The sequence below is a fragment of the Phragmites australis genome, chromosome 18, assembly GCF_958298935.1.
Source record: "Phragmites australis chromosome 18, lpPhrAust1.1, whole genome shotgun sequence".
In the NCBI taxonomy this organism is placed as follows: Eukaryota; Viridiplantae; Streptophyta; class Magnoliopsida; order Poales; family Poaceae; genus Phragmites; species Phragmites australis.
In genome coordinates this window covers 24,216,587-24,282,500 of record NC_084938.1, presented here as the reverse complement: position 1 = coordinate 24,282,500, position 65,914 = coordinate 24,216,587, and the positions used below count along the sequence as shown (strand labels likewise).

At 43.3% G+C, this 65,914-nt stretch overlaps 4 protein-coding genes across 4 annotated transcripts; 2 read left to right on the top strand and 2 right to left on the bottom strand.

Annotated features, from left to right (window-relative positions):
• Positions 1–4,224: 4,224 nt before the first annotated feature.
• LOC133899294 (transcription factor BHLH089-like) lies at positions 4,225–6,735 on the bottom strand. Its single transcript, XM_062340272.1, has 7 exons — positions 6,290–6,735; positions 5,956–6,204; positions 5,727–5,792; positions 5,551–5,619; positions 5,339–5,410; positions 5,057–5,236; positions 4,225–4,840 (listed from the first exon to the last, which is right to left on the bottom strand). The coding sequence occupies exons 1-7, from the start codon at positions 6,656–6,658 to the stop codon at positions 4,724–4,726; spliced, it is 1,122 nt and encodes a 373-aa protein (XP_062196256.1). The 5' UTR covers positions 6,659–6,735; the 3' UTR covers positions 4,225–4,723.
• A 13,578-nt stretch (positions 6,736–20,313) lies between these two features.
• LOC133899608 (E3 ubiquitin-protein ligase CIP8-like) lies at positions 20,314–21,549 on the top strand. Its single transcript, XM_062340620.1, has one exon. It carries the CDS (start codon positions 20,396–20,398, stop codon positions 21,197–21,199), a length of 804 nt encoding a protein of 267 aa, XP_062196604.1. The 5' UTR covers positions 20,314–20,395; the 3' UTR covers positions 21,200–21,549.
• Positions 21,550–50,045: 28,496 nt separating this feature from the next.
• Positions 50,046–50,982, top strand: LOC133899769 (bZIP transcription factor RISBZ3-like). The gene has a single exon (XM_062340832.1). It carries the CDS (start codon positions 50,180–50,182, stop codon positions 50,840–50,842), a length of 663 nt encoding a protein of 220 aa, XP_062196816.1. The 5' UTR covers positions 50,046–50,179; the 3' UTR covers positions 50,843–50,982.
• Positions 50,983–62,365: 11,383 nt separating this feature from the next.
• LOC133899298 (protein SOB FIVE-LIKE 4-like) lies at positions 62,366–64,116 on the bottom strand. Its single transcript, XM_062340275.1, has one exon. The coding sequence runs from the start codon at positions 63,383–63,385 to the stop codon at positions 62,891–62,893; it is 495 nt and encodes a 164-aa protein (XP_062196259.1). The 5' UTR covers positions 63,386–64,116; the 3' UTR covers positions 62,366–62,890.
• Between the last annotated feature and the right edge of the window lie 1,798 nt (positions 64,117–65,914).

Here is a 65,914-nt window from a genome sequence, read left to right as displayed (position 1 = left end):
GCTCGAAGGGCCACCACATGTGCCTGCTAGCTAGTGGCAATGGATTGCGCAGCTATAGCCTCGGCCGCAGCCCCTTGAGGTGTCACGATGTTATCATCGTGTTGCTGCTGCAGGGCTTCTAAACCGCTAGGGTCCATGGTGTTAGCTGCAGTAGGGACCGCGGCTGTGTCAGCGATGGTCGTGATGCCCTCGTTCCGCCTGAGTGTGGACTCATTGTCGCCCATGGTTAGGGTGTGGGCATCAACATAGCGTGTGTTGGGCTGCGACTGCCGTGTGGACTTTCACGCAAGTGTGGCCGTGGAGCCAGGCACATAAGCCATCGCCTGGTGGTTTTTCTTCTTCGGCGGCATCCTACCTCTCCTAGTGCTTCTATGCTCCCCATGGACAGCACCTCTGTTGGTGGAATAAAGTTTCTTCCACGAACAAGGTGCAATGAGAATCATTCTTACTAGAACGGATCAAGCTTGGAGACGTAGCAGAGAGGAAGAGGATGCATAAAATAGTTCTCATAAATTTTTGTCCCTAGCACCATGTGCCCATGGTGGGTATTTATATTGCTTTCCTGAGCGTAAGGTTACAAACATGCCCCCTTAGTGGTAGAGACAGCTACTACCAATACAATCACGTTATAGGACCAATTTTGTACTATATCGCCCAGGCCAGAGGCCAAAATATCGCCATGCTGATGACATCACCCAACCGTGGTAGTCACATAGCGGTGAGTGACCACTGTGCTTGGTCGGTCGCCAACTAGAACGCCAGTCTTGGTCGGTCGCCAACTAGAACGCCAGTCTTGTCCGGCGTGTCAGGGTGGCCACTACTTGCACCGACGTGTTAGGGAAGACTCCACTTGATGGGCATTAAATGCTAGTCATATTGTGGTAGATACCATATGATTGGTGGGCTGACCCTATTGGTCTTAGTGGGGGGCCCTCGCCCTTCTGTAAGCCTCCGAAGGTCCATAGCCTCTAGTGGTTAGCAGCCTTCGGGCCTCCGGAAGGCTCTGAAGGCTTGGGTTGCCAGGACCACTCCAAAGCCCAGGGGATCCGGAGGGATCCTGAGTTTGATGGTCTTTAATCTTAAGCGGGCAGAATCAAGGTGCGACAGGGGTCCTTGATGGTGACCCCCAATAGACATATATGCTTTCTCCACTGATTCACTATTATGTAAGAGCATCTCCAGCAGGGTGGCCATCCGTCTTGCCATAGGCAAATTTATACATAGAGCACAAAAATATAGCTCCAGCAGAGCATCCATATGCCTCGCCATCATTGTAGCCTCACCATCTGCCCCTACAATCATCGTCGCCCCCGTGCGCCATTCCCGCGCGCAGACGATGGTCACTCGCTCCACAGAGCACCTCCACACTGCATGCCTTATCGCTGAGTCCAGGCCCGCAGTGTCTGCCACACGCCTCCCCGTTGCGTGCCGTCACCGAGGCCGCGGGGAGCTGGAGCCACTGGTGGATTTGGCCAAGGGGACGCACGGTTTTGGTGCCCCTGCCTCTGGTTGCTAGATATATAATGAACATTAGATTGTGTGTGAGCTTCATTTCGAAAAAAAAAGATTGTATGTGAGCTAAAATTTGTGTGTGCTACTTCTAGATTGATTAATTCATGGTGATATGTACTTATATTTGTTGCTACCACTTGCATACTAGGTGTAGTTTTTGTGATGCACATGAATTGTTCAATGGGATGCCACTTAGGGTTAAATCAGTGCAAAATTGACATTTACTTTGTGATGAATTTGCTAGGGAATATGGATCACTATGTTAGCATTTTGACTGATGGAGATAATGGCAATGCTTGAGATGGAAATTTAGAATTCCCTGTAGTTGAGGAGCAAGAAGCACCAATTCAAACACCTCCTCCCTCCATGATACCAAACAACAAAAGATCAAAAAAAATTGCGAGGAGGAAGATAAAATGTTGGTGTCGGTGTGGCTAAATATAAGTATGGATGCAACCCAATAGACCCAACAATCTTTCTTTGCTTATTGGAAGCATTTGATAATTTCTGGGCAAAGAAGATAGAAGCAGAGAAAGTGAAAGAGCTCAAGAAAGAGGAGCGCTATGAATGAGCACATGCACAAGAACAAGAGAAAATTGCATAGAATAAGAGAGGATTGCAATTGAAGCCAAAAAGCTTGAAGTTAAGAATAAAGAGTTGGAGTTCAAGAGATGGTTGGAAGAGGAGAGAATTATGGAGATGGACACTAGTGTCATGACTGGGCCACAACAAGAATATTACGTGAGCTTGCAAAATGAGATCATTTCTAGACGACACAATTGCTCGGGTTGAGATACTTCATATATTGTCTCGACTATAATTTTACTATGTTGTACTATCTATATGTTGTAGGAACCAATTTGTTGTATGAACAATTAACTTGTGTTATCCATTATGTTTTATGAACCAATATGTTCGATGGATCATGGATGAACCATTAAAATTATTGACAATCCTAAGTTACATAGGGATCATATGTGTTCTGGACCATAGATGAATCATTGGAATGTTTCATACATTGTGAAAACATAAGATACATGAACCGGATACATTATTACAACTACAACATACTACTCCCCTCCATAACGTAGCAACAAGTGCTCAACTAGATCATCTTAAAGCTGAGAGTGAAAATCTTGGGATCTAACTGACCTAAGATTTTGAATGAACTATTCCAGTTCAGACGTAGGCTCGTGAAAAGGTATCACTTCTTTTCCCATTCCATAGTACTGGAAGTCATCTTCTTCTTCCGTCTCATCGTCAACTATCATGTTATGCATGATGACACAAGCTGTCATGATGTCACCGAGTGTTTCTTGATCCCAAAAATTGAGTTGGTCCTAAGACAATGGCAAAACGTTCTTGTAGAACTCCGAATGCTTGTTTGACATCCTTCCTAGTTGCTTCTTGAGCTTGGTTAAAATGATTTTTCTTGTTCCCTTGAGGTGATGATATTGACTTCACAAATGTGACTCATGTAGGATAAATGTCATCTGCAAGATAATATCCTATTGTATAGTTGTGCACGTTAATAGTATAATTCACTTGTGGAGCTTTCCCTTTGGCTTGCCTTGCAAAGAGTGGGGAACGATCAAGGATATTGATATCATTGTGAGACCCTAGTAAACCAAAGAAAGCATGTCAAATCTAAAGATCTTGTGAAGTAATGATTTCAAGAATAATTGTTGGCTCGTACACATGACCGGTATACATACCTTGCTATGCTGAAGGGTAGTTTTTCCATTTCCAGTGTATGCAATCTATGCTCCCTAGCATTCTAAGAAAACCCTCTTTGCTCTCCCATTGCAAGTAATATAGTTGTATCATTCTCATTTGGAGATCTCAAATACTCATATTCGAAGACTTCAACAATAGATTTGAAAACCTTTTAAGACTCTCTATACCAGTACTTTCTCCAATACGAACATATTGATCCGTAGCATCCGCTGGTACTCCATAAGTTATCTAAAGAAATGTTGTAGTAATCTTCTACAATGGAGATAACCTAATGTGTCCGGCATCATTTCTTTTCTACACAAAATAGGGGTCATGTGCTTCTGTGACTTGTACAATGTGCAAAAATAGAGGCTGCGACATTCTAAACCTGTGGGGAAAAGAAGAATGAGCACATGAGGATCAACAAACAAGGTGAACAAAACTAAATGGACAGAGTTTGAACCTACGATGAAAGATAGTTGGGTCGCAGGTCATATTATCTGAAAAATAGTCTTGGTACATTCTTGCATGCCTTTCAACTCTATCACGATTAAGTTCATGCTCTCCAGGCACATAACCTCTATGGCATTCAGCATTACCGGGCTGGTATTGTCGATGACCTAGGTGTGTGGAAACAAGAATGGCTTCATCGTCATCATTTGACAACAACGAATCTAACACATATTGCATGGCTAATCCGCAACGACTCATTTCTGATTTGATGCAAGAGGAGCAACCAGAGAGGAAGAAAAAGAAAGATGTGGTAGAGGCAGACCAGATGGATGTGTATATAGAGAGAAGGAATATAGCCGTTGCAAAAAACTAGCTATTGGAATATAGCTGTTGCAAGAAACAGTCATTGCAAAAAATTAGGCGTTGCAAAAAAAATAGCTATTTGAAAAAACTAGTCGTTGGAATATAGTTGTTGCAAGAAACAGACATTGAAAAAAAATTAGCCGTTGCAGAAAATTAGCCATTTGAAAAAACTAGCCGTTACGAGTAAAATATAGATAAATGAGATATAGAAAGTGAGGTTTAACTAGTCTGCTGAGTATAGAGAAATACAAAGATGAAATCTTTTGAAATGGATAGCTAAATGGAGATGCTCTAACAACGTAAACCTCGCACTGCAAGTAAAAGCATTTTGCAGCAATTCAGTTGCTGACGGACTGCAAGTAAAAGCATTTTTCAGCAATTCACCCATGTGGTCATTTCTGCCAATTCGTGTAGATATGTATCTTCATGAATAGTTCACCCATGTGGTCATTCCAGACAGTGTTTCCCAGCATTATAAATTCATAGTTGCAGATGCCTACTTCGGTGTCTGCTGTGCTTTCAGTCCTGAACACAGCCCATCCCAACGTACAACCCTTAGGGAATCAAACTTGTACTGCCTGCAATATGCAGTAACTCTAGAGCACATGCTAGTTATGTGCTTTGTCTCTCTGTCTGTCTAATGATCAGAAGAAACTTTGATCATCCATCTACCTGAACTTCACATATGAAACCCATCCTGATCAGGCCTTATGGTCAAATGTTCTGAACTGATAACTGACGGGAACACCATTTGCGCCACCGCATCATGGAATGATCCATCCATAATGTGAAACATCTGCTCAAGGATTTAAAACTATCAGAATTCTGGGAAAAAAACTACTGAAAAAACAACCTTACTTATTATAGGTTTAATTTGTACTCTGAAAGACCTGTAGGAGCAAGACGCTATGGCATTGAGTAGTTCAAGCTTTTTTCTCTCTAAAGGCTTAAGCTCTGTCAAGTATTAACTATATAGATGAAGTAGAAATAGTGGGCATTCTGCGATACAAACCTGAGATGCAGGCTCTCCGAATGAGCCTGTTCTGAACACATCTGGATTGGTCACACCATGAACGCCTCCCTGGAGCATGCCTGATTGCGACGACAGCTTCTGCAGTTTGGGAATCATTTCTTGGGAGAATGAGAATCCGATGGGAGCAGGTGAACTAGCCCCGGGGAAGCGAATTAGTTGCTGTCGAAGGGAACAAGAGCATGTTCAGACACATTTCTCGCAAAGACAAACTGAAAAGAGGATAAATGGAAAGTAAGAGCTCCTGATGAGTTGATGGCATACATCTTTTGACAGAAGCCCTTCTATGTTGAGTCCGAGTCTTGGATTGACCGCCGCAAGCTTCATGGATAAGAACTGCAAGATGCAAAGGAAGAGCATCAGATCAATGCCATCGATAAGAACTACAAGATGCAAAGGAAGAGCATCAGATCAATGCGTTGTTTGTTTGTCAGATGAAAATTTTCAGGCACCATCCCCGCTAAGAGAGACCATACCTCCACTTGTCTTTGCAGGGACTGGACATAATTGATGATCTCATCCAGCATTATCGCCTTCCCGGTGACCTAAATCGAACCAAATCCAACCCAAGAAAAAGCAGAGCGCGTCATCCTTACGAAATTTCGCATATACCAAAGCTATGCGCAACTGTTCTTTCACTCAGAAAGCTCACTTTGCTGCAACCAGGAACAAGGTCCTGCAGAAGCTTCATCCTGACGCTGATCTTCTCCCTTCTCAACTGCGCAAAAAAAAAAAAGAAGAAAGAAACATTCCGATTTTGACTTCTCTTTTCGAGTACTATTTTCAAGTTCTAAACCTAATGTTCAAGAACACCAAGTCTGAAGGATCTGGTATATGCAGTAGTAGCATTGTACTACTGCATATATGCAGTTTTTGTGTACCCTCTCAGCGAGGCTGTGCCTGTTGGTTGCCTGCCCCTTCCGGGCCCTGACATGGATGTACTCTTCCGTGTCCGGCTCGTCGGGTTCCTTCGATCCCTTCCATTTCCTCTTGCCGGCCGCCACATTCGCCGCCGCCGCCGCCGTGCCGTTCCCCTCGCCTTTGGCGCCCTTGCTGCGCGGGCTCTCGTTTGCAGAATCGGTGGACACGTTCGATGCCTTGGCTTGATCTTGATCCGTACCATGAACGTCCTACGTTGCAACGACCACAGCTTTTGGCAGGCGAAGGTGGAAGCTTCGGAAACCGGTGCGGGAACAACGAGAAGTGAGCACCTACCTCGTATGATCTCCTCCTCTTCTTGGACTCCTCCGAGCCCCTGGCCGAGCATTCCGCGGCTGCGGCGCCGGCGCTCGGTGCGTCGTCGTGCACGCCGCCGCCGACCTTGCTCCGACGATCCAGCGGCCCCTCCGAGGTGCCTTTTGAGGCGCTTGCAGTGGCTGCTCCATTTCCAGCGCCGAAGCAGGACGACCGCACCGCCCGCTCGACGAGGCCGGAGTCCACCGCCAAATGCTCCAAACCGGTCGCCGGTGGGAGTTGGAACCCGAGCACCGACGGCAGGAGAACCCCGCCTCTCGCTTCGGAGATGGCACTGCCGGCGGCTAGCTCCGCAGTCTGAGGAACCGACGCCCATGCAAAGGAATCCATGGTGGGTTGGGGTAGAAAGAGAGATCAAATGGGTGTTCTTGAATTTATAGGACTATTCAGTCTTGCTCTTTCAACCTTTGTTTTTGTTTGCTTAGCTAGGTTTTGTACCGCAATGTATTCTTATAATTTAAGTGATCAGAAGCACACATACTCACGCACCCACACCATACTCACACTCACACACATACCCATGTGGATATATTTTAACATATGTCTAAATAAGATTAGAGATAAAATTTCATGTAATGTGGATACACACTTTAACTACTAAACGCACCAACATGTGCATATTCTATTCATATAGATCGCACAATAAGAACCCTAACTAAGAACTTTTATAGTTTTGATGCAGTAGTAAGTTAGAATCATTCTTTCCAGAAGAAAATTAATTAAACATCAAAATTTTACTAGAATTGGTAAAGGCTCATTGATCTGACTAGATTCCACGTCGCAACGCAGTAACCACGTAATGGCCATAATTCTTGCTCCTTTATCCTGCCATCTGATCTGGCATCTGAAAATACTACAGCTCAAGGCATCCTGACTTTCTGACAGTGTCGACTATTACAGGCGTTGTTTAATCTGCCTGTCGGTAAATTACAATGTGTTTTCCTACTAGCCCTCTCATCATTAGTTGACTGTTAGTATTGTACTACTTTAAGCCAAGTATTAGACTGATGACTGATCAGTTGTAGACTTGGATTTGTGAGGCACTGCTCCTTCAGGAAAAAAAGGCTTCCAGTTCAACAAATAGCAGTAGGACTTCCCTACGTAGTTAATTTCTTACCACATGAGATGCTCTTCTGATTCCCTCAGCCTCTCTATCTAGTAAAAAACTAAACTATCATTAGCCTCGGAGTTCGCGAAGCCTCGAATCTAATCTTTTGATTACTAAAGCAACCCAACACCAAACCGATCTACAGGATAGTTTAATTCGATCCAAACACGCTTTTATGCCGACTGTATTCTTGTGATCCATTTTGACAATATGGTAATTTTCTGCTGTCACTTGCCTCCTCCTTTCAGAAGAATTTCCACTGTACTCGCATATTGCAACAAGCCAAGAAGTGACTTGCAAGTTACTACTAAGTAGTACAAATCATGGCCTTCTCTTCTTTCATTGGAGCACCTTTCGAATGTAATGTTCTTCCCCTTTTGCCTTTTCTGCACTGTGGCTTGCCTTCCCTTAGCGGCATCCTGCAAAAGGGAATGGGGAACTGAGACTGCAAACGAAACCGAACGAAGCTTTGTGGAAAAGCGAGGTAAACATGTGAGAAAAAGGATGTGACTTCAAGGCTTCAAGCTTCCCCTACAAGATGTGATACAAATTGCAGCAAATCATGAGTACCACGAATCAGTTCCTCTTTACTCATGTCCTTAAGAAGCTTTGTCCAAAAAGTAAGAAAGGAACCGGCACGGAAAACAATATCACTAGAATGACGGAGCAATTCTTTTTCGAAGCAAGCACTATTTCTAGCTTTCCAAATGGCCCAACAGATAACAGCAAGATCCATAGTAGCAGATTTTTTATCCATGTCAACTAGTAATTTCACTTAGAAATCAGGGGATTCACATATCTTCAATGAACAAAAGGAACTCCAACAAGCCTCTGTCAGTGCAAATGTTTGAGCAATGTCTGCAGCTCTGCGTGATTTTATCTGGCAGTAGCCTCCTTCGGCAAACTCTAAAACTCAAAGGAGAAAAAAGATAAGGATTTTCGTAGTCAGATTCTTCAGTGAACAGCTAAGAAAAAGAATAGTGAAACTTGGAACCAGGTCTGCATGCTCACCATGATTGAAGTAAGAAAGACGACTTTGTGGAAGTAGACGAAGTAGTACTTGGAAATGCAGAACGACAAGCAAAAAACAGAGCCAGAGGCAGCTAAATGGGATCATTACCGAGAGGAAATGATTAGTCAAGTTGCAAATAACAGCGGTTACATAGGCACATCGAGAAGACAAAAGCACGAAGAATCATGCGGATTATTGTTAAGCAGGTGCTGTTTCACTGCTTAGTTAAGCATTCCCCAAAAAAGTCAGCAGTTCTGTTTCCCTGATTGCCTCGTGACTTGCACAGTTTTTTCTTTAGGGGAAGGGAACGAAACATGCAGTGATGCAGACACTTCTCTTTCCTACGGTTTAGTTTGACATGTGAGTATCTGAGTACGAAACATGCAGTGATGCACTCCCTTCCAGTCTTCCAGAGACAGGCATGTAGGTTTGCAAATGCATCAAAGGTGCCCCTTTCTCTGCGTTGAAACTTGATAGGGACTTCCAACACCCGGAGTTCAGACAAAGACTTGGCGTGAAGCTTCCAATGCCAGGAACTCATCGAGAGCATGTTTGCAATGCGTGCACTCTACATGAATTTTGTAAGGACCGGATCAGATCCTTCGAAAATTCACCGTTCATCGTGCAGGTGCAGATCGAAAAGTTCGACCGTTCTATTTCTTCTGAGCATAGCAATGTTCAGAGCTGGTCGCACAATCTGGGCTCTTGTCAGATCGACGAACCGGGCCATCTCTAGCCAAGTGGACAAACCCATTGGGCTGCCACCGCTGCTAGTCTCGTTTCGCCGCTGTGCGAGTGGGCTCTGCAAACAAACCGAACAAGTTTCAACCGGAGGCCCGTTTAGAGAAATGGAATTCCGTAAAGAGTCTTGCGTGAGCTGGTGGTGTTTCTTGTAGCTTTGTTATTCCCCACCTAGCTAATGGCACGGGAGAAGAGAAAGAAGTTGGAGTGTTTGGTGTGAGCTAGTTCACTCCCTTATCAAGGCATGCTTCCTCGTACAAGGAATTGGAAGATGCATCACACGCAGGTAGTAATGAGTCCCTTTCACCAGCTCATCTACTAGGGCTCTTATCAACTTAAAAATCCTGTCATGGCCAATCACTGGTTCCCTGGAAAAAGGAATGTTGATTGAGCAAGCATGAAAGCTAATTAAAAGTCTCTAAACATATTTTTTTTGTGATTTGAATTCTATCAACTTTGGGTAGAGCATAATGAATATGGCCACACCACACATTTGCCCACTCACACACTCGACTTACACTCATGTCAAATTGTCAACATATAGATTCATTCTTTTCCTAATGCCCATGTGCGTGATATGACCACCCAACGTGAAGAAGCTGGAATATTCATATTTGTATTAGGCCACTGACTCATAAAAATATCTCAAGGGTAAAAGAGAAATTTAACCCTCATCCTCCCTCTATATAAGAGCCCCAATGAGACAAGGAGAGGACATCCTCCATTTATTTGCAACTTCACACACACTCTACTTTCTCATCTCCTCTCTTTCTCTTTTCTCCTCTAGAGAAAGGGAGTGGCCAGGCTAGCCCCATTGTTGTTCTAGGCGACATCAAGCATGCTCATGAGGTTTAATATAAGAGACAACGGTTGCAAGTATTCATGTAAAAGGTGAATTATACTCTGATCTCTACTTCTGAATTCAAGTTGTGTTCATAGATGCAACAATAACTTAAACAAATAAAAATATAATGTTAATAATAATCCTCTTATGTAGCTATTTCAGAAGACATACTACTGGTATGGTAGGAGATAGGCACTCGCTAGATTCTGGATGGCACTTCTCTCTAGAGTAAAAATATAAATTCTTCGGTAGACTTAATGAGCATGTGTATACTCATCATTCTAGAGCATATTTTTTATTACCAAAAGGCATGTATCATGTTTCCTCTAAGATAGCCACATAGTTGCTAGCATTATCTGTTGATAGATTTGACAATACTTCCCCTGCCACCATCCGCATTGAGCAATCATAATGTGTGTGATGTAGGGTGCACAACCCTTCTACCTAGCTAGGGTCCAAAACCAGACCGTCTTTAGCCTGTCATTGTGCATGCAGAGTGTGGTATTTGGTTGGTTTTCTGACGTGATGCAAGCTACGGTGGGCTAGTGATTGGTTGGCTGGTTTGAGTGTTGGACTGGCCAAGATGCTAGTTGCGCTTGTGTTTGGTAGACTGCATATGACATGGATGTGGAGCAAAATTTTCAGATGTGCAAAGTACGAAGCATGAGCTACAAATCCACACATCCGAAACAAGCATTATACAAGTACTAACAAGCACATAAATTAGAGTAGGTAGAGTCTGACGGCTTCACGAGAAAAATGCACATATGAGAAAGCAACTATCCAGATCCACACAATTGATAGTACTAGGATGTAGATCTACCCTAGTTTATCACTTATATGGACTCCACAAAGCACGCAAGAACCAAAATAGCAAGAAAATATTGAAACCAAAAGATAAATACAAAGAGTGAAAGTAAGTAACAGAGATAGAGAGATGACCCATGCGCACGATAACAGCTGGCCGGTAAGCACCCAACATGAGGTGAAATTGCAGGTGTGAGAGAGCAAGCGAGCGCTCGAGTGAGAGAGGAGTTGGATCTCTCAACGAGTGTGGCATGGGGGTGGTAACCCTAATGGCCATGGGTCATGGGCAGCAAAAGGGTATGCACGCATCTTGCCTACACCCGCATGCCCCTTGCTCGCATAAGCGGAGCTAGGCTCTGGAGTAGCACATATTCATTCTCGAGGTGAATGAATGATGGATCTTTTTCTATTTGAGTTGTCTAGTATAGACAATTTGTATTGTATTATGTGTTTTGCTATTAAAAATGTTTATTCTTTTCAGAACTTTTTATGCTTCATACGATGTTCGAATGCCCAGCGTAGAAATCCTAGGTCCGCCAATGGTGCCAAGAATCCAGAGATCTCAAATGAGCTCGGTGACAACCTTCGCGATGAACAGCCTACTATTGATACGTTCATCTTTTAGAGTTGTCAAGCCCGTTATAGTAATTAAGGTGGCCACTGTCTTATTGGAGGTAATTATTTTTTAGACAAATATTGTGTTGGAGCCCTCTTTTGAAGAAGGAAGTATGATTTGTACTATTTCTAGCTTCTTGCCATAGGGACATGGAGTCGAGGGAGTCAACTGCATACCTAAGTACCTGACAAGGTTCAGGTCCTATTAGGTAAGCACACCTTCTTCCATGCACTTGTCATAGGCATGTAGAGATCACATATTCAAATCCTTTCTTATATCAACAGTGATATCCGAAGATTGTTGGAGAGTAGTGGTTCAAATATGCACACCAGAATGTTTATCACCCTTAGCAAGAACCACATTGTAGAAGACCTTCAACGTCGGCACAAGGTGTTCATTGTTGGTATTATGATTGTGGCCTTTGCTGAGAAGGTACAAGAGGAGACCACGATACATCCAACAAGGAATGGAATATGAATGTTGCTTAGTACCTTGAAATGTGGCGAATAGTATCTCGAAATGTCATAATAAGGCAAAGAACTACCACGATCCAGATTCGAGAGCACGACATAACACAATTTAAGAGTTGTTTTGACCATTCTTCTGGGAGGGTGACTTTGATTCTGCCATTGGAGGCTCAGTGTTAGTCCATTGTACCATAACCATGAAGAAAGAAGTAGCAATGCCCCTATTGTCTGAACAATAAGTTTGGCTAATGCCATGCAATAGAATAGGAGCACAAGTACATGCCATGCAATAGAATAGGAGCACAAGTACATGACCACATTGGAAAACTAAGCTAGTGATGCTTATGCTTCCCAGCTCTAAGTTGCCCGTGTGTTGCAATGGTTCACAAATAGTTCTCGCAATGTAATTTCATTTCCCCAATGATGCTAACCAAATATGCAACTCTTCCAAGTATAAATGAAATAATAGCGACTCATTTGAAATGGATCTTCAACAAATGATGCCCAACTTCAAAGTGACTCTGGAAAGATCATAAACAAACAATGCCAACTTTTTTTCATTTGAACTAAATTAAAGGATTCATGAGGTTCTATGTAAGATTAAATATCGAGGGATGTTGAAATCTAGCTTAGAACTGATCAATTGGGCCATCGCTTTATTTTGGGTCTTGGGATTGCATTTGGACAAGATCCCACATGCAAATTGCCATGAAGACAACACTATTAATGCTACAGAAAATAGTTACAACTATACTCACATGGCAGAATATAGTCCATTTGTTTTTATTGTTCAACACATTTTGTCATCAAGGTATAGACATTGACCCTCTGGAGCGAAGAACAGTTGGAGAAGTTAGTGAGAACGTGAAAGATAGGGTTTTCTCGTGTGGATTAGTTGAAAATGTCTCTCTAATATAACCCCTAGTGCTACTAGCTAAAGAGTTGAGCATCAAAGGACAAGAAGACTTAGCATCAATGGCTAAAGATAGGATTTTCTCGTGTCAATTTTGTGGCAATTGGATTGGGCAATCGAATGACCCACTTACTTCTTCCTTTACCCCCTGGTCTCCACTACCGCTCTGCCACAACAGGATATGGTTTTGCGGGAGCACCGTGCTGGCCTCCCACGAAACCCTACCCTACCATGGCAGCCTCCTTACCATTACATCCCTCCGCCACATCACCCCATCACCGTCGCTTTTGGCCCGACCCTTCCCACAGGCCATCCTCCACCAACCCAACTGGTGGTGCACCCGTAGTCTAGCCACCCCACCCATAAACCGTCACCACCGTCGGGCCAGTCTACGGCCGCGGGCTTCCCTCCAAGCACACCTTACTCTGGTGAGCCTTCATCCTGAACCATAACCCTTAAATCCAAACCCTAACCTCATCAAAAAAACTCACCAGAGTTGGGGAGGAAGCCCTCATGCACAAATTACGATACAGATAAGAGGAACACAAAACTGAGCATTGGAGCTGGCTAGCTTTTATGTAAAAAGAACAGTGAAACATGCAACCAAGTCTGCATGCTCACCATGACTATTGAAGTAAAAAAAAACAAACAAGAGTTGGTGGGAGCAGTTCTTGGAAATGCACAGCAAGAAGGAAAAAACAGAGCCATAGGAAGCTAAATGGGATCATTACCAAGAAGGCGAGAAGCAATGCTTACTCGAAATAATGCAGTGTGTACGCGACACAGACCTAGCATATCAAGGAAATAGTGAACGTTAAGACTGTTCAAAGCAATAGTACGAGGAAACAGTGAACTGTGCGGTCCACTAGGTGACTCGATGGAAAGCAAAGGAGCTTGGAGGCGCGGCGCAGTGGCCGGCGGTGGTTTGGTTCAACATGTGCAATGGGTTGATGCAAGAGCTCCGGGTGAAAACTTGCTCAAAGTTTTGCCGGTGCCGACAACGGCGACGCCCTTTGGCGTCGTTCTCTTCCTTGGAGGCTTTGTCGAGGTGCTCCTGTTTCACCCATCCCTCGGCAGTTCTCCGGGTGAAAATGGTGAAAACCCAAATCTGGCTCATCGGATCGGGCAACAACGACATCTTCTATGCTGTGTCCCCCTTGGAGGCGTTGCCTTGGAGATTTCTATCATGTGTTGGATGTCTGTCAGCTTTGTGTTGATGTGCTCCTGTTTCCCCCAACCCTCGTCGTGGTTGTCTGCCGGTGTTGGTGTAGATTGGCGGCAACGATGACACCTCCTGGTGAAGTTGGAGCTTCCTTCTAGCTATGGTGCTTGTTTCGATGCCTTGGGGTCTGCAGGCCTCGCAGCGGGAAACGGTTTTCGCTCGAATCACTTGACGAGATTTTTGTCTCCTTGGAGCTGCGCTCCACAGCGGATCACGAGGGGCGAGCGCTCTTAGAGGAAGTCGAAGCTCATGTGTCATGTGGGCGCATGACAAGCTTGGCAACGATGACACGAGGCGAGTTTGCTCTTTGGGGATCGTGCTCGTGAGGTGAAGCGATATCAAGGTGAGGACTGAGGCCCACCATGGTGAAGTCGGAGCTGTTTTGTCATACGACGACGGGCTTAGCAACGATAACACACGACGGGTTCTGTGGTGTGGTCTTGCGGTCTGTGTTATTTTCCAACTAGCCGTTTTAGACGCCATTGTTTTCTTAGTCCATCCAGCGAGCTTTTCCTTGTTTGTGATATTGCTTTTTTTTCTTCTTTTTTTCTTCCTTTGAGTTCTTGTACCTAGCCTTTTTTCCTTCTAATGAATGAAAATGTAACTCTTTTGCTTTTTTGTAAAAAAAAAAACTTAAACTATCTAATCCAAAATCCACCGTGCCTGTCGTAATTTGCATGATCTAGAAAAGCATGTGCAGAGTTGCAAAGAACAGCTGTAACAGAGGCACATCAAGATGGGACGAACACGAAGAACCACTTGTAGGTGCTCTTAGCCTGCCACTCAGTTGAGAAACGCTTCAAAAGCCTTCTTGTGAGTGTATGTTCAGAGCTGGTCGCACAATCTGGGCTCTTGTCGGACCCACGAATTGGGCCATCTCTATTTTTTTATTTTTACATTTTAACATTAATATTTAAATAAATAGATCTCTAATAAAATATTACAAAATAGACACCTACCACCCAGTTAGACTCTTACCGCAATTCAAGGGCTATCAGGGGGCGGTTACAGCCCGGTGCAAACAGTGTTTAGTAGAAATCACTGTTCAAAGTAATATTTTTCTTAGATTTATCTTATTTATATAAAATTATGGTCTTCTATTGCTCTAAAAAATTTAAATTTTTTGTACGTGTTTCATAATTCATGTGCAACCCATTTTAATTGGATTCATCTAAAAATCATGTGCATAATTTAATCTAAAATTCTCCAAAAAAGACTACTTTTATAACTTTTAATAATTGTTAGTGTCTCAAATAAATTATCAAAAATCTGAAAAAATTCACTAATATTCATCTTATGTGATGGAATAATTTCTAAAATTATTTTCATCTCTAGGATATATGGTGAAAAAGGGAGTTCCTTTTAATTCTATTCACATGAAATGATAAAAATGTATATAAATAGAGCATTATAAAGGAACTTATTTTTTCACCATATATCCTAGGGCTAGAAATAATTTTATAAATTATTCCATCACATATATGAATATTAGTGATTTTTTTTCCATATTTTTGAAAATTTATTTGAGGCACTAACAATTGTTAAAATTATAAAAGTAGTCATTTTCGGAGAATTTTAGTTTAAATTATACACAAGATTTTTATATAAATCTAATTAAAATAGGTTGCACATGGATTATAAAACATGTACAAAATTTTTTAATTTTTTTAGAGCAAATGAAACCACAATTTTGTATAAATAAGGTAAATGTAGAAAAATATTACTGTGTGCAGTGATTTCTACGAAAGACTGTTCACACCTGGTTGTAACCGCACCATGGGAGAGCTGTTAGCTCTTGAATTGCGGGTCAACCTGCTTATTGTTCTTAAAAAAATGTAAGATCTAACTGTTCTGTCACAGAACGGTAGATGTCTATTTTTTAATTTTGTTTTATCAGAGATCTATTTATTTAAATATCAATATTAAAAAAAAAACCTCTCTAATCTCGCCCCGCCGCTGTGCCAGTGGACTTTGCAAACAAACCGAACAAGTTTCAGCTTAAGGCCCTGTTAGAGAATGGAATTCCGTAGGACTCCTACATCTAAGTGAGTTGATTGAGTTTCATGTAGAATTCATGTGAGATCAATCGACAACCATTTCTTGCGATCTGCCAACTTTGTTATAGCCAGTGGTAGATCGGGAAGAAGAGATAGAAGCCAGAGTGTTAGGTGTGAGCCAGTAGCTCCTCTAACTTAGGCGTATTTGGGAGTCATTCAAGTCCTCTTCAATTTTTAAGCATGGAAAAAAAGAATAAGAGAAAAAGAGAAGAAGGAAGAGAAAGAAAAAGAGAAAAAGAAGAGAGATGAGGAAGAAGAGTGAGAGCCTCCATAGCTTTTTTTTCTTATCTGGATCCGTCGCTGGTGTGAGCTCACTCGTTCCCGAACGTCTCGAATTGCTTCCTCGTACAAGGATTTGGAAGATCCTATATGACACATAGGTGAAGAGTCCCTCTCACCAGCTCATCTACTAAGACTCATCAACTAAAAATACTGCTTTGGCCAATCACAAGTGCCTTGCGAAAGGAAAGCTTGATTGGGTGAGCGTGAGAGCTAGCAAACCTACCAAATTCGGGCGGAGGGTGCGACCACAGGTCCACACCACACATTTGCCCGTTCACGAACTTCACTTTTTGTCAGCTTTATGGATCGGCTCATTTCCTAACGCCCACGTGCGATGTGTGACCTGCCTAACGCGAAGAGAGTGTTGGAATTTTAAGTGGCTTCGACAGGGAATAATTGATACGGAATTTAACTTGAGGAATGAGCAGAGACGTCGAGTATGATTGTGCTGAAATGTAATAGAGAAATTAATTGATATCAACACTACTAGGATTATATATATATATATATATATATATATATATATATATATATATATATATATATATATATATATATATATATATATATATACACACACACACATGTTTTATCTAGAAACAACACACAGTGAAAGGGCTGAGTTTGTTTTACAGGATCGGCTCTCTAGGCTGTTTACCCATATGATTAAATTAGAATTGATCTTATATATATAATCTAATCATGATACAATACTCACATATATATATGCTAGAAATTGATATATTTTAGACTCACATAAAAAATATGTTTGATGCAGTTGGTAACATGGTACATGAGTTTCACAGTTTTTCAAAAACATGTAAAGTACTTGTAATACCTGGAAGTGGAGTGACATGTTTTCAGTGTAATCTTGCCACGACTAGCTTTAGCTAAGTGCGACTTCTAAAAAAATATGGCAAATAATTTCTTAGCCAAACGTGGTAAAGTTAATTAAAAAATTAAATATATGACGTATAAGCCAAATAACTAATAAAATGTGATTTATCATAGTTATGATAGTCATAAATACCTATAATTAACTAAATTTAGATATGACAAGATCGGACACAAAACAAATATATCTATAGCTACAGGGAACCATACAGAGGGCAGTACAATGATAAAGAATTCAAATCTCGCCCGTGCAGCACTACGAAGCCGCGTTATCGGATTAGCTTTATAGTCCAATCCAAATCACGAGAGACCACCTTCTTGCTGATTGGCGGAGCTGGTGCCTCTTTTCTTTTAAAAAAAAATGAGACACCGACATTGGCAGAGCTCGTGCCTCGTTTCTTAAAAAGAAAAAAACAAGACACCGACAGCTGACTAGGTTTTTCTTCAGTCAATCCCGAGGCTCGCGTGGATTTTCTTTATATTTTCTTCGAAATAAATATTTGTGAGTATCGGTGACATTTTAAAAGACGGATGAATTAGGATATTTAAAATTGTTTTGGTTTAAAAGATAACACGATAAATCTATATTAAATTTTATCTAAATATGCTTTAGCTTTATCTAGTATATTTATTCTACTAAACAAAGCGCTTGCAACCTATTTAAAAGCAAAAATTGCAACTAAATAAATGAAGAAACGTCAATAAGGTAGACAGATCAAACTCGGCACAAGGATTTTTTTTTCGTGGTATCGATAGTATGAATGTCACTTTTAGTCCACGTTAGAGCTTCACAAAGAATATGCTCCCGGTCGGCATCCGGTCGTAGCCTTTGAGCCACCAAGTCATAAAGACAAGGCCTCCACCCGGATGAGCCACCAAATAAAAAACAAGATCTCATCACTAGCCTCTCTTCCGGTTCCTCGCCGCCGTGATCACTTCGAAGCTTGAGCCACAAAAGCAAGGGTCTCTGCGTCCCCGCACAATCGTCTTACCGCCGCTACACACCAAGTTGGATAGTCAACAAGCCTGCCAACGAGTCGCCAAGACTCCAAGGTGCCGACGTACCAAGAGGTACACTGTTAGATCACCCTTAATCCACTCTCTAAGAAGCAATCACCTAGCAACTCACTCTATAAGCCTATAAACACTAATCAATTACTAATCTTATGCTTAATCGTCTTAGATGATCACTTTAAGCACTTTGGTGGCTTAGATGTCTTCTCAGGTGTACATGAACTTCTCTGGACTCCAACACACTCAAATGACTGAGTAGAGGGGTATTTATAGCCTCAAACTCGCACACTAGCCGCTAACCCAATGACTCTAAAAAGCTGTTAACACCGGATGATCCGACGAGAACAGTAGTACTAACACCGGATCATCCGGTGAGTACACTCTCACAAACTAGATGTTGAAACCCCACTTAAACCTCTATGAACACCGGATACTCCAGTGTATACTCCACCTTCATCACCGGACTTTCCGGTGAGTATACCTTAGCCATCCGAGCCAACATCTTCTCTGTGTAAATTACTTCGGTGTATTCTCCGGTGCACATCACTTAATCACCTGACCATCCGGTGCGTTATCCTCAGCCAGCCAAGCCAATGCAACACTCTCTGAAAAATATACTTTGATGTACAAATCTTCAGAGCACCAAACCTTCCGGTGAGGTCACTGTATTATCTCCTTTGTCAACAATACTCCGGTGGATTCCTCTGTGTGTTCAAATCAATCACCGAACTATCCGGTGAGGTTTTCTGCTTCCAATTCAACCATCCAGTGTAGACATTTCTCTTGTGACTTTTTCCAATTCAATCAAATTTTATCCCGACTTCAGTAGCTTCTTCATGTATTATATCCATGAAACTTACTAACATATATTCTTGGTAAATATGTCAGTCTCAATAACTATATTATTATTAATCACCAAAATCACAATCATAATCTAATAAGATCATTTTCGCTACAACATTTCATGTTTTTTAGAGTAATAAACATTTCATGTGATCCTCACAAGAAAATGTGAATACTACATTCCAAACGTACCCTGGAATGCAAGATTGGGTTTGGGCTTCGGAAGGCCATATGCCGGAGCCCAACAGCAACGGCTGATCTGCCGTGACCCTGCTGCGATCAGCGGCTTATACGGGAATGCAATTCCGTATACTCTTGCATATATATATATATATATATATATATGATATATATTAATTAATATTTATTTATATATTAATCCTTTTATTTATGATATAAGTTTTCTTTCTATTCTTTTAATACGAATATACCAGCGTCGCTGTTGTCCAGCCTGTCGTTCCCGCAACACAAGCTACCAGTCACCTTTGCTCCGCTTACACAACACAGCGAAGGACTCCGACATATCTCTCTCACCAAACTGGACCATTTCTTCACTCACTGACACTGATGGACCGGAAAGCAAAGACCCCAACTGTCATCGATAAAGTGCAAAACACTTAATCGCAACGAGCCTTTTCTCCGTTCCCACAACGCTGTCTCATGGCAGGTGGGGTCCATCGACATGCCTCGGCCCCACGTGGCACTAACCACACTCCACTGCCAACTGGGCTCCACTATCTGTTGACCCCACCTGTCATTGGACGCTCACGAGTCCCATGTGACCCTGTATCTACTGTAACAGTGACATACATATAAGTATACATGTATATGTATATACGTATACATATATATGTAATTTTTTTTCGAAAAATTCTAAAAAAATGTGAAAATAAATATTAGTTATATTAATAAATCAGCTAAAAAATCTAAAATGCAAAGAAAAATATCTAAAACTCAAAAAAAATTGAAACAAATTTTTTTAGTTAGTATTATTTTCACCTACATGTTAAAACTATGTGCATACATAAAAGTGTTATTATTTTCTCTATAATTAATTGAATGTGTTTAATATTACTAATTTTATAAATAAATATTAAAACGTATAAAATTTGTGAACCTAATTTTTTAATTTTTTTTATCGTGCTCTACACGCGTCCAACAGAATGGTAATTATAATTGGAAGCGGCTCCCGAGACGCTCCCCCAGGGCGCGATTTTTTTGGTCCCCCCTCGCGCCGCATCGGCACCATGGCTTCCTCATCGATCCACCTCCGCCTCGCCGCCGACGAGATCCCCCAAACCCTAGACGCCTCCTCCTCTTCCTCCTACGACGCCTTCGTCCCCGTATTTCGCCCGGATCCGTCGGCCTCCTCCGCTTCGACGGCGGCGGCGGCCGACCGCGTCCGCAGCCTGTTCCGCTCCGTGGAGGTCGCCCTCTTCGGGGACGACCTCTTCGAACCACGGACGGAGCAACTCGGGTTCACCGAGGATTCGTACGACGACGGCGACGCCTCGATCCATTGGGACTGCCTCGAAATCGAGGACGCCGAGCCGGATCTGCCGCTCTTGGCCTTCACCGCGGCCGACGAGTTCGAGTGGGAGGAGGTAGCGTCCGCGTCCGGGGCTGGCTCGGAGCCCCAGGAGCCCGAGTGGGAGGTGCTCGGCGACGTGCCAGCGGCGGCCACCGCGGCCGACGCCGAGGAGGGTTTCGTGTACACCTCCGACCGGGAGGCGTACGAGGTGCTAGTCGCCGGCGGGGAGGGGCTGTTCCTGAAGAACAAACCGGCGGCGGCCAGATCGGCCGTCGAGGCGCTCCCTTCCACTGTTGTTGCCGCCGGAGAGGAAGGTGAAGGGGAGGAGTGCGTGGTGTGCAGGGACGGGGTTGCGGCCGGGCAGCGCGTGAAGAAGCTGCCTTGCTCGCACCGCTACCACGAGGAGTGCATCGTGCCGTGGCTGCAGGTGCGCAACTCGTGCCCGCTCTGCCGATTCGAGCTGCCCACCGACGATCCCGAGTATGAGACCTGGAAAGCGGGGCAAACAGTGTCCGCCTGAATGAACTGTGCGGTAATGGCAAGCTCTACCCGTATGGTTTTATAGAGTTGTATGGTTTGATTTTGCATCGGTTCCTTTAAATTACAAGGTTGTTACTTAGTTGTATGAAAGAAAGCATAGAGGTAGCCGTAGAGATGTTTTTGCGCGTTCTGATTAGTTTCCTTTTTTTCTTCAAGAGGGGTTTTAATGTTTTATGTTGTCTAAATGATAGAGCGTTTTACTAATTAGTTGCTATATAATGTTGTATCTATTCTAAATTCAGAGAGAGTAGCTGTATATCCTCTTGCACGGGATGATTTGTGGTTGGATGTTCTGGAAAATGTTTGGCATATATAGTGTTTTGTTGCGGACTTGCTGTTATTACCTGTAGTTTAGAACATCGAATCATATTTCTGTCATTGCAAATTCGTACGAGGGTCATCGATTATGTGTTCGAGCTGCCAATTCATATTGTGTTGTGTTTTCTGGACAATTGGTAACTTGTCTTGATTCTTTCTAGGTGAAATATCCCAAGCAAGAGCTTCAGTTCTTATTTATTTGCTAAGAGACAAGGGAAATATTGTTTGTTACAAGTTTTGGTTAGTTTGGTTAATTTCTTAAGTGCTCATTATATTACCAGTGGTCTTATTTTTAAGTAGAGCAATTCTGGGAGCATCAAGTTGATGCCACAAAGGACGTGAAGCTGTTATAATCTGATTGGTGATTGACCTTTCCGCTCGCTAAGCCCTTTAGTCAGCTCGTTGTGATTACTGAATCTCAACTCCGAGACAACGATTGGGCTTGGGTCATAGCAGATTGTATGTGAGCCTACAAGGCTGTAACAAGCTCAGAACTGATTTCCAAATAACATTTTGTTTCACATACTTCACCAAAAAGAACGTCACCTTTTTGCTGAGCTTTGCACGATTAACTGTTAAATGCTAGATCAGATCCTACTCTTGATTCCATGTAGTGCATACTTTGGCAAGAACTTGATCATGTTCTCACAGGCACCCACTCAGACATTGATGCCACTGTCAGTGCACTCAATATGTATATCTAACAATAACAACTAAAATCAAGTTAGTTTTGATTTTACCTTTTACGATGGTCATAACGGAGTTTCTTCTCTTATTTCCAGAAAATAACTATTTACAATCAATTATGTTATCGCAAAAATTGCAGTGACCAACTTTCCGTAAATCCTGATGAAGTCCACCTTATTACCGTAATATAGCTAATGTCACCTCTACAGCTATAGGTATACTAAGACTATCCAGTTTTGCAGAAAAATGTAACTATCATGCTATCCTAATCAAGTTTTATGGAAAATTCATTGATACTCTGAGAGTTAGGGTTACTCTGAGGGGCAATGTGAATGAAAAATAATGGATAGGGATTGGCTATTAAGTTTCCTCCAAGGTTTCTCTTCAGGTTAGGAGAGAGAGTGCAACATCTTGCGAATAAAATGGCATGCAAGGAATATTAGTGTTTACTGTTCTGATTCATGCACAAAGTTGGAGCGGAGGGATTCTGCGTCAGCATGAAGTCTGTATGTGGGCACGAGGTTGGAGAAAATGTTTGGTGAAGGAGATTTTGTTAAGGAATACCTACTTTCTCCAGCTTTCCCACCCTTTCGAAGGTAATCTCAACTTTTTTTAGATAATTTCGTATCTCAGTAACTTCCTCTATTTTGACGTTATTGGGCATTGACTCAGTTATATGCAAATTGTTATTTGATGCTGGATTTGGACTTGATTTAGTTTAAGTTAACCTTTTTCCACTGGCAGAATTGAGGGTTTTATGGTGGTGATATTCTTCTAAATGCTAAATTGATTGTTTTGGAAATGAGAAAAATATGAAGCATCAGTCATCTTCCTTGAACCTGGAGTTACTTGATGCCTTCTTCGAATATTAAATACCCAAGTTATTTTTTTTATGATGTTGCCACAAATTCAAAGTTTATCCGCCTTATGCCTTGAAGCTGAATAGATGATATGGACACTTTTTTTTTAATAACGAATAGAATATCCTGGCCTTCAGCCTGAAGGTGTCCGGCTATACTTATTATTACATAGTTACAGCTCTTAGGTTGCTACATCACACATTGTGATGGTGGAATAACTTAAATCAATAAAAGCTAACATAGTTTGGAAATCGAGAATTTATTTAATCCTATTATTAAATCTTTATCCATGATTAGCGAATAACTACATCATCGTAGTCTCTATAGTACGGTATGCCAAGCGAATGCTCTCCTTGTCTTCTTTGCAGCTTCGTCCAAAAGTGGAGCTAGTATGTCCCTCTAAAAAGTACCTGGATATAAGTTTTAGAAGGTGTTTGTCAAACACTATATTATTTCTGCTAAATCATAAAGCTCAATATAATACAGATGCCCCTGTTAACAATTGTCTCTTATACTTTGTGCCCTAGCTAGCAAGTCAAGCATCAAATAAATTATCCATATTAAATGGTATAGTAATATTAAAGACAATCTGAACTATATGCTATAGAAATTTAGCAAAATAACAATAAAAAAACAGATGTTGAATTGTTTTATTGTTAACTACAAAAGCAATATTATTTACTCTCATTCTAATTTTGTCTAGTTAAGTTATCTTTAGTAAGAAAATAACACCTTTCTTAAGGTACTCCAAAAATATTTTATTTTTAAAGGAATCTTTAATTTCCAAATATTCCAATTTGCATTTATATTGTCACTGTTTATAAGAGCCATATACATAGAGTGAACTGAGAACTATCCACTCTGATGTAAATTTCACCGAAACATATCATTATGATCATTCAATTGAATGTGCACAACACGGGCTACCAGCTAATGCCATTGTATTAGATTGTTACCTACTAAAGATTTTCAAAAAGAAATATTCAATAGAACTCTGTTAAACACTATTGCAATGGATATATTCTTCCTACAAACAATATTATATAGAGAGAGGTATTGCTCATTAAGGGTGAAGTTGTCCAGCCACTTGTCTTCTTAGAAACAGATTTGGTTTTCATCATTAAGATGGAATGTACCCAGGTTTAGAAATTTATCTTTGATATTCATTAGTCCTGATCAAAATTGTGAATCATCAGGTTTTTTCACCACCTAAGCAATTGTTTGGAATTTTAGGTACTTATTTTTAAGGAGGTCCTACCATAAACCATCTTTATTGATTAACTTGAACAACCACTTATTTAATAAACATTGGTTCTGTACATTAATGTTTTGGATTCCCAACCCTTTTGCTCTCTTGGTTGACATAATATATCCCATCTAGATAACCTTTATTTTTTTTACCATCACTTTGTCAAAAGAACTTTAATCTATAATATTCCAATTTTTGAACAACACCTCTAGGGACTAAAAAAAAGATATTATAAACATTGCCAAGCTAGATAAAACTGAGTTAATTAAAACCAGTCTAACCCCAACTGACATGTTTCCTCTTCTAACTGCTCAATTTTTTATGAAAATTTTCTTCTATGATCCTCCAATCCTTATTACATAGCTTCTTATGATACATTAGAGTACTAAATATCTAAAATGATAGGTACCCATGCAACAACCAAACAGTTGAGAATAATGTTCCTCACATTCCTTTACTAGCCTATAACAAAAGAGCTCACTCTTATTAAAATTTATCTTTAGGCCAGATAATTATTCAAATACACAAAGCAATAGTTTTATATTTTTAGCTTATTCTAAATTATGGTCCATAAAAATAATTGTGCCGTCCGCATACTGTAAGATAAACAGAAATTCCCAAATCTCACAGAGCAGATCTGCAAGAATGAAAGGGAAGTGTAAGATCTTCAAGGAGTTGACCTTTAACTTTTACCCTTTTTTCACTTTCTCGCTCATGCTATTTGGTATTTTTGTGCTCTGTGTAATTTGTATGCTTGTCCAAGTTTTCATGTGAGCCATCCAAATTGAACCTCAGGTGGTGATCACAGTTCAGTTTGACGCTTTTTATTGTTCTCTTAAGTTGTCAGCTGTGGTCGAAGTTTGCTCTTGAGTATTTTCACACCACGTTATGATGTTTCTTCCAAGAGTTATATTCGCAACTGAGACTTTCATTACGTTCCTCTGTATAGTTGAACTCGGTTCTTTTTTGGGGGTCTCTTCAAGCATGCAAGAGCGGCCTTTGAACGCCTGAAGAAAATACGCTGTTTCCTGTGTGGAACCTGTTTGATACTCTATTTGTGGTTGTCATAACTTAATTCTGTATTACTGAGTGATTTTCACCGTAAGCAATTTCCATCCATGTGCCGAGACTTTCTGTGAAGATTGATTTTGATGGAAGACTGGAGAGAGTTGATATGGAAAGACTGACGGCCGAAGCAACACGGAGAGGATGCGGCGGCCCGTAGGCATCCGACTTACAGTGACTATAGCGGGATTTCTGCAATATGGAGCGAAGGGCCAGGCCCATTCTCGGTTCATGAACAAGAATGCATGTAAGTGCCATCCTTTTGCCAGTCTTATGCGTCAAGTAGTGACAGTGAGACACGTTTCGAACGCAATGAAACTACATGAATTAAACTGACAGACGAACACAGGAGACAGCGCCAGAAGCAAAGGAGATACCAGCTCAAGTATTACAGGGATTTTTTTTCTTTCCAAAATGGCACTCCCAGATTTGACTGCTCTCTTCGTCTTGAACTCTTGGTCCCATCAGCTCCTCTTCGATGGATTAGGAGGCAATTCAGTTTCAGGAGGCAATTCAGTTTCCCTGCCAATTCGATGGAATCAGGCCTCAGTGTTTCCTGCCCAAACGAGCCCTCCTCGGCTATATCTTCCCGTTGGCCCCCAGATACCGCATGAAGAATGATCAACCCAATGCAATGCACTCAGCAGCTAGCAGCCGTATGCGATTTCTAGGGGGCCCAACAACCTCTAGCTATCCAATAACACCATCTGCCAGTATTTGACCTCATCTAGTGGGCCAAAATCTGAAATTTACCTAATCATCATAGGCCAACTAGATAACTGATATTTCCAACTAAATGCTAACAAGACATACATCACAATTCACTAAAAAATTCTAAAATTTCAATTGAAAATGCTATCTGCAACCTCACAACTAAAATTTTTAAAATTCAAGTAAAATTGAAAGACTAACCGATATTTATTCTCACATCACATATTTGATCCTAATTCGCAGTCAACATCTAATTTTGATCTCAAATATCAAACTTAATTTCAACATGAACAATTGAATAACTTAATTTCATTTAATTTTGGGAAAAATGCAACCCCAAAAGTCACTTGAATTTTGACTTTTCTCCCCATAAGTTATTTTGTTGCAAAAAACCCCCAAAAATTTGACTTTGTTGCAACCCCCCTCCCAAAAAAAATTCAAAAAATAAAAAAATCACAAAAAATTATAAAAAAACTAGAGACGATTCTAAGACCTTCTATGAATTTTTTTTCAAAAATAATATCCTTTGTATCATATTTCATGGAGAGGAAGTTTGGAAAAAAAAAAATGTGCAGTTCATTTATTAACTCATGTTATTTTAACTTTGTCATGTCTACCGTTATTTTTCCTACAAAAATAATTGTTTAATTAAACTAATAAAAGTGGTTTCACTAATTTTGGAGGTGTTATGGATTAGTTATGAATTAATCTATCTGCAACACATTTATTCAATCCTGCACGTTACAATAATTATTTCAAGATTTCATGTATTTTTAGAAGATAGAGGATCATGTAAGAAGACTAAAAAAATTGGTTTCATGATTTTTGGATTAGTAAATAATTAACTATGGATTTAACTCGAATTAATAAATGAGCTGCACGTTTTTCTTTTTTTTTCAAACTCCCTCTCTATGAAATATGATGCAAAGGATATTATTTTGGAAAACAAATCATAGAAGTCTTAGAATTGTCTCTAGTTTTTTTTTAGAATTTTGTGTGATTTTTTTATTTTTTTGAATTTTGGGGGGTTTTGCAACAAAGACGAACTTTTAGGGGTTTTTTTTGAAAAAAATAACTTTTGGTGGGAAAGTAAAAATCCAAGTGACTTTTGGGGGTTTGCATTTTCCCTTTAATTTTGCATAAGGTTGTTACACATTATCTATTAAAATTCAACATGCACATCATCGTTGAACAACAAACTAAATAACTGAAGAACTATCCATCCATTCGTCCATCCATCTATTGGGGTAGATCACTAATTGGTGTGGAGGAAGACACAGTTGGAGGAGGGCCGGGGGATGGTAGCGTCGATATTGGAGGTGGAGAGGAGGCTGAGATGGATGGCGGTAGCGTCGGCATCGGGTGGAGGGAGCCGCGGCGGTGCGTGGAGGAGGCGGGGTGGCAGTGTTGGGTGGAGGGAGGTGGGGCGCTGTGTGGAGGGAGCCACGACAGCACGCAAAGTAGACAGAGCAGTGGCATCGGAGTGGAGATCGACGTCAGGGGAGAGAGCTGAGGCGCCGTGTGGAGGGAGCCGTAATGGCGTAAGAGTGGAGCTCGGAATCGAGGAGGAGGCTATGGCGGCTAGGGTCGACGAGGTTGTAGGAAGCCGTGGTGGTGCATCGGTTGAAGAAGGTTGGGAGGCGCGCGATGGCACTTGCGGCATGGGGTCTACAGAGCTGTAGGGGGTTGGCGGCAGAGCGTGGTGAGGATGCGGAGGTGCATCATCGTGTGAGAGTGGCGGCGGCACGATGAGAAAATGGCTAAGTATGAGACTACTTTTCTATATAGGGGAAGGATATCACTATTAGCTCTAAAACTAGAACTGATAGTGAATTCTAGTTTGAAGACTGTGCCACTGCTGATTTTAATTTGGAGCTAGCAACGATAGTCTATCACTGTGATTCCCTTTTCCTATTTCTTTTTCTCCTATTTATTAGTTATTACTTTTTATAGAATATATTGTTGTACAATATTTTAAAGCATCATTTAAGTATATTAACATAGTATATTAATGCATAGAATTTACTTTATTATTTGCAATAAAGCTTGTTGACGGTACAATATTTACAATTTTATTAATACAAATATAAAATGAATAAAATAGAAATATACATATCCTTAATTAATTCAAATTAAGATGTCCTTAATTATCACAAAATAGTGCGCATTCTTAGTCAATACAAATTAAGATGTCCTTAATACAAATTAAAGGATATCCGTAATCAATACAAATTAAAGGAAATATTTCATTAATACCACTAAGATATTTTCATTTAACAATTAGACATTTGTTACCATCGCAGTTATGTAGGTAGCTTTCAAAATCTTCTGGGAGATCACGCCTTATATACAATAAAATTATTATTGTTGGCTTCGGTTTGTGTAACAAGCCAACATTGATATATTATTATCGGTTCTTGTAATAAATCGATAGTGATACTCTTCCTGTCAGTTTGTGTTACAAATTGACAACGATCGTCTTATTGTCGGTTTGTGTTACAAACCAATAGATATCACTATCAATTGCTAATAAGAACTGACAGTGATAAAAAATATCAATACCAGTTCAACAAATTTAATGATTAATCTAGCTGTTGAAACTTTAAACCAGTAATAATATTTTATTATTGCTGGTTATAGCCGAGCCAATAGTGATAGGAGGCGACGAAAGTTGTTTATGTAGTAGCGAGCATGCATGGCTTCGGTGAAGAAATATCCGACGTTTTAGTTCACCATGTGAAGGGGACGGTGTTGTCAACTTTTCGTGAAACTTGTGCAGTGTAATTTAATACTAGCTCTATTTATGACTCTATTAAGCTGCAAGAACATACACGTAGATTTCCTAATGCCATAGTACATCTCTACTTTGCAAGACCCAGATGTATAGTTGCATACGTACAACGGTACAAGAGGCGAGATATATATGGAGCGAGCCTTATCCATTGGAGTCCAATCGGCGTCGAGTCCTCGTCGCAGGCAACTGCGTACGCGACACAATCGGCGACGCCTAAACCGGCAATAATTTAAGGCTGCGCGCAAAGGCGACGGCTTTGCTTTACGCCAAGAAACGCGAAAGGGGTCTGCCTTCCTTCGTCGTGCGCGCGCTGAGTGCCATGAAAAGGCTAGTGCACCCAGCATACGCGCTCGAGGTGCCGATCGATGACGTTGGACGTATCTGCGAAAGCGCAATGCGTTTGTTACACGGATTTGGATGGGGATTCCGCCGTCTTTTCGTGCCGCGAGAGGCAGACCGGCGGAGGACTCTCTTCGGCGCCAGCCCCATGGTTCCTTCTCACCCATGGTTCCGCTTTGTGGCGATACTGTCTATGCACTAAGGTAGCGTCGGAAGCTTACGTAGGTGCCTCATGATGTGGCCTTTTTCTTTTAAGAACAGAGTCCCTTATCCGGTCTTCTTTAGAGACGTTTCTACGAGGAGGTGCAGACCCGGAGATCGAACCCCGAACCGGCGGAGATGCTCCTTGCATCTTGCCAGCGAGCCAAACGCTCGTATGCGCTCATATGTGGCCTTACTAGCTCGGCCGTCTGAGAGTGATTATTAAGCAACAGTTCGTGCGTGGAGAGACATACCACGAACCACTTTTTGCAAGGTGCGCGACTCCTCGTTCTGTCCTGCCCTTGGGGGAAATGTTTTGGTGCGCGTATCGATCGATCACAAGTTCAGGCAGCCGCACCCGGCTGCTTCAGCCCTGGGAATGACAGGCGAATCTCGCAGGTTTGTTCGCGTTGCGTACCAAAAGCGGGAGGAGACCCGCACCACCCGGTCGGCCTCTCCAACGGGCTCTCGGTCGGCCGTGACTGCCCTGTGGGGTCCCGGCCGGCCTCGCGCATGGCGCGGGTTGCCGATCCAGGCGTGCACGGTGCACCCATCGTCGTATCGCGCCCGGGTTGGGAGACGCGCGCGCGCACGATCGCTGTCGAGCCAACACACGTTGAGCGCGACCCGGGCAGTACAAACCGGAGAGTTGGACAGTGCGGATCCTCCGATCCATGAGTAGCAGCCGGCCATATGTGGCATGCGATATTGCGATTGGCTGGTTCTGAGGGGCAAATCGCACCATCTTTGGACCGTGCTGGTCGCGCCTGTTTATAGTTTACACAGGTGGTCAAATTAGAGCATTGTCTAATCCCCGGACGTGCTGCGTGCACGATTATGGCCAGACTTGTCCGATTGGACTCGCGCCATGATCTGACCGTCGCTGAAGACCTATGGGTGTAACTAGCACCTAGCAGGTCGCACTGGATGATTTGACTCGTACTGTCCAGTGCCCACTATTTTTCTCTGAACACGCATGAGGACTAGGGATATTGGTATTAGAGAAGAAAATGTAAGTTCTATATAACAAACTGTGGAGTAATGAGACGTACATGCTAGTGCTATAGCCGAAGGCTGTGATTACATGAAAATAAACAACTTACACCTTGGTGCAAAAGTAACTATTCGGAGAACAAATAACCAAGTGCGGACGTGCCAGCCAGGATCCAAAGCTCCGCTTCATGCTTGATCAGTGTGAGCAATTGATGCACTGCAGCTGATCGTCTGTTGAAGACCCAGACATTTCGTTCTTTCCATACTTGCCAAACGGTTGGATGAACAAAAAGTCGAAACCCTTTCTCTTTTGTTGCGGCAGTTGTCATCGCACAAACCCTCTAGCGTGGTCACATTGTCGGGCGGTATGTTGATTCTCATTTGAGAGAAGATTTTCCACCACACTTACCTTGTGTAGGATCAAGAGACGAAGATGTGGTCGTTGGACTCCAATTTCTAGTTGCATAGGGTGCACGTTACATGAGCATTCAGCCCATGGCAGAGTCGACGATCGGCTGTCCATAATTGGCGACGGGAGGCAAGCCATGAAAAATTTCACCTTTAAAGGCGCCCAGTTTTTTTTTAAATCTGATTGGTGCCATGGAATAGGATAGACACTCGGTGAAACATAAGATACGTCGACTTGGCCGTATACTAGCCATCCATGGTCCAACGCTAGGTGAAAACATCCTTAGAGTCAGCTTGCAACTAAAGGTCCATAGTTGATCCCATAGGTGAACGTACTCCATGATTACTTGAACCGACAGAGGTCTTTTAATGTCCCTGATCCACCGGTGATCTACCATTGCCTGAGCCATCGTCCGAGTTTCCTGACTCATGGCCCAATCAAGTTGGCCAGGGTCAGTGTCGTAGTGCTGATAGAGCTTCCATCAAGCCAGTTGTAGGTCCAAAACAGAGTTTGTTTTCCATTGCCAATGGTAATCTGAACTAAGGCATTGAAAAGAGCATGAGCCTCTAGATCCACCTTTTTTTTAAGAGCAGACCAAGCGCACTTGCTGATAGTTTGTTGAAGCCAAAGCCACCTTAGTCACAAAGAAAAGCCTATTAGCTTGAGGTCAGCAACGCCTAGCCCACCATAGATTGTTAGACATCACACAATATTCTACACAACAACACATTTGCCCCGAACAGAAGTATCATTGCCCGCCCATAGGAACTTCCATCAGATGGCATCGATCTCTTTGAGCACCCACAATGACATCTTGTCTGCCATTATCGTGTATAGTAGAATCGTGAACATGACTAACTTGACAAGGATCAGTCGCCCACTCTTCACCATCAACATGCCTTGCCACGGGAGCAGCTTGGGTGCCACTTTTTCAATCAACGACCCCATATGTGATTTGGGTATTGCCTTAGTGGACAATGCCAGTCCCAAATATCGGATAGGGAATGGTGTGATCAGACATCGCAAGATAGCCTGAAACTCGCCGATTGATTCCTCTACCCCGAAGATCTATGTAATCGAACACTTGTTGTGGTTGTTGTGCACACGAGACGCATCACCGAAGATGGTGAGGACGCTCTTGATGACAGTAGCCTCCTGGGAGGATGGGTATGTGAACATAATCACATCATCTGAATAAATGCTACACTGGTATCTAATCATTGGGTGTCCTATCGGATGAAGCAAGACATTCGTACTCGCCTTTTGGAAAAGCCAGTTAGGTGTGTTCATCACCAAGATGAATAGCATTGGTGACAAGGGATCTCCATGTCACACTCCTTGCCGATGATTGATCATAGCCCTAGGTTTACCGTTTAGCAAAATTTGTATCGAGGCCGTGGAGAGCAATGTAGCAATCTAGTTGCACCAACGATGACCGAATCCCAGTATTTGCAAGACGTCCAATAGGAACGGTCAAGCCAAGCTATCAAAGGCCTTCGAAATCTCAAGCTTGAGTAGTATTTTTGGGATTTTATTCTGTTTGAGCAATGGCGCAGAATGTTGCACATATCGAAAGTTGTCCATGATTGAGTAGCCCTTGATGAACGCTCTCTGATTTCAGTCGAACAACCTGGGTAGTTCCAATGCCAATATGTTTGCCATCATTTTGGAAACCAACTTGGCGAAACTATATATTAAACTGATCGAGCAATAGTCTTTTGGTTCCTTAGCATCCGGCTTTTTTGCAGAAGTGTATGGAGTGCACTATTCAAGCACCTGAACTTTCTTTGATCCACAGTTGAGAAAGCATTTAGCACACATATGATGTCATCCTTAATGATGGGCCAAGTCATTTGGTAGAAGGCACCGATGAACCCATCAGGCCCAGGCACCTTATTCGGAGGCAGGTCCCTAATGGCACTCCAAACTTCCTCTTCGGTGAATGAGGATACGAGGTTGGATAGCTCTTGCAACAGCATGCTCGACACACTAAAGTTTACAGTAGATGTTCTATCAATATCATGGCTGAGCAAGGAGGTGAAGTAAGAAAGAAGCACTTCGGCCTTATTGTCGTGAGTGACGACCGTTCTATCACCATATGCCAGGGTGGCTATGTGATTCTTTGGATGATGGAAGCGAGCCTACAGGTGGAAATAGTGTGTGTTGGCATCACCCTTGTGTAGCTGAGTGATCTGTGCTCGCTGCCTGGCAATGGCACACCCAAAGATGCCAATCCTAGGCTCTTGCATTTGAGGTCTTTGCGCAGTGTCGCTTCATCAGCGGTTCTTTGACTATTGTGCCTGATCAAGCTTGAAGATTACTCCTGAGCAACCAACAACTACAGTTTGACATGACCAATTTGTCAGGCCATCCATCTTTAGAACTCTTGTATCGTAATGTGAAACAAGGAATCAAGTCACCTGTATGGATCCTAAATGTCAATCGAGTAGCACCAACCCTTACAAACAACATCAAGGTATCCATCAAATTATGGATAGAAAAATTCAAAGTGGAAAAGTGGTTTGAAGCGAATGTCCACATTGGTTTGCAAGAAGAGAGGGGAGTTATAGGATATGTCCGAAGAGAGCACCTGAAGAAATCAATAGGAGGAAAACTCCTCTCGATCCAATGAGGCCAAGATTTGGTCCAGCTTGACTAGTGTGGGGTTCTCTTGCTTGTTGCTCCACATGTAACTACAATCAGGTGAGATTCCACTGGTTGATCCTCGCGTTATTATCTGATTCATCCAAGATCAAGTTAAAGTCGCTAACTATAACCAAGGTCTAGCGTAAGTATCCCTACTCGCCTCAATTTCCTCAAGGAACAATGCAGTGTCATCATCAATTAAGGCCCATATACCGAAGTAAGCCACCAGCTAGAATCCTTCATCATGGAGGTGATCTTCACCATGATGGAAAAACATCTGATATGAATGTCTGAGAGTGTGAGATCATACTGATAGCAAGCAATCAAAATGCCATCCCTAGTATCAGACGCAGGTAAGTAAATAAAATCATGGAATTGTATTCCCAACATACTGAGCATCAGCTCATGAGTGACTACATCAAGCTCCATTTCTTGTAAACACAAACGCTCGAAGCTCTGGTGTCATCAATGAGTAGTCTTGTTGCGTCATGACATGTTTTGGAGTTTGAGCCCCTCACATTCCATGGTAGGATGGACATATTATCTTTTAGACAGAACAACCGAGGGGGCCATGGCATTTATATGTATGCAAGGCTTGGGCCAACCACACCACCTACCAACTTTGATGAAGGAAACAACTCCTTGATCATCGAGACATGCTTCTTCTTGAGGCCTTCTTTGTTTTAGCCGTGACAAGCCCAATGTCATTGATGATGCCCATGCAACACATGATAACCACCTCCGCCCACTTGGTCGTACACACTTGTGAAAGATTTTGCTATGCTTGGGGAGGGAGTTTGTTGGCTGAGCAACGCACATAGGAGTAGCAAGTCTTGGTGCGAGGGGGGGGGATTTGAATGCGGATTTCAAATGAGGAGGCCTCAAGTCTACCCACATCGTTCAGACCCTGGGCCCCCTAGCATGTCTTGGCAGCATCTCGTAGTCCCCAGCCCTATAGTCATTGGGTTAGGAGACGGAGGCCCATCGAGCCTTTGGTAGGAGCCTAGCGCAAGAGAGGCCCTCAGGGTACCTTGCTAGGCAAATGTTGGAGCTATATCAGGTTGAAACCGATGGGGTGAGTGCCAAAAAAATTGGACATGTAAGGCCTAGTAGTGGCGAATTTGAATTCAGAGCCACCACCATATCTAAAAGGGAATCTGCCCCCCCTGGTAGTGCTGGGCCCAATAAGATTGACATGGAATCATGGACTTGCAGCTTGATTAGCATTGGGTTAGGAGCTAGCTCAGCGCGGTCTAACTGTGATGCTCATTAGTATTCAAATGAGATAAGGCCAAGGCAAACGCTGGTCGCTGTTAGGTCCTCTCTGTTGATATGTGCTATAGTAGAAAACACCATGGTGATAGATCCTAGGTCCCCACCTTCCCCCACAAGATCAAAAGATGATGCAATGACAGGGTCATGTCGCCTTCCATCACAAGGATCGCCTTATCGATTTCCCCTTTTTGAAAGGAAACCATGCCCTTGATCGCTTTTGCAGGAGAACCAGCTACAACACTAGTTGTGGTTGCCCTATGTACCATAGCGGTGACGATCAATTTTGCATTTTGCATTGGTAAATTCTTTGACTGCATATGGTGGTCACCAGTGCCATTGTTCCCGTCAGACTGCTGCTGCTATGCCAATGGCATGACCTCGCCATCGATGTTGCCACTTTGGCAGAAGTAGCATTGGAACCACAGACCGACACCACAGGACTCCCCATAGCCATGGTCAGGGTTGTTGTCACTATCCTCATCATAAGACAATGACGAAAGGTCACCAGAAGTTGATGGTGAGCATGGACTAAAGTCGGCCACGCTACGCAAGTGAATGATGATGGGGTAGGATAGCATTCTCTTCTAGTGGAGGTAGACAAGGAGGCTACTGAAGATCAGTTGCATGCCCGGGTCAGTGTGCACGACTGGAAGCTTTGGCTCTACCATGAGGACGCCCTTGAAGTTGGGGATCATGCCTAGATTGGAGGGTCGATGTTCTGAGCTTGAACTTGGAGTGATCCGTCTTGTTCTCAATTGCTAGGTCAAGGCGCTTGATCCAACACGATGAACGCAATAGCTTGTTTGTCGTGTCCATAGACCAAACATGTGATGAGATGCCATTGAGTTTGAGGGCAACACAAACTGTAGCAGCATGGAGCCAACATGTGCTAGACGTGTCCATGTCCACAAGGAGAAGGTGATGTCACCCATAGACATTCCACTCACCCTCAGAGAACGATCGTGGGCCGCATGGCTAGTGAAGACGAACAGGAAGTTCACCAGTTAGTAGGGCTTGACTGAGAACTCATCCACTTGCACACCCAAACCATCATGGAGCATCCAGTGGGTTTATCCACTGAGATGTCATGAGAGATATTGCCAGCTTTAGCGATGAGAGTAAAACGCGGGTAGTTCTCCTCCGCCACAAGTTCATCACTTCACTGCAAGAAGCAGAGCTCCGAACATGGCCACATCATAGGGTGACCTGATGGCAAGTTCTCTTCGAAATCCAATTGCTCTATCGGCCACAAGCATGGCACCAGAGAGGAAAACTTGGTGTAGTGTCCTCTGATCGTGTCAGCGTGTCGCCAGTAACCAGAGATCCCACGAGTGTCAGTGGGCTGTAGGAGTCCTAGTGTGCACGAATGAAATACCTCGGTGCCTGGGTGCAGCCTGTGGGGGCAGCAGAGCTAGCCAACAGAGAATGTGGCTGCTTGTAGTCCATGGCTAGGTGGTGGAAGCAATCACAACACAAGCACCTTGTGGATAGCTTGCATAAGGCCACCTTGTGCGTGTAAGAGAGACAGCTGAGGCTATGCCCATCGAGGTCCACTGGGAAGCGGCTGAGAGGCCATGTTGGAGGAGGCATATGCTCGATGTGTTGTCGGCGACAGTGGTGTGATTGGACAGCTACCAGCCATCCGAGTCCATGACTTAAGTAGGGATGGAGGTCTTTGCTGGTTGTAGGCGTTGGAGGACCAACGTGCACCGACTACACTCTCGATGCATAGGTGCATAACGACCATCAACCTGACGAACAGGGAGGCCACAACCACCAACTAAGTCTCATTGCGAGAGTAGCGGCATGACTGGTGACGTAGGCTATGGGAGGCCTCCGATGGTCGGTGAGTCGCAGTTGTGGATAGGAGTCCACAGGGTGTAGAGTGGGGTGCATATCCAACACACGAAGCCTAATGGACGAGCTACTGTCATGTACAATGATAGATCTCACCTGGTGTGGGTGGCGTGCATCAGCCATGAAGTCGTGGTCCTTGGCATGGTGAGGGGCTGTGGTGTTGGCCGGGGGGCAAGGGGGCCTTGCCCAAGGGCACATCTCGATACGATAGCAGCGAGGAGGGATGGACCAGAGATCCATTAGATACTGCGGAGAGCGGACTGTCGTCTCTCCAACGCATACCCTTAGGGCACCCTATCCATAACTTCTCGAGGTAGAACGGTCATGCGGCTGGAGATAGAGAGGAAGGGAGTGGGGTCAACAACCGTCTTGCAAAGAGGATGGCTAGTGTGGTGGCTCGCGATGACCATCGACATGGGGCTGGTAAGTGGGGAACGAGGAAGGGGCTATGAATAGCTTCCCCACTCATGGCTCTCTTGGTGCCCACTATGGACATATCTTTAAGTTCTTGGTACTGGATTACTAAGTCTTTTATCGATGATTCTACAAATCAGTGCCATTTTAGTTAACATATATGCAAAAGCAGTAAGATAAAAACTATGGATTATAATCCACTGCGATATGATACTTCACAAGTTGCATGGACATTGCGGGTTGAGCTAAAACTCACTCGCCACGAAACCCAAAATGCAAAACCCAACCCGCACCCGAAGTACAAATCGGGTTAAAATGAGACCCCGCCTCCAAACTCAGTGGGGACCCATCAGGTCTTGTCATCCGAGGAAGCTGAGAGCGGGCGAACGACAGAGGGGGCGACACGGCCTGGTGCGGAGGGGTGGCGGGGAGGGGGTGACGCGACGACGCGACCGAGCAGTGGGGACAGGCAGAAGGGGCGGCGTGACGGCACGGCCAGACGGAGGGGTGACGTGGCCGGGCGTGGAAGGTCGGTGAGGCCAGTGCGTATAGGGCTGCAACACCGGGCGCGGACCTCCACTACCACCTCCCTGCTAGATCCACGCTACCGCGTTCGTCTCGTGCTGCCACCGCCGGATCCACGCTACTGGCACCGGAGCGAGCCACCAACGCCCGGATCTGCCGCCTCGACGCCCAGCATCGCCAGCACCGATGTTGTGGCCTCCACTTCGGCCGCCACCCCATCGCCAAACCCTAGCCGCTGCCGCCAAGCCCGCCCCGCCATTGCCTCTGTGCACAGAGAGAGAGAGAGAGAGAGAGAGAGAGAGAGAGAGAGAGAGAGAGAGAGAGAGAGAGAGGTGAGGGAGGTCAGCCTAGCCGGGTGAGAGAGAAAGAAGAGAAGGTGAGGGAAACCGAGTGAGAGAGAAAGGAGAGGGAGATGAGCCGGCCTAGCCGAGAGAGCCAGAGAGGTAGATGGGCTAATAACTTCAGGTGTCCACGGGTCACCCACGGAGCTAAGTAGGAACTCAAACCCGACCCGCCAAACCTGTGAGCGGGATTTTGCACCCAAACCCGTACCCACCGGATGCAGAACCTACGAGGACCTAAACCCACATATCTGGTTGCCATCCCTAGCAAAATAAAGCACCCTACGCTTGTGAGTTTATTTATGACTATACAAGTTTAAAGAAATGACCTCGCCTTTGGCCATAGCTTTTTTCCCGAGCAGTCACCTTTAGCCAGAGCTAACCCTTCATGTGAGGTTTTATGGATCCATTACTGTATTACTGAATAGAACTAGAAGTGGACTGAAATATGTGCCTCGTGATTACTGACAAAATAACAGAGCAACCGGTGCCAGGCAGTATACCACTGTCTTTGCACTGCACGCACGGCCAACAATATAGGTTGCCAGATGGATTGGTTAGGCAGAACGTCATGATAACTGAAATAAAGACAGCTTAGATTTTTTTTTTCGAAAGGTTTTCAGAGTTGTCCAAGAAAGGCAATCGGAATGTATATGTCAAACATTCATGTCTGATGGAACATGCACAATTTGTCTTAGCTTCTTTAGGCTGAATAATTAAGGGGACGTGATGACATGATCCGGTGCTGCATAATCAGGTAATTCAGTGTCCAGAAGAATTAAAAACTTGTCGTGAGAAAACTGCACACCACTCACTCTTGTCTTTTGTGTACAAAATATCAGTGATCGATGATTGTAGCCAGAAAGAAACGCAAAGGAGAAAAGCTGTATCGTCTCTATCTGACCGCACTCAAAAGTAGTCCGGAATAATCATAGTATATTTAGGACGATGTCAACTTGAGATCTTGAATAGTTCGGTTGCTACCTGCTACGTGTCAGTCATTATGAGAGCTAAGAACAACAACTCATCTTTAATCACAGTTTAACGAGAGTAAATAGCCTCTGTTCGGTCAGGGAAAGCAATAGTATTATCAGAGGATGCAACTGGCAGAAGCATCCATGTTGTTATCTGGATTCTCAGGGATCTTTCTTTTAAGGAATATATTAAAAAAACATCTGAATTTTGAACTTTGTAGTAATTGAATTTTGTTAGAAATAACACAGGACCAACCCTGTTTATTTGATACTACACGTATCCAAGATTAACAAATTCGTTTGGGCAATGAAATTCGTACCCACCAAATTCACGAAAACCAAAAAATTCGGTAAAAATTCGGTGCAATTTCGGTTAATTCACATGATCAAATTTATAACTCAGAGGCAAAAATCAGGCGAATCGACTATTTGGAAACCGTCTGAATTTAACTAAAACCGCATTTCATTTGTGCTCAAAAACCACTTAATTTTCTAAAAACCGTTCAAATTCTATTAAAAATTGTTCGGTTTTATCGAATTTCAGTAAAGTTTAAGAAAAACCAGAAAATAGCTCAACCTTGTAAAATCGATAGCTAATATATCTGAGCTTTAAATCAAGTGAAACAAATTTAAATTTTGTTAGTTTCCTTGTAACTCGATATACATGATAAAAGTATTTATACTAATGACAAGTTTATATTTTCTGTGAGAAAATTTATTTTTCTAAATGTAGTTAAATGCATAGTTAATTATTTGCTAATAAAAAATATGAAACCATTTTTTAGTCTTCTTACATGATCCTCTATCTTCTAAACATACATGAAATCATGAAATAGTTATTGTAATGTGCAGGATTGAAAGTAAATGTGTTGCAACTAGATTGATTCATAACTAATCCATCATGCCCCAAAATTAGTGAAACCACTTAGTTAAATTAAACAATGTTTTGTGTAGAAAAAATAATAGTAGACATGACAAAGTTAATTACATTGTTTTTTCTTAACATGTTCACTTTATGCTTGTGAACTTTATAAAAATCATGGAGAAATTAATAAAACTCTAAATGAAGTGAAACTTATTTTATAGATCATCTTAAGGTATACCCTGCACACAAAAATGTGTTTGCATGTTAATATTTTCCTTAACGGAGTTAATAAATGAGTTGCACATTTTTAAAGTATGTTTTTTCTTCTTTTTTTACAAACTTCCTCTCCATGAAATATGATGCAAATGACATTATTTTTGAAAAAAAAACATATAAAGTCTTAGAATTGTCTCTAGTATTTTTAGAATTTTCATGATTTTTTATTTTTTTTAATTTTTGAATTTAAATGAACCGATCGAATTCAGAATTTGGTGCGGACCGAATTGATAGGTTTTTTATTGGTTTTCAACGCATTTGTGAACCTTGACGTATCAACTCCCACCGATGGGAGGATTCTTTTCATTCCCTTCACTCCTAGTCTTCTGTAACTTATTTGAAGGAGATGCATCAGGCCCCTGTCAAAGCGTCGCACATGGTTTTTCTTTTCCCCTTTTTTTTAATGGAATTATTCTCACATATGAAGATGCTGAAATTGGTAAAGCATAAATAGATCATCACTACTAAACCCCTTATTTAAAATGGCAGTGATTAAACAGTATTGATAATTATAGATTATCATTGTTGGTTCTGGAACTGATAATGATGGTAGGTGTTACTGCTGATTCATGGTACAAACCAGTAATAATAACCCAATTATCATTGCCAATTTCATATCTTGAACCGGCAATGATGAATGGGCACGGAGGCTGAAAACTGCTCTACCATGACCTCTTCAATATGGGGATCTATCTCAAATCCCCATACGCTAAAGAGCTCCTAGTAGAGCAGTTTTGCACAATAAATTTATACCAGTTTTACATTTCTTACTATCCGAAACTATCAAACTCGAGTGACAATAGTAAAATAAATAAATGACAAACATCTTGAAACAATGTGTTTTCTATCACTCATTTAGATATCTTATTGTCGCAATCTTGAACAGGGACCGTGGCGAGGTCGGCAACGGGAGAAAATGAGCCCGAGGGGAGTGAGATTGGGAGTGGGTTGGCACGACATGGCCTCAGTGGGTGACAGGGATGGCGGCGAGGTTGACGACGGGAGAATACAGACACGAGGGGTAGCGACGGTGACCATCATACCACTTTGACTGCCACTACCCATCGGGGTCGATATTCTAGAGTGAGATGCGAAACAGAGTGGACGAGATAGTGAGATGGGGAGCGGAGTGGCCGAGATATTTATAGAAGAGCGTCTTATCACTTCCGGTTCTAGCTACGAACCAGCAGTGATAAGGTTTATCACCGCCAATTCATAACGGCTCAATCCTGGGTGTGTTAATTGAACTTATGAACCGATAAATCACTACCGGTTCATGACACCGACCAACAATATTGTATCACGCTAGTTTATACATCCATGACAAAAATCGACAATGATAAATAAGTATCAATGCCGGTCCATGACACCAACCGCCAGTGATGTATCACTGTCGGTTCGTGTTATGAACCGGCAGTGATAAGAGTATCAATGTCAATTCTTAACGTCTCTCTGATCGATTGGCCGTTAAAACTTGTGAACAGGTAGTGATACCTTATCGCTACCAATTATTTTGAAACCGGTAGTGAAAAGTAGGCACAGATTACTTGTTCTATAATAGTACAGGAAACATCTGGAGAATTAGAGAAGTATTTGGTTGCTGGCCTTGCCTATGTTACATTTGCTGATTCGGATTTTCTATAGCATCAAAATTTTACTAAAAAGGCTCATATTCTAGGATTGTGCTCAAAGCACTGTTATAATGTCTATTTTCAGATAATAAAAATATTGTTAAAGTGATTTATCTTTTCATAAAAATATCACCCGCTCCCAGTGGAAATAAATATAGGGCCTATTTATGTAAATCTAGTGCACCATCTTGGTATAACTAACATCTTTTTCTTCGCTCACCTTACATGGGAATTATAATTGATCACAGCCATCTCATGTCCTTTTCTATGCATAGCACATCCTAAATTGCATATGCTTTTGTCAAAAAAAAATTACATATCATAATAATCAATGTGCTCAAAACATATCCAAACGCTAGTCTATGATAACACAACTTAACATCTTTTATGTCCAAAGCAATTAGAGAATTAAGAACATATTTTTAAGGGGCAAATTGTAGGGTGCGAACTTAACATATCTTTCTGCCCGCTTTTCACATGCACATGTAATTGGGCCACCACGAGATAAGTACCCCTAGAAATCTTCCCCACACTAAAGTAAGACTTTCCTAATCATTTCCCCCATCATTCCTGAGCTTGAATCGATCCCATCACCTTGGACCCGAGCTCCACCCTTAGCCATGGACATCATCCATGTGGACCTTGAGTTTGGCCTTGTGCATATTGTCCAAAACACCCAAAGTGAACTCCCCTAGTCTTACAGAGTATTTTGATACCACTCTTGATCAAAGGTATCGACGGAGCCATCGCCGATGACCTCGCCGAGGTGCTGCTGGTCAGGCCTAGTGGTCTGACTGCCAGGATGTAACTTGGCAAGTTAAACTCAAGTCATACTCCATAATCAGGAGTCAAACCGCCATGGGTTCTATATGATCACCATCTTTACTCGTTACCATTTTCTTCTCTATTCGACACCCCCCAACTATTCAGTACTCATTGAGCTTAGGTTGTTACATGCAATTTTTAAATCTTTTCTAGCCCAATCGATTAGCGTTCTTTTGTAAATGTTTTCATGACATGACATATTGCATCTCATTGGCGATTATGCATCTTAAAGAATATCTCTTCACTCATTCTTTTATTTATTCGATGTGTATTTCTTTGATTAAAGAGTGACATGTCGATGGTTCAAGAAGTCAAGACCAACATTGAACCGGAGTTGTACGTGAACGAAGCACAAAAAACCAAGGCAAGCATCTATCATATTACACCCTTATTTTACAATGATCATGTGTATGAATTTGTTGTTATTGTATGGTTAGTTGCATTAAGGAAGGTTGAATTATACAAGTCAAGTGGGTATATCCTATAGTATTGCATTACCCTCCTTGTGATTGATGTTACTATATCCTCGTAACCATGGGTAACGAATAGAATCAAGTATAGCATTCGGTAAAGGCTTAGCGTATCGGTAGAAGTTGAGCGGTGGATGTCGTCATCGTTCGCGAGTTATAGGACATGCATTACAAACTCTACGGTGATGGTTAAGTAATGTGGTAAGTGTATTGGTGATGAGACTTGAGCGGATGGTAGGGACGGATGAGAAAGGAGTCTTGGATGCCGTATGTAACACCCTAATTTTCATATTTTTGAAATAGTATTGTTAGAGGTATTTATGTTAGCTCTTGAAACCATAGAGAAAAATATTAATTTATGGAGAAAATAATAGATTTAGGAATTAGTTGTCACATTCATGTTCGAGTAGGTGTATTAGGTTTTTATTGTGTGGAAAATTCCCTTTTGAAAACCCAACAAAGCGCCGTTTAAAAATTGTGGAAGAAATCAATTCAAATCATAAAAGAAAATCCTGAAAATTCCTTCTCGGGTTGTTTTTCTTTTTCCTTCTATTTTTCTCGGCCCATCCTTTCATCCCGGCCCGCGCCTCCCCTCTCCTTCTCGTCGGCCTTGACCTCCCGCCTGGGCTGCTTCCCGGCCCGCACCCATGCTCGCTCCGGCCCAGCCTGCCGCTCCCGTGCGCACCGTCGCCTCCTCTCTGCTGTCACCAACGCGTGGACCTCCTTCTCCCGAGTCTGACTCCGCGCTGTCGACACCACCGCGTGCCCGAGCCCAAATCCCAACAACCCAACCGAATTCGTTTCCCCCGTGTGACCGCCTGCCTATATACGTCCACCCCCCTCCCCCCTTGATCTATCGACGCCCAGATCCCAAAAGCATCCGCGCCACCGCCCGCCATTGCTGCCGCCGCTCGAAGCTTGTCGCCCGTCGTTTCCGCCGCCTCCCCACCGCGGCTGAGCGCATCTTCGGCATCGCGTGCTCGCGTGGAGTATTTTCCACCGCTCGCCGACGCCCCTCCACCGTCGAAGCCCCATCCCCGATGAGGAATTGAGGAGCTCCACCGCCCTTCCGTCACCGACCTCCTTCCCGAGCTGCGCCGTTGAAGGTGAGCTGTCAATCGAGTTCGTCGTGAGCCCCTTTTCGTTTTCCGTCACTCGTCATCGTCCCCCGTGCCCGGTGACGAGGTCTCCTCTCCCTCCGGCGAGAGCGCCACCGTCAATCCCCTCCCGCCGTCATTTTCCCTCTCTGTCGTCGGTCGACCAACGCCACCCCCTTGCCCAGCCGTCCAATCCAAATATGACGGATGAGATTATATCTAAAATACCCCTTCAGACATCCAATCCCGAGTCTACATGTGTCCCCTTTAAACCCAGTCAGCACTCAGTGCCACCTGAGCCGCCGAGTCAGCCAGCCACCTCAGCGTCTAAGCTGACGTGTCATGCCAAGTTGCCTAACCTAGCCCAGTCGGCAAATCAACCTTTTCCAATACAAAAATAATTTCAAAAATTCTAAAAATTGGTAATTTTGCAAATAAGCCCTTGAACTCTTCTAAAATTAATTATAAGTCTCTATCTTTTTACAATATAGCCCCTGAACTTTTCCAAAATTACATTTAGGTCCCTCTAATTTTAAAAAAAAGGCCCTTAAACTTTCTGTTTAGTTCAAAATAGGTCCTTTTCCTTTTAGATTTCACCCTAAAACTTGTGTTTAGCATATCTTTCTCGTTCTAGCTCTGATTTAGGCGATTTTCACGCTCCCGCATTCGTATCAGCGTGTACTATTATTTAGTACCTTTTTCTCAGATGTTAGATATTATTTGGGGTACTGTTTTTAGTTAGTTTTGTTGTGTACTTTTCCAGTTTGTTTCGAGAGCAGTCAAAGAGCAGTTCGAGAATCTCCAAGACCAAACCTTTGAAGAGTTTGAGCAGCAAGTTGGAAAAGGCAAGTGTCCTTAAATATTTTGATCACAGTTTTTGAATGTGTTCTTTATTTCAAACATGCATGCTATTAATTTTGAATCACACTTACTTATAGTACCATGTTCCATATTTTCCTTGTCGTCTAGTACTCAGTAATGGTTATGTTGGGTAGTTTATGCTTAGCTGTGCATAAGGGTATGTATGGATAGTCAGTTAAACATGATTAATGGTCTATGCAAATATAAGTTGGGAATTCTGGAATTTTTTGTAGCAACATGGAACTTAGGGATGTCGAGCAGAAGGTTGGTTGATGATGGTGCGTGAGGCACAAGTGTGTGAAACACTTTGGTAGGTGGTAGTGTTTGCTCGATGTCCTAAGGATCGGTTTGTGGAGTGACAACTCAAGAATTATCGTCCATCTACGAGGCTTATATGGGTACGACCTGGTTTAGTAATTAGCGGATCCTCAGCATAGAATGAGCCACTGGTGGTGTAGGGGAAGGGAAGAGTGGTTCTTTTGGGAGCTACAAGGCGCATGAGGGGACTTCTGAGTGGTGTGACTCCACTTTGACGACGGTGAAACCTTAGCAGGCATATTCTTGTTGGGATGATGCTATGTAACAGCCTTTTAGTGATCTCCAGGCGACACACTACTGGCGTGTGTCAAGTGCTTGGCCGGCACAGCAACAAGGAAATCACGACTCATAGGGAAAGCTGGACAACCTCTGCAGAGTGTACAATCTGATATATCAGCCGTGCTCACGGTTATGAGAAACTTGGATCCTCACATGATTAGTTGGTTTGGTTTAGTTGATTTGGTTGGTTACCTGTGACAGGTAAATGTCAGTGGATGGTTCTTGGTTACCTGTGATGGGTATCAAGTTGGTTGGTTTGGGAACTTGATGTGGATTTCAGGTAGTTGGGAAATATGTGGAGATATTTTCAGGAGTTGGAAGTCTAGTGATGAATTACATAGTTAAATAGGATGCTTTTATAACTCTTTTACGATAGCATAATTGGCATTTATGCCAATTTACCTGTTATAGCCTATTTCTTTAATCAAGCTTGCATGTCATATATTTCCCACACTTGTGGAGTACATTATGTACTCACACTTGCTATTTTCATCCAAATGTGCATCAAACCGCTGCTCAGAGTCTCAGACAATGGAGACATTGAAGGAGAGCCAGACTTCTATATCGACGAGGACGAATATTTCTAGGCCGGTGGTTCCCCCGGTCAATTGCATGTGGAAGATAGGAGCTTCGCTGTGTTTAGTTTCTGCTCTTTAGTTAAAGATTTTGAGGTCTATCTATTTTGTTTAAGTTAAACGTTGTAATGATGGCATTGTGTGTGATACACTGATGAAGTCGCTGCATGTATGAAAGTTGATCATGGCATACATGTGGTTTGCATCTGGTTTTACCCCTTTATAAAACCAGGTGTGACACCGTAGCCCCACTTGAGTTGATTAAGGACTGTACCACTGTTTGCATATGCCCAACACTTACCATACTTACCATATATCCGTACATGGGACAAATGAGCTAAATATCATATGTTGTGTGCATCGACTAACTGTGGCCCTACGATGTGTCAAGAGAAGTGATGAGATGGAGAAGTTTATATTAGGTCTGTGAAGACCCTATGGGTGTCTAATGGGGAAGAACCTCGGCAGAAACTAAGTATCCTCGGCACCGTAGGCATGGGTTGATCTGATGCAGCACATATGAGAAAGGTTGTCACGAGTCATGTCGTGTTGGTAAAGATGTACCCACTGCATGGTTGTAAAACAATTCAAATTGCCGCACTCTCGGTGTCCTTACAGTTCGTTGTAGAGTCACATGATGTTCTTGAGATGACGGTCATGTTCATCGGGGATTCCTTGTCTTCATACTTAGGTGTGTATACATTAAGATGACGGTCATGAACATGAGAGGGAAATGTGATTCTTTCGGGTTGTTTCCTTGTATAAGGCTACTCATTAAGCTATGGGTAAGATTTGAGAAAAGTGGAGCATGTCAGTTGAGTCACTTAAGTCTTCATCCTTAGGTGTGTATACATTAAGATGATTAAAATTGCATTTAAGCAAATGTGTCAATTTATGGTTTAGTTTTCTTGACACAACCAAATGAATCATACTTCGAGTCGGGAATATATATACCCATATGTGTAAGTCTTACGAGTATCTTCGTACTCACAGGGCTATTGTTAAGTTTTTGTTGCAAGTGAGGACAAGCCGATGTTCGATTACTTTTACTTCGTCGATACCGGCGATGGGCAAGAGTAAAGCCAAGCGACATGAGACTAACCCTGGTGATGCTTAAGGGCAAAAGCATCATCGTCTACTTTTGCTATTTTATTGTACATATTTTTCCATTGCGTATCTAGTTGAATGATGTACTAGAACAAACTTGTTGTAATAGTTTCTAGTCTTCATTTTGAGGTCAAGTTTATGGATAACTTGACACTAGTTGCTTTCATTCTGATAACTTTTGTTGCACCATGTTGTAATTAATTTCACACTTGTTGTCCCTTATTGTGATAAACTTATATAAAGGTACATGTGTGATCTTGACAGGCATGCACCGGGAATACCAAAATTACGCTCGTGTTAAATGAATGGTGGTGCAATGGGCGGTTTAGATGTGTGTTAGCACATGGCATGTCGGTGAACAAACGCGTGCTAACTTTCATCTTTATAGCCAGTCAACACGTTCGATTAAGCCAAATGCAATTTGAACGGCTCTCATAGTTATCAAGATAATCATGCGGTTATAAAGTAAAATCGTATACACATTTTAACAAACAATTCACCCCAAATTACCATCACATTCTAAATCTAGGTAAGGCAGTTCTGGAGCTCGCTCATCAGAAGTTACATGACAAACGTAACTGACGGGAAGCAATTTGTGATAGCGTGATGGATCAAATCAGTAATTCACAAATAGAATAAAGTGGTAGTATCCAAAGAACTTGACAAGAAGATTTAAGCATCTAGTTAGTGACTCTTCAACTTTCACTAAAACTGCAGTATCTCACTTCTCAAAAACTCATCTATATTATAATATCTAGTACATTTCCTTCAGGGAAAAAAAACACCAAGCACATTATGGTTGACTTTGAAAGGCCAACTCACCTTTTGTATTCGTGATTCTACGTTCGCATATCACTATTTCACTCGATGGACGCCACGCATGATGGTTCTCCGCCAAGCTTTGGGAGATACTTCATAGTCTGGGATCTAAGAAGTCACCTGAGTATGCAGGAGTAAAGATTGAGTATGCCAATGCTCCTCCTGAATGGAAAGTTGAAGTAGTGATCTACGGCTCACTACCAGAGCATGGAGCCTACGAAGTGACGAGCATCCATTGCGCAGATCACATATCCATAATATTTCACTCGTTTAGCTTACATCTTAGTTAGATGAAATTTCCTTGTATAGTTTTGCCCTTAAAAATAATTTTCTCATATATAAAAGAGTTAGTCGCCACTGTTCCCTAATTCCTAATTATCCACTTCTAGTGAGGCCTACACAAATGTTTAAGGAGAGTGGGGCCATTGCAATGGACAAGCACCTTAATCATCAAAAAGCCTCATGGCCCCCTGCCTTGCTGCCGCCTTTGCACTAAGCGGCCACTTGGATGGCGTCACCCTTCCCCCATCCAAATCTAATTGGCACCCTCAACCACAAATAATTCATCGTTCCTCGCAACTTTAATTTGTGGACAATGGTCGTTCTTCCTTCCCATACGACTCTGGCTACAAGGACTTCACATGGAGAGAACCCCACGTCTGATTAGCTTTGATGTCACTATATGTCAGTTACCCATACGTGCTATTATTACAAAGTGTGAATACTTGGTATCAGTGACAGATGCAAATAAATCAGGTAGGAGTTTATCCACCTCTCGCTTCATTTTATTTACAGAAGCCTCCTTATTGCGCGGTCTACTTTAGAGATCACTTGAAGTACTTGAAGTACAGAACGGAAGTCAAACTCTCGCTTTATTTTCTTCTTCATTGTTCGATTTTTCTCCCTCTCTTTTCTTCTTACTCTACCTCATCCATGACAAAAGAAGAAGAAAAGGAGCTCAGGGAGTCCCCTTATTAAAAAAAGAAAAAAAGGAGTGGAAATTATTCAGTTGAATGTGGAAGAAGAACTAGATCCGTTTAATAGTGTAAGTGTCGTCCCGAGAGAAATTACCACACCATCAGGAAATAGTCATGCATCCACTAGATCGCAATGAATCAGCTTAGGCGCGCAGGTTCAAATATTATTGATTTTCGCGTCGATCGGGTGTTTACTATTGCATTTCATATTCCATATGGTGTATGGAAATTTTGTGTAGGAGCTTGAGCGCTAGGGATTAAGGCTAAGACTACGAGAATATTATGCTTGCAAACGCACAACCCGACGCCGTTTCTTCCCAACTTGCTCCACTAGTATGCTATTTTAGTCTCATAGTGCCTATCGACAAGCCATGATGCCAACAAGTTGCTGTCTCTTGTGAATTTCACACCACTCCAGCTGAAGAGACTTTTGCTTAAATTAGGCCATGCATGCAATAATCTTTTTTAATTATGTAAAAGAGTTTTCGATCTCTGTACTACTTGGTGCACACAACCTATTTTATTATTACAATAATGCTGCAAATTACAAGTATTCGGAATGAGACCAAAATATAGTTTAAATGTGGTAACTGAAAGCAATAATCTATACTCGATAATTTAAAAGTGGTAACCGAAAGCAAAGGTATCTCTAGAAGAATCCGTAAAAGCCAGGAGGTTTGGCATGCACAAATCAAGAATTGCATTCACCTGCGATGAGCATGACTCGAATGACTCGAGTCGAGTCCTGCAAAAAAAAAGGTCGATCTATATATTCTCTTGGGAAGCCAAGATATGCAGTGATCTATAGGAGAAGGATCTACAAAAACGCAGGGAGTACTTGGATATGCCAACCCTCTAAAGCTCACTAGTCATGCCCATATTTGCAAGTTACCAAACTCTAGGTCAACAAGATTCTCAATAAAACAAAAAGGAAAACTGCACAATATTAAAATGCATAAACTAGCTCTATACGGTGTATCAAACCAAAGTCTTCTCTCTCAGATAAGATGGATCAGCAGAGAGATTATTTCTCTCTTAGGCAAGCAAAGCTAACGTGCCACACTATAAAAGGCCCTCACCATCCCAGCCCTTCTTCTCCAGAACAGCAAGAGCAAACCAATCTCGCTCACCAAACCAAGCCACGGCTACCCTCTACCACTTCACAAGCATTAGCAAAGAAGAGACAGTAAGGCAAGAGCAAGATGTACCACCATTTCCATGGCGAGGTGGCCAGCCTCCGCTTCCTCTGCCCTCCGAACCCTTCCTTCGCCGCGCACCACCACATGAACATGGCCTTGCCACCTCAGGCCTACTTCCTACCGTCCTTTAAGCCGACGTCATCTTTCCAAGAAGTTGATGCCGCTCTGCTCTGCGGCGACGCTTCCTCATTCGAGCTTGAGACGGTCGTCCGGGAAGCGGCGGCTCACCTCTCCGGCGGCAATGGCTCGCCCAGCTCGGGATCGGGCTCCGAGGGCGGGGGCAGCAGCTACCAGTACCAGGTGGGCACCGCGGCGGTGTCGGCGGAGGAGGAGAGGCGGCGGCGGCGCATGGTGTCGAACCGGGAGTCGGCGCGGCGGTCGCGCATGCGCAAGCAGCGGCAGCTCAGCGAGCTGTGGGCGCAGGTCTCGCGCCTCCGCGGCACCAACTGTCGCCTCCTCGACGAGCTCAACCGCGCGCTGAGGGGTTGCGCCGACGCCCGCCGCGAGGGCGTGCGGCTCAGGGACGAGAAGATCGAGCTGGCCAAGAAGCTCGAGCAGCTCCTGCAAGACGCGGCCGCGGAGAAGACCTCCGCCGCCGCCGCATCGAGCAATCACAGCGGCTCTCCGGAGCCATGCAAGAACAGCAGCACCACTACTGCTGAATGAATACATTATCCGACCCAATTTTTACTTGAGAGGATAATTATAGAAATAAGAATATGTATAACTAAACGAGGATAATTAATGGAGACGTGTGCATGCATGCACCATGCAATCTATTCACTATTTCGAGGAGCTTTTTTTTTACAGTTATTTTGGTACTTACCTTATGGATAATATGGATCAGGTGTACTGTTTGTGAGTTGCAAACTTGCAAACGAGCAATAGGAACAGAATAGCAGGACCAAAGGATGAGGGCGAGAGCTAGCTAAAATGGAATCATAACCAACGACACCCCCTTTGGGACACACGAATTAAGAGTTGTTTCTCAAGAAATTTTAGTGACGTGTAAGTATAAGAAGACATGCCACAATTCAGTGCAACTGATGTCATGGCTCCAACTTACATGTAATGGATTATATGCTAAATTTCCTTATTTATGGACTTTATGCTTTCATGTTTCAAATTAATCTACTAGTTTCTGCTTTTCTGATTCTGACCACAGAAGCAGAACCTGCTCATGTTGTCTCAGTATGAGACAAGTTTCGGCATATGTATCAAACAATTTTGGTATATGAGTACCGCAGCATAAAGGTCTTGATCTGAAAACCACATCTTCTTCATTGAAATACTTATCGGACAGGATTCCAGAGGACCTTGAACAAAAAATTCAGTAACATGTGCTGCAATACAAAAATCTACGCTTTAATTATGGTGCCAAATGAATAAAAATGGACACTATGTTTTTCCAAATGGAAAAGAAGGACTTATTATTCATAAAAAAAGTATACACAAACATGACAACATGACTTCGTTCTCCTACAAATACTATAAGCATAATGAATATTTCAGCCTGGAATGCGAAAAGTAGACAAGAATATTTCGCTTGGAGGCATATGAACTCTCATACAGATTTCAGTTGCGAACATGCATAGGAACTCCTGGGATTTCACTGTCAAATATAAACATGGCCAGGAACCCTTGGCAGAGCATAAACACACATAAATTACACTTAACCAGAAATGGGGAAATACATTTCAACGGCAAAATTGTGTGGCTGAAGATAGGAGCGGCACCAGTGCACCAGCACTGAGAAAAATGCAGAACAATACAAATCTAGAGCCTGAGGACCTATTGCCGCAAGTGCGGTACCAGCTCAAGCATGTCCAAGGATACGTGTGAAGACTGGGGAGAAAGGAGACCACCACCGTGAGATGCTCACATCACAGGGCCCAAGCAACAGTGATTAAAATGGCAGGGACCTTGGCTTACACCAGGTACGGTGGGACAAGCACCAATGCACCATACAATGTCGCACGGTGGTGGCAATGGAGCTTTCCTTATAGCAGGAAGAAACTAGTGGAAAGTACGAGAGGCAAGAGCACTTCAACAAACTGTCCATCCCAGGAGCCAATTTACCAACGCAGGTACACTTGCATGAAGATAAGAACAGCTGCAGTTCAGGTGTGTTCATCCATCTGCTCATCATGATTTCAGGGGCACTTGGAGACTGCAAACGGTAGCTTGCCATGGATGTTGCAGATGCTTTGCACTGGAGGCGGTGGGATGTTACTACAAACAGACTATTAGGCGACAAGATGCTAGTGCCCTACAGTTTGCAGAATTCAGGAGAAAAGGAATCGGAGATTGTGGATACGACACTTGGCAGGAAAAAAGATGAAACATCCCTGGGGAGGAATAATATCAGTATCAGTATACTTCCCATAGAGTTACAGGTAACAGGTCTCAGTATACTTCCTAACCTGTTTACAATGACAAATCAGCTTTGGTTCAAAACATTCTAAAGTTAATTTGGGAATGTTGACAATTTTCATGCTTCAGGTCACTTGCTTCAAGGATGACACATAAAAGTTATCCATAAGGTGGTCTTCATGGATAGGTTTCACTTGCCAGGTGTTAAAGATATGTCTGCAGTTAAATGACATGCTTATTTCTTTGACATGTCTTCACCAGCTAGAGATGGAGAAATGCCCTTCTCAGCATAGCTCTTTTCTTGGCAAAGTTTTGCTGGATCTGCAAATATCCTTGTAAAAGGCCACCTGAGAAACAAAAGGCAAATGGTGCTGCAATGGAAGTTCTTAGTAGTATTGGAAAACACAGAGAGAACTCCACCTGCTTAACTGAATGGTCTCAGACTAGATAACAATTTCTTCAAACACATCTCCTGTTCACAGCAAGGTAAAACAGAAATGAAAAAAAAAAAGAATTACACACACAACTCCATTGACAGCACAGAACTATCATTTGAAGTCAACTCATCAGTCGGAAAATAAAAGAAGAACACTGTATCATGCTCATTTTATTGTTTGTACAAAGGCATAATGCATGAGAAAAGCATATTTCCAGGAGACTACATTTTATATTTAATATTAAGGCTTTGAGTGATTTATCAGTGATAGTGAATAACATGTCCTCCAGAGACTCCTGTAATAACGGATCGGCATTCTACAGTTCTAACAATATTTCGGATTTCAGTCTGCACATCATTATTGAACTTGCATCTTGAAGTCAGAATAGGAAAATGTTTTTTCACATGTACATGATAGTACAAGCACTATCATCGGCGTCAATGTGCCACGAGATTGATGTGAACTTTCCAAATTCACACCAACCGACCCATCTTCTATTCGTTGCAAATGTAATGTCCTTATCCTGAGTCTCTCCCTCCCTTGGCTTCTATGCATGATAAATTAGCCGCAGAATAGGACTCATAGCTTTTAGGAGTAGTGTTACTGAACACAGATACGGATATCAGAATCCGACTCAGATTCGGGTGCATGATTTGATAAAGAAAATTTAGACATGTAAAATACAACACAGAATCCGACACGGGTGTCGAGGTAGCACTGTTTAGCGGAGATTTGCTAGTGACAATAAATATAACTCGAAGACTCCACTTTCATTTTAATTCATTCAGTTGACATTAGAATTCCATAGTACTAATTCAGAAAGAAGACCTAGTACATATCAACAGCAAAAAGGCAGCTACTATAACCAAACAGAGATTATGTTGTCTTAAACAAAATGAGCAAAAAAATCATATTAATTTACCAGGTCATATAGTTGTCAAACGATGGAGTGTGTGTTGAATTTGATCATGCGAGAGGTAGATGGGAAGAACACACGCGAGCACATATTGGGCACAGGAGTTTCTAGTTGCTAATAGTTTCCAATGGTTTTAGAACTTTCAAAGCTTACTTACAATGAGGAGGTGTTCAATCCTATTTATAGTACAAAACCGACTTACTATTGGTGTAGTAACCGACATACTGTTGCTACAGTAACCGCCCTGCTATTGCAAGCCGGCGTATATGGTTGCAACAGTAACTGACATAGCAAAAAGATTAAACTAACTAATCTCTAACTGACACACAAGAATTACACTAACATTACTCCCCTTAAGTCTTGTGCGTTTGCTTAAGTTTTATTTGGACCATTCCATCTCTAACTCGCCCTAATACCTTGTTAAGATGTCTATGAGCTGGTCCTTGGTGCCAATGAAGTCTACGCTGGCACTTTTGTTGTCCAAGCACTCTTTGATGAAGTGGTAGCGCACATCGATGTGCTTGCTGTGCTCATAGAACACAGGGTCTTTGCTTAGTGCTAGAGATGATTTGTTGTCAACCTTAAGCTCGACGGTGCCAGCAAGCTTCCCCTTGAACTTGTCAAGCGATCGAACCAGCCACACATCTTGTGTAGCTACAGTGGTGGTGGCGAGATACTCTGCTTCACAGGACGATAGGGTCACCACCCTTTGTTCGAGAGAATGTCAATTCACCAGGTCGTCACTGTAGAAGAACAAAGTGCCACAAGTGCTCTTGCGCGTATCAATGTCACCAGCAAGGTCGTTGTTGCTGTAGCCGACAAACTGTCCCTCCTCTGCTTTCCCGTAGCGGCAACCGTAGTTGATTGTTCCGGCAACATAGCACAGGATCCTCTTCACAGCCGCCATATGCTCCTGAGTTAGCTGCTCCATGAAGCGGCTCACGAACCCGATGCTGAAGGCGAGATCCGATCATGTGTGGACGAGGTAGTGAAAGATGCCGACAAGCCTCTTGTACTCCATTTGCTGAGCTTAAGCCATTCCTCCATCGGGGTGTGAACGGGATTGCAGTCTCACATCCCCACCATCTCTAGGATTCGAGTGACGTAGTGCGTTTGGCACAACGTGATGTCGCTGCTGCTCTGCTGGACCTCGATCCCAAGGTAGGATAGCAAATTGAGGTCACTCATCCTGAATTGAGTCTTTATCTCCGCCTTGAATCGGTCGATCTCCCCCTTTGCCAATCACGTGATGATCAGATCATCCACGTAAACCCCAACGAGCAGCAACATGTTGCCATGGCCGCGCCGGTACGTTGCATGTTCATGCGCACTTGGCACGAAGCCTAGAGTTCTCAATATGCTATCGAGCTTCACATTCCATGCGCACGGTGCTTATCGCAGGCCATAGAACGCCTTCCGTAGCAGCAGGACCTTGTGCTCTTCTCCGGTAACAACGAACCCTAGTGGCTGTGCAACATACACTTTCTCCTCCAATTCATCGTTGAGAAAGGCTAATTTCACATCCATGTGATGGACCGGCCATTCCTCTTGGGCAGCTAGCACGAGTAGCAGGTGCACGGACTCCAAACGGGCAACATATGTGAATACCTTTGCATGTCCACTCCTGGAAGCTACACATAGCCCTTGGAGACGAGGCATGCTTTTGTGCTTGATCGTAGCCCCGACTTCGTCTTTCTTGAGCTTGAACACCCATTTGAGCCTAATTGGGCTATGTCCATGCGACAGCTCCACCAGCATCCATATTCCGTTCTCGACAGACTTTATCTCTTTCAGCATCGCTGCTCGCCACGCCGCGTGGTAATCCGCCTCGACAAAGGAGCTTGGCTCTCCTGCGCTCGCTAGGTGTAGCTCGACGTCGTCCAAGATGTGGGTAGCGTATCCCGCCAGAGCTCCCTCGTCACCAAGCAGCTTATCAACGATGTGGTAGCGTACTGGTTTGTCGCCATGGTTTGCATCAAGCCTAGCGCTGTCATTCGGCGGTGGCGTGATGAAGTCTGCCTCCCTGGTAGATTGCCGCTTGACGTTCTGGGCGACGCATTGGCCGCTGCTGGAGTTGGTGTGGGTGATTCCGCAGTCGGTATTCCTCCTTCGGCTAAGGTGGGCCCGTCGGCCACCGAGAGATGGACTTGACTCACCATGAACTTCAAAGCCAAGTCACTCGACGAAGCCACGCTCCCAGCTGCAGCCGCCTCCCAGCTCCATCCGGCGTCCTCATCCAAGATCACATCTTATGATACGTGGATGCGCTTGGTGCTCGCTCATAGAGGTTGTACGCCTTTGCGCCATGCTCGTAGTTGATAAAGGCACAGGGCATACTCCTGTCATCAAGCTTTTGTAAATAAAGTTGCACCTCCTTGACGTACGGCAGACAGCCGAAGTTGCGCAAGAAGTTCACCATCGGTTTCCAACCATGCCAAACCATGAATAGTGTCATGCCATTTAGGCTCTTCGTCGGTACACAAGAAGACGGTGGTGCTCATCGCCTCTCCCCAAAACTCTGCCAATATGCCCCTCTATTTCAAGAGTGCGCGTGCAATTGTGACGATCGATTGATTGCGCCTCTCCACCATGACGTTATGTTGTGGGTTGTACGGCACGAAGAAGTGTCACTGGACGCCGCGATACGCACAATGGCACATAAATTCAATGGACGTGAATCCGCCATCGTTGTCAGTGTGAAGGATGCGAAGCTTCCAACCGCTCCACCTTCGCCTCCGCCTTGATCGCCACTGTTGCGTCGCTCTTTGCAACTAGGAGTGTCAGCCACATATAGCGGCAGACGTCGTCTACCATCAGTAGGAAGAAACGACGTCCACCTAGAGTCACCAGTATGATGGGACCGCAAAGGTCTCCATGGACAATGTCGAGATGCTACTTTGCCTGATGCTTGACTTGTGACAGGAACAGAGCCCAACGGTGCTTGGTGGTGACACACATGTCACACAGCTGCTCGATGTACTCTAGCTGTGGCAGGCATCGCACCATCTCATGGTGTGCCAGCCGCTGGAGTGCATCGAAGCTTATGTGGTCGTAGCGCGCATGCCATCGCTAGGCATTCTCGTCGTGGCGCGCCGTGAGACAGATGAGACGGGCAATATCGAGGCGCAGGATGTACAACCGGTTGTGCCTGCGACAAACTTTGGCGAGGAGGCAGCGCTGGCGGTCCTAGATCAGCAAGATGTCATCCTCGATTAGCACTTTGGAGCCGCCCTTGTCCAACTAGCCCACGCTGATGATATTGTTCTTCAGCCGTGGGATGAAGTAGATGCCAGAAAGCGCTTTGTGCTCTCCATTCTTCCCGACAAACAGGATGGTGCCACAGCTGTGGATGGCGCCCGATGCTTTCTGCTTCTCTACAGAACAATAAAAGAACTATTAGTTTCAGAATTCATGATTTTTTAAAGTGATGAAGGAGCAGCTGAACTCCACTAGCAGAATAGAGAAGTTCACAATTACAAGTTATTTGATCAAAGGAGACTTTACAAAAACGTCCAACAAAGTTGTTGCAAAGATGCATTTTCGTTACAAGGACTAAGGGTCTATTATTATGGAGAACATTGTAACAATATAAAAATGTAAAATAAACCCAGACTGAAATTACAAACAGGCTAAAAGCTTTTTCCTAATGTCTCACGTGGATTCACAAGACTTCTAACATAAACAGCATGGTGGCAATGAAAAAAGGCCTAAGGTGTCCTTACATCTGTATTATGCCATATCATGGTGTATCAGATACAATTCTTGTTTTCTACTCTGAAAACTAAGTAGAGCATATGAATTTGTGAAATGTAAACAAGTCGCTGTGATCTCAAAGCTGAACTGTCAAACCAGAAAGGTCAGGAAATCCTCTCACAACATTCTCGATTAACAATCTAACCAAAAAAGAAACCGTAAGACCGAAATCATCCCACACATTCATACCCTTTATGAACCATTCCTGTCAGTTCGCACTATTATGTAAGCACCCCCACTCAGGCACCCGCGTGCACACACAGAAGCTCAAGCAGGTCTTCAGGTGGCCGTGGAGCTTACTTATCAGTTATCACCAATAAGTCCCAGACAAGCATCCTAACGCATACACCAACAATTTCTAGAGACGTAAAGACTCACACCCTAACCCCTCAACACAGCACACGACACTGCGCTTAATTCCTGGACCCAAATCCTTTCAACGATATAGCTGCAGACAAATTGCGGAGACACGAAGCACGAGAGAGGAGGGGCAGGCGAGTGGGGCATTACGAGTGGTAGTCCTCCGACGGAAGCCGATGCATATCCTCAAGCGCGGCGCCGGCGGCGGGCCCGTCCTCCTGTGCGGGGAGAGATCGGAAACGCTAGGGGTTCGATCAGCTGAGCGCGAGATGAATGGAGACTGTTGACTGAGAGCGAGGGACACAGAGAGGGAGGAGGAATCAGGATGGAATCAGATCCTGTGCACTGTGCAGTGGAGCGATCAATGTAGAGAATAAACAGTCCTCTACATTAAGGTATTTCCGCAGACATTAGGTCCGAAGACAAGGCTCCAAAACGACCCCTACAGCGTCGTCTCTATGGTACTTTTTGTCGGTGCAGTAAACTGAAATACTGTTGTAACAGTAAGCTGTAGCAGATGTCGTATTATATTGTTTACAAAGTGATCATCTGCATTAATCGGTCATTACTGCAGAGGATCAAGATCATCTGACTGAAGTGCGAGACTTCATTTAAGCCATTCGATCTGTGACCAATTCAAGATTGAATCTTAATTTTATTAAAGTTTAATGTTTTTTGATTAATTATATAATATTTTTGTTTTATAAATAGTTTAATATTTTCTAGTTAGCTATATAATAATTTTTAATTAGTTATGCAATATTTCTGATTTAAAGTGAAGTTATTAAGTGAAATAAGATGATCGTGATCCACCTTGACAGGTAACTCCTGTGGCGGCGAGGTGGAGGCAGCTAAGGTGGGTGGCCACGGATGCCACGGGGAGGACGGCATTTGAAAAGATTTGCGCTGACTTCCTTTTCTTTTTCTTTTATCTCCCCTCGAAAGACGAAAGGTTGGGTGGTGTTGCCATGATGATTGAAGTTTGTCCTCTGGATACAATCGGGATTGTTCATTTTAGATCCAACGGTAGTATATAGTCTGGATTTTTTTGAGTGAAAGCACGACCTAAGCGTTCATACCTAAAGCACGCTAGAGTGAACTTCGAACATACGTTGGAGCGGAATTCAAAACCGGAGCAAATGTTCCAGGCGAGAAGATAGAGAAAAGGGGGAAATCTTACCCAAGAAGCCATTTTGTCATGGTTAGTTGCATTAGCCATAGTCATCATAGGCAGAGCTAGGGGGGTTTTGGATGTCATAAGACCACTAAATATCTCATATGCTAGTATAAATTATTTTTTGTTGAGAAAAAATTCACAAATACCACTACAGATTAGTGTCACAGGCACACTTAGAATTCTCGTGTAGTGGGTATTCTAGCTCCGCCACTGATGTTAGTCACCATACCGGTTCACCATGCATTGCTGCTCGAATTCAACAGGCCACCTGCCATTGTCTTGTGCCGCCGAGAAGGGAGGTGCCACGCACAAAGAATCAGGTGGCAACGATTGAAAGCTTTGGATTTTAGATATTAGAGCGTTTTGTGCTAGTTTGATATCATTGTATTGGTTCCACTTAACATCTACAGAGGATTCCAAACACTTAAATGATTGCAAAGCTCTCGCGGAGCTAACAGCTGGTATCTGCTAGCCTCAAAGGGCGTGCTCTCCATCTTCTACGTCCAAAACACGCTGCATGCGCGCCGCAACCTCAAGTCCTCCATCGAGCAGCACACGCTCACCATCAATCGCCACTACCTCGATGCCTCCCTCTCCACCCACAAGGTGCAGTGTTGTGCATCCTCCTCCCCTCCTTACGCCAGATCATATCATGTCGTGCTTGCACTTTAGTGGTTACTTTGCTTTATCGGGTCAGTCGGTAAATAGGTATATCCGTGGGTAACAGATTTGTTATCGCTCTTCGTCTATAAACATTCACAGATATACCTACGAATAAATAAAAACTATCAAATACAGGTATAAGTGTGCACTATTTATACCCATAACCTTTTATTACAATCCCTACAAGAAAGCCGGGGACGTTTGCCCACGGTCTATCCTTTTAAAACATTTGTGATTCTTTAGTTCATGTAGTTAATCTTTAGAAATGGCTACATGGCAATAAACTTTCAAGTAAACTTATTCACTCCGTCAAAACTTTTACCATATTGGTGCAAATTAGCTTGACTGACAAGCAAAAGAATCATAAAATTTATATGAAATACGAGTGTTTGCATAATTAATTTTGAACCGTTCGATTAGATAAAAACACGACATTACGTGATTTTGCGCGTGCCCCTCGACGGTTTGGGCTCCTCCCGCAGTCCCACGTATGTCAACGTCCCTCCACATGGTCAGCCCCGCCCCGCTCGGCTCTCGCTGTCGCTTCCCCTGCGCCTGTGGGCCGCCGCTGTTGCCCTTGCCCCCTCCCGCCCCAATGTCCCATCGCCGTGGTCCTCACGCGCTCCTCGCCTGCCCGCCGCCGTCACGGCTGTGCCCTGCTCCGCCGCCTCCGGTCCACATTTCGGGTAACAAATAGCGCGTAATTCGGTTGGGGTTGGGGGATTGAGGAGCGACTTGAACGATCTAGGGATCCTCCATAACTTCTTTGCCCCAAAAAACAATTCTTTCGTGCAGCAGTGGGTACGATTCGTACCACAGTATATTGCAATTTGCATCTGAATCTGTAATTTTGTGGTTTGAAGCTAGTTGCTACAAGCTGATGACATCGAATCTGAGATTAGTGCATTCCAATGTCACAATTTGTTAGATGAAGAATCGGGCATTGACTATGGAGTCATCCCCAACTGAAATTTTATCCTAGTCAACTGTGGCCCAATTTATTTATTTATTTTTACAAGGTAAAGGTTTTACCCTGCTTTAATTGAGCATGATGTCCAATACTGAAAAACTACCAGTTCTGAAACAACTGCAGTCTGCAGTCCACTTTGATGTCTTTAGTTTAGTATAAAATTTCAGAATTATGATGTTCTGGTGTCATGAGCAGAGTTGCGTTCAGGTGGTCCCTGTTCTTGTTGAGTAACTTGAAATCAAGATTTCCGAACATTTCCGTTTACTTTCCGTTTAAATAACATTTCTTTTTTCCTCCTTGTAGCAAGACGTATACTATTGGCAGTATGGTGAGACAGTAGAACAAAAGACTATATAGCTATACATAAGCATTGCAGTTCTGTTGTAGGTTCCACAAGATACATAGATCTTTGTTTTCCATTTTTGTCTGAAGCCTGAGCGATACTATTTTGGTTTTACCCATCCTAGTGTTTCAGTTGGTCTCTTATAATATCCGATGTGATTGCCAATTCCATTTATCCTGTCCCTGAAGAGATACTGCCAAGCTCTTGCTGAAATGCTTCGTGCTGCTCCTCTTCCAGGGATGACATCCTGCTGTTCAGAGTTCAGGCTTCAGAGGCGTATCTTTGCCTCCATTATTTCCCAGCGACGATGATTATTGGAACGGTTCCAAAGTTGCTTTTCGACACTTGCTGCTGTGGAGAAAACAATCATACATGAATTGCAGGTGATAGCTGGACTCCCTTGTGCATCTGCTGTTGTGCTTTATTATATGGTGCATCCCTGCATTATACGTTTCTATGATCAAGTTCGTTAAGTGGCAAATTATTGGGACAGGGCTTAATTGCGGCATGTTGCTGCCACCACATATTAGAAGAGGCGCAACCGTACGTTGTTTAATTCTTGTATAAAGTATAGCAGCTCATTGCCAAATTATACAAGCAGATTGGTGCAAAAAGCGATGCATTAGCTGTACTCATGTTGCTCTTCTCATATATTCTTCTAGAACATGGGAATGCCTTTTTTTGTTTGGTGTAGCTAGAAAAGAAAAGAGCGGTTTTAGTATATAAACTATCCAGCTTACATCGTTGTTGTTGGTTTGTTTATGGCTATTAATTAGCATGATCTGTGTGATGGACAAATAATTGTTTCCACCCTGTCCAGAGCATGTGCAGCAATTGCTGCCTTAATGCTGCATGAGTGGTATGGTTAGACAAATATTCCCTGGCTACATAATTCTTCTGGTGCATTGTTATATACTTACCACATGCATGATGGGCATCCATGCCCAACAAATTAGCTCAAGCAAAGGTCACCTGCTCTCAGCATCTGCTTAGCTCAATGCTCAAGAATGTGAGTTGGCAAGTTTAGAAAGCTAGCAGCAGCAGCAGCAGCAGCAATGTTTACTTGTGTTCTTTATGTTTGAGTTGAACTTAGGTTGTGATGAATGAGATGGATATTCTTTGCTGAGATGTTATGGTGATTTTGGTAGAAAGATAACATGGTGCATGTGCCTTCTTTTTCTGAATAATATTGCAAGTTTGTCACAGAATATGCACACACATTCCTGACACTATAGATACCAGGGAAGTTCAGACAATTGAAGTGACTTAATTTTTTTTTGTTTACTGTTATCTCCATTCATGCTTCAGTGCCAATAACTTGAGGAAATCCTCAAATCCATCTGGTCAGTATGTACTAGTAGGTTCTGAGCTAGAGCAGTGTTCATTAATATCTAGGAACAGAGGAGAAGATTGCAAGTTCTGCAAGCAACATTAAAAGCAGGGCATTGAAGAAAAAAACCCAAAGGTTACAGTTGATTTACATGGTAGCAGCTAACCTAATACTGGGTGGTTCTTCGAAAAAAAACCTAATACTGGGTGGTCAACGAGGGGAGAACACCATGGAAGGCAAAAAAAAAAGGACCAAAAAAAGCCTTACCTTTGATCTCCATGCATGCTCCTAACAAGGATTTGATCTTAGCAAGCAATCAAAAAGCTGCATGAGGCATTCTAGTAGTAGTACAGGTAGTACAGTGATTCTAATACATTTGGTGATTTGGTCGTTTACCAGAAGAAGCTTGTTCTCGAGGAACTGCCTCTCTTGCTATGGCCTCTCCTCAATGACTTGCCTTCTCCTCCTTTCTCGGCCTTTCCGGCTTTCTTGCGGGGGCTCGTCGAGAACTTGGTACGCACCTCATCTTCTTCTTGCTCCTCTTCCTTACCGCGGCCGCCGCTGCTCTTTCCATGGCCTTCATCTTCTTCTTTGCCTCCTTCCGGCAGGGAAGGCACCGTCACTTTAGCTGGCCCAGTTGAAGCATCAGAAGCCAGGGAATCATCGTCGTCAGCATCAGCGTAATCATCGTACGCCTTCTTGCCACTTCTCCTGTTACTGATGTAACCATAGCCATCATCCACACTGCTTCCTTCACTGCCACTTCCTTTCCCGCCGCCACTATCATCACCATGCATGGGTGAGGCCAGGTACATTGTCCACCCAGACTCGCTGCTGTTGCAGCCCTCATCGCCAGCATCCCCAGTGATATGGGAGGAGGATTCCATGGCAGGAGAGAGAGAGAGAGAGAGAGAGAGAGAGAGAGAGAGAGAAACAAGAAGGCTAGACAAGAGCTAGCCAAGGGAATAGCAGTGCAAAGAAAAAGAGGCTCGACAGGGAGGAGCTTTGAGCTTGAGAGAGAATGAATACTAGCTTGGAGGAGGAACACTGGCTAGCTTGCTCCCCTTTATTATGCTTCCTCTGGGCACCTCATCAATCCAAGGCTGAAGAAGCCATTGTTCTTGCTCTTGTCGTCTGCGCTTCTTGGACACCCACAACCTGAGGAGAACATTGAAGCCTCTGACACCTGGCCATCTTCTTCTTCAGAGGAGAGGGGAGGGAATGCAGGGGGAGGACGGGGTAGGACCGCGAGAAACGCCAAGATTTTTGCTGGGTGCGTATGTGTAATTGTGTATGTGCGCGCGCCCCTGTGCCTGTGTAGAGAGAGAGAAAGAGAGAGAGAGAATGGCTGCAAGAGGGCGGCAGTGTCCTTAAATGGGAAAGACAGCCTATCCCTCCAACTGTCTCTCATAACTTTCCCAACCATTTTGTTCTCTGTCTTGTCACCAAGCCGAGAGGAGGAAGAGGAGGCCTGTTTCCGACGCAGTGTGACAGGCCTTTCCCTTGGGTTGCCCATGTGGCGGTGGCTCATGGTGGTAGCCTAGTCTGGCCGGCTCCTCTGGTTGTGACACAAGTTCACAAGGCAATGGCTGAATCGTCTATGGCTTGGGCACGTGAGAATGAGGCAGGATGATGGATGAAGAGGGTGTTTGGGAGTGTTCGTTTCGGTAGAGGCTAGTAGAAAGTTGTGGGGATGCAGCAGCCATTAGCAGGCTCCGGAAAAGGCCATGGATGCAATGATGGTTTAAGCCTAGCTGAATTGTTTCATGTGATGCATTATTAGACGCCGATGGGAGTCTTGAAACGATAGGCGTGCTGAAGGATCGATGGACTACAAGCAGTGCAGGCTCTCATCATGTGCTGAACCTGAACTGTTCGCCTATCATTCGAACGTGCAGCATTGGGAGCTGCAACCTTTCCCGGAAGGGCAAGAACGACGGCAAGTCGGCAAGCATGCTCGATTGACATTTGACAAGGCTGGCTTATCTGGAAGCTCATTCTGCTCGATCACCCAGCCGTGAACGCTCCTCCATGCGCAACCTGACTCGCATGGCAAGCTCATTCTGCTCGATCATCAGGGTTTATAAATTCATCGAAAACCGCTTAAAATTTACGGTTTTCAATGAATTCAATCAGCACTGTATTTAGAATATAACTATATTTGATCCTATTCAAATTCAAAATTAAAAAATAAAAAATTTAACAAAATTCATCCAACTCTTACCGAATTCATACTGATATTTGTGAATTTCGAAGAATTCGTCCGTCACCGCATTTTGATGGCCAACGAATTCGTGAACCCTGTTGAGCATCCACAAGTTGACACGGCGAGGAGACACTGAAGAAACAAAACCAACCCCATCCATCCATCGATCTAGCATTCAAGCTCGAAGTGATCGGTGAGTGACCCGGTGAGCTGTTCAGTGCCGCAGGGAGACTGGCGAGCAGAGTAGAAATGTCGTCGCCCTGTCCCCGTCCCTGCCCCTGCCCCTGATCGATAGCATGCACAGGCACAGGCTGGCACGGCCTTGTGGCGAGCGTCGCGTCCATCAGCTTGTCCAATCCGTCCGTCCGCCGGCACGTGCACGCCTGTGGGCTCTCGCTGCCGCCTGCCTTCCTGCCTGCCGCTGAGCGAGCGTTGCTAGCGACGACGGCCAATCACGCTGCGCCTCGTCGCGCAGGTAGGGCTGGTCAGTTCTGTATCAAGGTTTCAAAATTCCATTTCAAGACAGAACACTGAGCCCCCGCGATTTCTTCTATATCCGCCGTTTTCGACAGTAATTTAGTAAAATTTAATAGAAATTGGTTGGATTTTATTATTATTTTTAAAAAATTTGAATTTTAAGTTTGAACTTGACCTGAATATGAATCGCAACGAATTGATCGATAACCACGAATATCGAGCTGTTAACATGCATTTTGAAATACTGTTCTGCATGCATGGTCAAGCTTGCAGGCGCGGAGGAGCACATGGCTAGGGATGGGATGATCGGGAAAATTCTAATCATTTTCACTTTTATATTTTTTAAACTAGATGGAAATAAAAATGAGAAATCCAAAAATAAATACGAACATGAGATTATCGGTTATAAAAATGAACCAATCTAAATGAAAATATATCGGTATCAGAGAAAAACCAGTGATTAGAATCAGGAAGACCAACATCAAAATCATGAATCCATGACTTAAAACAACGAAATAAAAATAACGTCCATACATAAATATAACAATGATATACACATGAGTATACGATACTCTCACACATAGACACCCTCACTCAAAAGATAAGCCTAAGAAAAAAACCATCCCGTTGTCCTTTCATAAAAAAATAAATTATTAACAGATTAGACAAGACATCAATGACATTAGGATATCCATCCTTTACTGAAATTATTTAGGGGAGTAACAAGTTGATG

Bases quoted from the DNA above. Each gene is read 5' to 3' on its own strand.
- LOC133899294 (XM_062340272.1), bottom strand. From the start codon at position 6,658: ATGGATTCCTTTGCATGGGCGTCGGTTCCTCAGACTGCGGAGCTAGCC. The intron at 5,793-5,955 runs GTACACAAAAAC...TTTTTTGCGCAG, and splicing joins GGCACAGCCTCGCTGAGAGG to TTGAGAAGGGAGAAGATCAG. The intron at 5,620-5,726 runs GTGAGCTTTCTG...GGTTCGATTTAG, and splicing joins TTGTTCCTGGTTGCAGCAAA to GTCACCGGGAAGGCGATAAT.
- LOC133899608 (XM_062340620.1), top strand. From the start codon at position 20,396: ATGGCTTCCTCATCGATCCACCTCCGCCTCGCCGCCGACGAGATCCCC.
- LOC133899769 (XM_062340832.1), top strand. From the start codon at position 50,180: ATGTACCACCATTTCCATGGCGAGGTGGCCAGCCTCCGCTTCCTCTGC.
- LOC133899298 (XM_062340275.1), bottom strand. From the start codon at position 63,385: ATGGAATCCTCCTCCCATATCACTGGGGATGCTGGCGATGAGGGCTGC.